Genomic DNA, 72,089 nt, shown 5'->3' on the forward strand with positions numbered 1-72,089 from the left:
ACTATGAGGTAGGAGGTAGCTTTTAGTTATAATTTTGGAGTCGGTTATGGCCCACCCACACTCGCTGGATAAAAACAACATTCACCTGGCCAGACCTCCACATGTTGTCGTGGAGGAGGCACACTTGTCCGCCCCTGCCAGACCATGAACATCATCTGCTTATGTTTTGAAGGCTTGCGGGAGGGGGGCCGGGGCACGCTTGTCCGGTCACGCTGGGGTCCCAATCCCGAGTACTATCTCTAAAAGATAGCATTGCACTGACTGGACTCAGCTCCGCACCAGAGACTGGCATTGCAGGCAGTCTGACTTGCTCGAACCCGGGGTCAAGTCAAGAGCAAAGCCGGTATACTGCAGCCTAGCGCCAGAGTAACAACTTCATACCTGCAGCCAGCAGACTGTCATGCCGGTGGCCTTGCAGCAGCCCTGAACCTGTCCCTCTGTGGATTCGTACAGCGCCATGCAAGTAGAGCAGCACAAGCACCACTAAGACCGTCACCAATGCAGTGCTCTGCCTGGCAGGCACACTCCCCCAGGCACCGGGGAACTGGCAGCCTGGGTGAGTCTAGTCACGCACTAAGTCTCTCTGACTATGCACTGAAGTTCACTCTGACCGCTGCAGGCATATGTTTTAACAATAGTAGGCCGCAATTCCAATTAGTTTACATCAAAGTGAGGCAGAGACATATTTTTCTTAATTTGACAAAAATGTCATGGGTTTAGGTTAACTTGTTCCACCCACAAAGAGAGAATGAATCGCATGAAATAATTTGAGATGAATGGTGTGTGTCACTTTCCAACTCCTTTCATCTGTAAAATCTGATGCCCTGCACTAAAGCCAGTTTTCAAATAAATATCGAATGCAATTTGCGTAGGTCATAAGGCAATAAATGGGCTTTAGATCTGACAGCTCAAGCAGCCAATGCAGCCTAGGTCTCACAACAGAAGCAAGGAAAGAATACAGGAAAGGCACTCTTTTGCATTATAAAATCTCAATTGGTTAATGCAACGACTGCAGACGTATTGTGTGTAATGAGAAAGAATTAAAATTAAGTCCTGGCACAAGGGGAATAGTGACTTTGGTATTACAGCGCTATGATGTCCCAGCCTGTAACTGAAACCACTGTGAATATGCATGTTAATGTTTTAAAATTGTATTGCACACACTAAACTAGAGAAGTTGCACTGTACGGTCATCCCTTTCAGTGGTTTTGCAGCAGTAAAGATATTTTAGTGCTTTTCATTGCTCAGAGGTGTATAATTTCTGGTATTTATCTCTTTCCATGCACTCTTTGCTTAGTTTTACTCGTGAGAAAGTATCACACAAAGGGTCACACATTGGACAGTTGAACGTCACTCGTAAATATACGAAAACCATGGAGATGAAAATATGGCAGCTTTGGCCTGTAAGTAAAGTTACAGCGCCTGAGCTGAGCTCTGCATTGCAGTCACTGTCTGCAGTCTGCACAAAGTTGAGTTCAGCGTCAGTGAGGCTGGCTCAGGCTCCGCGCTAGGACCTCTCTCACATCCTAGTCCCCTTCCATTTCTGGTGCTTTGCAGCAGTTTTAAGATCTTCTTTGTGTTTCTTGTTGCTCAAATGGGTTCAATTTCTGATATGTATATGTTTTCCTCGTCTTCATTGCTTGATTTTGCACATGAGAAAGTGTCACTCATAGTCATTGAAATGTCACTCATAATTACACTGAAATTATGAAAATGTCACACATAGCAATCTGAAACCTTGGCAGCTATGCATGCGGTACAGAGAAAGGTAATGTTAGAAGTGATAGTGATAAAAGCGGGTCGGGGTTCATGTATCAGTGGGAGAGGAGGGGCAAGGGTAAGGGGGGTGCAATGGTTCCGGAGACACGGTGTGGACTTAGGGACTGAAGTGGTCTTCACAATGAGAAAACAGTCCGAGGAGATTGCCAGATTTAAGAGGGAAGTGGTGTGGTCACCGTCAGAGGATGCAGTGCCGATACCAGCAGGCAGGAAGGCAGGGGAGATTATGTACGGAAGGTGGAGGGAGGCGAGAGAGAGGTCAACCAGGTGGGAGGGAGATTTCTGACATGTCGCACTTTGTACCCCTCCAAGATTACCTTCTGTTTAACAAATGGAGCCCTTACAGAACCAGCGAGCTGTGAAATGAGTAAGAGCAGAGCGAGGAAGGAGGAGTAGAAGAGCACGGTTGAGGTTAGATCAGAGCACCAGGCGGGTACAGCATGCACAGAGACCGGGAAGAGAACAGAGCAGAGGGAAAGAAGAGACTCAGACTGTGAGGAGAGCACCGCAGAAGGAGAGAAGAGACTCACACTGTGAGGAGAGCACCGCAGGAGGAGAGGAGAGACTCAGACTGTGAGGAGAGCACAGCAGGGTGAGGGAACAGACTCAGACTGTGAGATGAGCACAGCAGGGGAAGAGAACAGACTCAGACTGTGAGGAGAAACCAGCAGAGAGAGATGAGACTCAGACTGTGAGGAGAGCACAGCAGGGGAGAAAAGAGACTCAGACTGTGAGGAGAAAACAGCAGAGAGACAAACTCAGACAGTGAGGAGAGCACCGCAGGAGGAGAGAAGAGACTCAGACTGTGAGGAGAGCACAGCAGGGCGAGGGAACAGACTCAGACTGTGAGATGAGCACAGCAGGGGAAGAGAACAGACTCAGACTGTGAGGAGAAACCAGCAGAGAGAGATGAGACTCAGACTGTGAGGAGAGCACAGCAGGGGAGAAAAGAGACTCAGACTGTGAGGAGAAAACAACAGAGAGACAAACTCAGACAGTGAGGAGAGCACCGCGAAGGGAGGGAACAGATTCAGAACATGAGAAGAGCACAGCAGGGTGAGAGAACAGACTCAGACCGTGAGGAGAGCACAGCAGGAGGAGAGAAGAAACTCAAACCCTTAGGAGAACACAGCAAGGAGAGAGAGCAGACTCAGACCATGAGGAGAGCCCAGCAGGAGGAGAGAAGAGACTCGGACACCGAGGAGAGCACAGCAGGAGGAGATAAGAGACTCAGACCCTGAGGAGAGCACAGCAGAGAGAGAGAAGAGACTCAGACTGTGAGGAGAGATTAGCAGAGAGACAAACTCAGACAGTGACGAGAGCACCGGGAAGGGAAAGAACAGATTCAGAACATGAGAAGTGCACAGCAGGGGGAGAGAAGAAACCCAGACCCTTAGGAGAACACAGCAAGGGAAAAGAACAGACTCAGACCGTGAGGAGAGCAAAGCACGGTGAGGGAACAGACTCAGACTGTGAGAAGAGCACAGCAGGGGGAGAGAACAGACTCAGACTGTGAGGAGAGACCAGCAGAGAGAGATGAGACTCAGACTGTGAGGAGAGCACAGCAGGGGAGATAAGAGACTCAGACTGTGAGGAGAGAGGGAGAGAAGAGACTCAGACTGGAAGGAGAAAACAGCAGAAAGACAAACTCAGACAGTGAGGAGAGCACCGCGAAGGGAAGGAACAGATTCAGAACATGAGAAGAGCACAGCAGGAGGAGAGAAGAATCTCAGACCCTTAGGAGAACACAGCAAGGAGAGAGAACAGACTCAGACCATGAGGAGAGCACAACAGGAGAAGAGAAGAGACTCACACCCTGAGGAGAGCACAGCAGGAGGAGATAAGAGAATCAGACCGTGAGGAGAGCACAGCAGGGGAGATAAGAGACTCAGACTGTGAGGAGAGGAGAGGGAGAGAAGAGACTCAGACTGTGAGGAGAAAACAGCAGAGAGACAAACTTCGACAGTGAGGAGAGCACCGCGAAGAGAGGGAACACATTCAGAACATGAGAAGAGCACATCAGGGTGAGAGAACAGACTCAGACCATGAGGAGAGCACAGCAGGAGGAGAGAAGAAACTCAGACCCTTAGGAGAACACAGCAAAGAGAGAGAACAGACTCAGACCATGAGGAGAGCACAGCAGAGGGAGAGAAGAGACTCAGACTGTGAGGAGAGATCAGCAGAGAGACAAACTCAGACAGTGACGAGAGCACCGCGAAGGGAGAGAACAGATTCAGAACATGAGAAGAGCACAGCATGGGGAGAGAAGAAACCCAGACCCTTAGGAGAACACACTAAGGGAAAAGAACAGACTCAGACCGTGAGGAGAGCACAGCAGGAGGAGAGAAGAAACTCAGACCCTGAGGAGAGCACCGCAGGAGGAGAGAAGAGACTCAGACAGTGAGGAGAGCACAGCATGGTGAGGGAACAGACTCAGACTGTGAGAAGAGCACAGCAGGAGGAGAGAACAGACTCAGACTGTGAGGAGAGACCAGCAGAGAGAGATGAGACTCAGACTGTGAGGAGAGCACAGCAGGGCGAGATAAGAGACTCAGACTGTGAGGAGAGAGGGAGAGAAGAGACTCAGACTGTGAGGAGAAAACAGCAGAGAGACAATCTCAGACAGCGAGGAGAGCACCGCGAAGGGAAGGAACAGATTCAGAACATGAGAAGAGCACAGCAGGAGGAGAGAAGAATCTCAGACCCTTAGGAGAACACAGCAAGGAGAGAGAACAGACTCAGACCATGAGGAGAGCACAACAGGAGGAGAGAAGAGACTCACACCCTGAGGAGAGCACAGCAGGAGGAGATAAGAGAATCAGACCGTGAGGAGAGCACAGCAGGGGAGATAAGAGACTCAGACTGTGAGGAGAAAACAGCAGAGAGACAAACTTCCACAGTGAGGAGAGCACCGCGAAGGGAGGGAACAAATTCAGAACATGAGAAGAGCACAGCAGGGTGAGAGAACAGACTCAGACCATGAGGAGAGCACAGCAGGAGGAGAGAAGAAACTCAGACCCTTAGGAGAACACAGCAAAGAGAGAGAACAGACTCAGACCATGAGGAGAGCACAGCAGAGGGAGAGAAGAGACTCAGACTGTGAGGAGAGATCAGCAGAGAGACAAACTCATACAGTGACGAGAGCACCGCGAAGGGAGGGAACAGATTCAGAATATGAGAAGAGCACAGCAGGGGGAGAGAAGAAACTCAGACTCTTAGGAGAACACAGCAAGGGGAGAGAACAGACTCAGACCGTGAGGAGAGCACAGCAGGAGGAGAGAAGAGACTCAGACCGTGAGGAGAGCAAGGGAAGAGAACATACTCAGACCTTGAGGAGAGCACAGCAGGAGGAGAGAAGAAACTCAGACCCTTAGGAGAACACAGCAAGGGCAGAGAAAGAAGAGACTCACACCCTCAGGAGAGCACAGCAGAGGGAGAGAAGAGACTCAGCCAATGAGGAGAGCGCAGCAGAGGGAGAGAGGATACTCAGACTGTGTGAGGAGAGCACAGCAGGGCAGAGAAGAGACTCAGACTGTGAGGACAGCACAGCAGAAGGAGAGAAGAGACTCAGACCATGAGGAGAGCACAGCAAGGGAAGAGAACAGACTCAGGCCGTGAGGAGAGCACAGCAGGAGGAGAGAAGAAACTCAGACCCTTAGGAGAACAGAGCAAGGGGAGAGAACAGACTCAGACCATAAGGAGAGCACAGCAGGAGGAGATAAGAGACTCAGACCCTGAGGAGAGCACAGTAGAGGGAGAGAAGAGACTCAGACTGTGAGGAGAGCGCAGCAGAGGGAGAGGAGTGACCCAGACTTTAAGGAGAGCACAGAAGAGGGGGGAAGAGACTCAGACAGTGAGAAGAGCACAGTAGAGAGAGAGAGGAGACTCAGACTGTGAGGACAGCGCAGCAGAGGGAAATAAGAGACTCAGACTGTGAGGAAAGCACAGCAGGTGGAGAGAAGAGACTCAGACCGTGAGGAGAGCGCAGCAGAGGGAGAGGAGAGACCCAGACTGTGAGGAGAGCACAGCAGGGGGAGAGATGAGACTTAGACCGTGAGGAAAGCACAGTAGAGAGAGAGGAGACTCAGACTGTGAGGAGAGCGCAGCAGAGGGAGAGAAGAGACTCAGACTGTGAGAAGAGCACAGCAGGGGAGAGAAGAGACTTAGACAGTGAGGAGAGAACAGCAGAGAGACAAACTCAGCCAGTGAGTAGAGCACCGCAAAGGGAGGAAACAGATTCAGAACATGAGAAGAGCACAGCAGGGTGAGAAAACAGACTCAGGCCATGAGTAGAGCACAGCAGGAGGAGAGAAGAAACTCAGACCCTTAGGAGAACACAACAAAGGGAGAGAACAGACTTCGACCATGAGGAGAGCACAGCAGGAGGAGAGAAGAGACTCAGACCCTGAGGAGAACACAGCAGAGGGAGAGAAGAGACTTAGACGGTGAGGAGAGCGCAGCAGAGGGAGAGAAGAGACTCAGACTGTGAGGAGAGCACAGCAGGAGGAGAGAAGAGATTCAGACAGTGAGGAGAGCACAGCAGGAGGAGAGAAGAGACTCAGGCCCTGAGGAGAGCACAGCAGGAGGAGAGAAGAGACTCAGACCCTGAGGAGAACACAGTAAGGTGAGAGAGGAGACTCAGACCCTGAGGAGAACACAGCAGGGGGAGAGAAGAGACTCAGACCCCGAGGAGAACACAGCAGGGTAGAGAAGAGGCTCAGACTGTGAGGCGAGCAGAGCAGGAGAAGAGAACAGACTCAGACTATGAGGAGAGTACAGCAGAGGAAGAGAAGAGACTCAGACTGTGAGGAGAGCACAGCAGGGGGAGAACAAACTCAGACAGTGAGGAGAGCACAGCAAGGGGAGAGAACAGACTCGGACTGTGAGGAGAGCACAGCAGAGGGAGAGAACAGATTCAGACTGTGAGGAGAGCACAGCAGGGGGAGAGAAGAGGCTCAGACCCTGAGGAGAGCACAGCAGGAGGAGAGAAGAGACTCAGACTGTGAGGAGAGAACAGCAAGGGGGAGAGAAGAAACTCAGACCCTGAGGAGAGCACAGCAGAGGGAGAGAAGAGACTCAGCCAATGAGGAGAGCGCAACAGAGGGAGAGAGGATACTCAGACTGTGTGAGGAGAGCACAGCAGGGCAGAGAAGAGACTCAGACCATGAGGAGAGCACAGCAAGGGAAGAGAACAGACTCAGACCGTGAGGAGAGCACAGCAGGAGGAGAGAAGAAACTCAGACCCTTAGGAGAACACAGCAGAGGGAGAGAAGAGACTCAGACTGTGAGGAGAGTGCAGAAGAGGGAGAGGAGAGACCCAGACTGTGAGGAGAGCACAGCAGGGGGAGAGAAGAGACTCAGACTGTGAGGAGAGCACAGTAGAGAGAGAGAGGAGAATCAGACTGTGAGGAGAGCGCAGCAGAGGGAGAGAAGAGACTCAGACTGTGAGGAGAGCACAGCAGGGGAGAGAAGAGACTTAGACAGTGAGGAGGGAACAGCAGAGAGACAAATTCAGACAGTGAGTAGAGCACCGCAAAGGGAGGGAACAGATTCAGAACATGAGAAGAGCACAGCAGGGTGAGAGAACAGACTCAGACCGTGAGGAGAGCACAGCAGGAGGAGAAAAGAGACATAGACCGTGAGGAGAGTGCAGCAGAGTGAGAGAGGAGACCCAGACTGTGAGGAGAGCACATCAGGGGGAGAGAAGAGACTCAGACTGTGAGGAAAGCACAGTAGAGAGAGAGGAGACTCAGACTGTGAGGAGAGCGCAGCAGAGGGAGAGAAGAGACTCAGACTGTGAGGAGAGCACAGCAGGGGAGAGAAGAGACTTAGACAGTGAGAAGAGAACAGCAGAGAGACAAACTCAGCCAGGGAGTAGAGCACCGCAAAGGGAGGGAATAGATTCAGAACATGAGAAGAGCACAGCAGGGTGATAAAACAGACTCAGGCCATGAGTAGAGCACAGCAGGAGGAGAGAAGAAACTCAGACCCTTAGGAGAACACAGCAAAGGGAGAGAACAGACTCAGACCGTGAGGAGAGCACAGCAGGAGGAGAGAAGAGACTCAGACCCTGAGGAGAGCACAGCAGAGGGAGAGAAGAGACTTAGACAGTGAGGAGGGCGCAGCAGAGGGAGAGAAGAGACTCACACTGTGAGGAGAGCACAGCAGGAGGAGAGAAGAGATTCAGACAGTGAGGAGAGCACAGCAGGAGGAGAGAAGAGACTCAGGCCCTGAGGAGAGCACAGCAGGAGGAGAGAAGAGACTCAGACCCTGAGGAGAACACGGTAAGGTGAGAGAGGAGACTCAGACCCTGAGGAGAACACAGCAGGGGGAGAGAAGAGACTCAGACCCCGAGGAGAACACAGCAGGGTAGAGAAGAGGCTCAGACTGTGAGGCGAGCAGAGCAGGAGAAGAGAACAGACTCAGACTATGAGGAGAGTACAGCAGAGGAAGAGAAGAGACTCAGACTGTGAGGAGAGCACAGCAGGGGGAGAACAAACTCAGACAGTGAGGAGAGCACAGCAAGGGGAGAGAACAGACTCGGACTGTGAGGAGAGCACAGCAGAGGGAGAGAACAGATTCAGACTGTGAGGAGAGCACAGCAGGGGGAGAGAAGAGGCTCAGACCCCGAGGAGAGCGCAGCAGGAGGAGAGAAGAGACTCAGACTGTGAGGAGAGAACAGCAAGGGGGAGAGAAGAAACTCAGACCCTGAGGAGAGCACAGCAGAGGGAGAGAAGAGACTCAGCCAATGAGGAGAGCGCAGTAGAGGGAGAGAGGATACTCAGACTGTGTGAGGAGAGCACAGCAGGGCAGAGAAGAGACTCAGACCATGAGGAGAGCACAGCAAGGGAAGAGAACAGACTCAGACCGTGAGGAGAGCACAGCAGGAGGAGAGAAGAAACTCAGACCCTTAGGAGAACACAGCAGAGGGAGAGAAGAGACTCAGACTGTGAGGAGAGTGCAGCAGAGGGAGAGGAGAGACCCAGACAGTGAGTAGAGCACCGCAAAGGGAGGGAACAGATTCAGAACATGAGAAGAGCACAGCAGGGTGAGAGAACAGACTCAGACCGTGAGGAGAGCACAGCAGGAGGAGAAAAGAGACATAGACCGTGAGGAGAGGGCAGCAGAGGGAGAGAGGAGACCCAGACTGTGAGGAGAGCACAGCAGGGGGAGAGAAGAGACTCAGACTGTGAAGAAAGCACAGTAGAGAGAGAGGAGACTCAGACTGTGAGGAGAGCGTAGCAGAGGGAGAGAAGAGACTCAGACTGTGAGGAGAGCACAGCAGGGGAGAGAAGAGACTTAGACAGTGAGAAGAGAACAGCAGAGAGACAAACTCAGCCAGGGAGTAGAGCACCGCAAAGGGAGGGAACAGATTCAGAACATGAGAAGAGCACAGCAGGGTGATAAAACAGACTCAGGCCATGAGTAGAGCACAGCAGGAGGAGAGAAGAAACTCAGACCCTTAGGAGAACACAGCCAAGGGAGAGAACAGACTCAGACCGTGAGGAGAGCACAGCAGGAGGAGAGAAGAGACTCAGACCCTGAGGAGAGCACAGCAGAGGGAGAGAAGAGACTTAGACTGTGAGGAGAGCGCAGCAGAGGGAGAGAAGAGACTCACACTGTGAGGAGAGCACAGCAGGAGGAGAGAAGAGATTCAGACAGTGAGGAGAGCACAGCAGGAGGAGAGAAGAGACTCAGGCCCTGAGGAGAGCACAGCAGGAGGAGAGAAGAGACTCAGACCCTGAGGAGAACACGGTAAGGTGAGAGAGGAGACTCAGACCCTGAGGAGAATACAGCAGGGGGAGAGAAGAGACTCAGACCCCGAGGAGAACACAGCAGGGTAGAGAAGAGGCTCAGACTGTGAGGCGAGCAGAGCAGGAGAAGAGAACAGACTCAGACTATGAGGAGAGTACAGCAGAGGAAGAGAAAAGACTCAGACTGTGAGGAGAGCACAGCAGGGGGAGAACAAACTCAGACAGTGAGGAGAGCACAGCAAGGGGAGAGAACAGACTCGGACTGTGAGGAGAGCACAGCAGAGGGAGAGAACAGATTCAGACTGTGAGGAGAGGACAGCAGGGGGAGATAAGAGGCTCAGACCCTGAGGAGAGCGCAGCAGGAGGAGAGAAGAAACTCAGACTGTGAGGAGAGAACAGCAAGGGAGAGAAGAAACTCAGATCCTGAGGAGAGCACAGCAGAGGGAGAGAAGAGACTCAGCCAATGAGGAGAGCGCAGCAGAGGGAGAGAGGATACTCAGACTGTGTGAGGAGAGCACAGCAGGGCAGAGAAGAGACTCAGACCATGAGGAGAGCACAGCAAGGGAAGAGAACAGACTCAGACCGTGAGGAGAGCACAGCAGGAGGAGAGAAGAAACTCAGACCCTTAGGAGAACACAGCAGAGGGAGAGAAGAGACTCAGACTGTGAGGAGAGTGCAGCAGAGGGAGAGGAGAAACCCAGACAGTGAGTAGAGCACCGCAAAGGGAGGGAACAGATTCAGAACATGAGAAGAGCACAGCAGGGGAGAGAAGAGACTTAGACAGTGAGGAGAGAACAGCAGAGAGACAAACTCAGCCAGTGAGTAGAGCACCGCAAAGGGAGGAAACAGATTCAGAACATGAGAAGAGCACAGCAGGGTGAGAAAACAGACTCAGGCCATGAGTAGAGCACAGCAGGAGGAGAGAAGAAACTCAGACCCTTAGGAGAACACAACAAAGGGAGAGAACAGACTTCGACCATGAGGAGAGCACAGCAGGAGGAGAGAAGAGACTCAGACCCTGAGGAGAACACAGCAGAGGGAGAGAAGAGACTTAGACGGTGAGGAGAGCGCAGCAGAGGGAGAGAAGAGACTCAGACTGTGAGGAGAGCACAGCAGGAGGAGAGAAGAGACTCAGACCCCGAGGAGTACACAGCAGAGGGAGAGAAGAGACTCAGACTGTGAGGAGAGATCAGCAGAGAGACAAACTCATACAGTGACGAGAGCACCGCGAAGGGAGGGAACAGATTCAGAATATGAGAAGAGCACAGCAGGGGGAGAGAAGAAACTCAGACTCTTAGGAGAACACAGCAAGGGGAGAGAACAGACTCAGACCGTGAGGAGAGCACAGCAGGAGGAGTGAAGAGACTCAGACCGTGAGGAGAGCAAGGGAAGAGAACATACTCAGACCTTGAGGAGAGCACAGCAGGAGGAGAGAAGAAACTCAGACCCTTAGGAGAACACAGCAAGGGCAGAGAAAGAAGAGACTCACACCCTCAGGAGAGCACAGCAGAGGGAGAGAAGAGACTCAGCCAATGAGGAGAGCGCAGCAGAGGGAGAGAGGATACTCAGACTGTGTGAGGAGAGCACAGCAGGGCAGAGAAGAGACTCAGACTGTGAGGACAGCACAGCAGAAGGAGAGAAGAGACTCAGACCATGAGGAGAGCACAGCAAGGGAAGAGAACAGACTCAGGCCGTGAGGAGAGCACAGCAGGAGGAGAGAAGAAACTCAGACCCTTAGGAGAACAGAGCAAGGGGAGAGAACAGACTCAGACCATAAGGAGAGCACAGCAGGAGGAGATAAGAGACTCAGACCCTGAGGAGAGCAGAGTAGAGGGAGAGAAGAGACTCAGACTGTGAGGAGAGCGCAGCAGAGGGAGAGGAGTGACCCAGACTTTAAGGAGAGCACAGAAGAGGGGGGAAGAGACTCAGACAGTGAGAAGAGCACAGTAGAGAGAGAGAGGAGACTCAGACTGTGAGGACAGCGCAGCAGAGGGAAATAAGAGACTCAGACTGTGAGGAAAGCACAGCAGGTGGAGAGAAGAGACTCAGACCGTGAGGAGAGCGCAGCAGAGGGAGAGGAGAGACCCAGACTGTGAGGAGAGCACAGCAGGGGGAGAGATGAGACTTAGACCGTGAGGAAAGCACAGTAGAGAGAGAGGAGACTCAGACTGTGAGGAGAGCGCAGCAGAGGGAGAGAAGAGACTCAGACTGTGAGGAGAGCACAGCAGGGGAGAGAAGAGACTTAGACAGTGAGGAGAGAACAGCAGAGAGACAAACTCAGCCAGTGAGTAGAGCACCGCAAAGGGAGCTAACAGATTCAGAACATGAGAAGAGCACAGCAGGGTGAGAAAACAGACTCAGGCCATGAGTAGAGCACAGCAGGAGGAGAGAAGAAACTCAGACCCTTAGGAGAACACAACAAAGGGAGAGAACAGACTTCGACCATGAGGAGAGCACAGCAGGAGGAGAGAAGAGACTCAGACCCTGAGGAGAACACAGCAGAGGGAGAGAAGAGACTTAGACGGTGAGGAGAGCGCAGCAGAGGGAGAGAAGAGACTCAGACTGTGAGGAGAGCACAGCAGGAGGAGAGAAGAGATTCAGACAGTGAGGAGAGCACAGCAGGAGGAGAGAAGAGACTCAGGCCCTGAGGAGAGCACAGCAGGAGGAGAGAAGAGACTCAGACCCTGAGGAGAACACGGTAAGGTGAGAGAGGAGACTCAGACCCTGAGGAGAACACAGCAGGGGGAGAGAAGAGACTCAGACCCCGAGGAGAACACAGCAGGGTAGAGAAGAGGCTCAGACTGTGAGTCGAGCAGAGCAGGAGAAGAGAACAGACTCAGACTATGAGGAGAGTACAGCAGAGGAAGAGAAGAGACTCAGACTGTGAGGAGAGCACAGCAGGGGGAGAACAAACTCAGACAGTGAGGAGAGCACAGCAAGGGGAGAGAACAGACTCGGACTGTGAGGAGAGCACAGCAGAGGGAGAGAACAGATTCAGACTGTGAGGAGAGCACAGCAGGGGGAGAGAAGAGGCTCAGACCCTGAGGAGAGCACAGCAGGAGGAGAGAAGAGACTCAGACTGTGAGGAGAGAACAGCAAGGGGGAGAGAAGAAACTCAGACCCTGAGGAGAGCACAGCAGAGGGAGAGAAGAGACTCAGCCAATGAGGAGAGCGCAACAGAGGGAGAGAGGATACTCAGACTGTGTGAGGAGAGCACAGCAGGGCAGAGAAGAGACTCAGACCATGAGGAGAGCACAGCAAGGGAAGAGAACAGACTCAGACCGTGAGGAGAGCACAGCAGGAGGAGAGAAGAAACTCAGACCCTTAGGAGAACACAGCAGAGGGAGAGGAGAGACTCAGACTGTGAGGAGAGTGCAGAAGAGGGAGAGGAGAGACCCAGACTGTGAGGAGAGCACAGCAGGGGGAGAGAAGAGACTCAGACTGTGAGGAGAGCACAGTAGAGAGAGAGAGGAGAATCAGACTGTGAGGAGAGCGCAGCAGAGGGAGAGAAGAGACTCAGACTGTGAGGAGAGCACAGCAGGGGAGAGAAGAGACTTAGACAGTGAGAAGAGAACAGCAGAGAGACAAACTCAGCCAGGGAGTAGAGCACCGCAAAGGGAGGGAACAGATTCAGAACATGAGAAGAGCACAGCAGGGTGATAAAACAGACTCAGGCCATGAGTAGAGCACAGCAGGAGGAGAGAAGAAACTCAGACCCTTAGGAGAACACAGCCAAGGGAGAGAACAGACTCAGACCGTGAGGAGAGCACAGCAGGAGGAGAGAAGAGACTCAGACCCTGAGGAGAGCACAGCAGAGGGAGAGAAGAGACTTAGACTGTGAGGAGAGCGCAGCAGAGGGAGAGAAGAGACTCACACTGTGAGGAGAGCACAGCAGGAGGAGAGAAGAGATTCAGACAGTGAGGAGAGCACAGCAGGAGGAGAGAAGAGACTCAGGCCCTGAGGAGAGCACAGCAGGAGGAGAGAAGAGACTCAGACCCTGAGGAGAACACGGTAAGGTCAGAGAGGAGACTCAGACCCTGAGGAGAATACAGCAGGGGGAGAGAAGAGACTCAGACCCCGAGGAGAACACAGCAGGGTAGAGAAGAGGCTCAGACTGTGAGGCGAGCAGAGCAGGAGAAGAGAACAGACTCAGACTATGAGGAGAGTACAGCAGAGGAAGAGAAGAGACTCAGACTGTGAGGAGAGCACAGCAGGGGGAGAACAAACTCAGACAGTGAGGAGAGCACAGCAAGGGGAGAGAACAGACTCGGACTGTGAGGAGAGCACAGCAGAGGGAGAGAACAGATTCAGACTGTGAGGAGAGGACAGCAGGGGGAGATAAGAGGCTCAGACCCTGAGGAGAGCGCAGCAGGAGGAGAGAAGAAACTCAGACTGTGAGGAGAGAACAGCAAGGGAGAGAAGAAACTCAGACCCTGAGGAGAGCACAGCAGAGGGAGAGAAGAGACTCAGCCAATGAGGAGAGCGCAGCAGAGGGAGAGAGGATACTCAGACTGTGTGAGGAGAGCACAGCAGGGCAGAGAAGAGACTCAGACCATGAGGAGAGCACAGCAAGGGAAGAGAACAGACTCAGACCGTGAGGAGAGCACAGCAGGAGGAGAGAAGAAACTCAGACCCTTAGGAGAACACAGCAGAGGGAGAGAAGAGACTCAGACTGTGAGGAGAGTGCAGCAGAGGGAGAGGAGAGACCCAGACAGTGAGTAGAGCACCGCAAAGGGAGGGAACAGATTCAGAACATGAGAAGAGCACAGCAGGGTGAGAGAACAGACTCAGACCGTGAGGAGAGCACAGCAGGAGGAGAAAAGAGACATAGACCGTGAGGAGAGAGCAGCAGAGGGAGAGAGGAGACCCAGACTGTGAGGAGAGCACAGCAGGGGGAGAGAAGAGACTCAGATTGTGAGGAAAGCACAGTAGAGAGAGGAGACTCAGACTGTGAGGAGAGCGCAGCCGAGGGAGAGAAGAGACTCAGGCTGTGAGGAGAGCACAGCAGGGGAGAGAAGAGACTTAGACAGTGAGAAGAGAACAGCAGAGAGACAAACTCAGCCAGGGAGTAGAGCACCGCAAAGGGAGGGAACAGATTCAGAACATGAGAAGAGCACAGCAGGTTGATAAAACAGACTCAGGCCATGAGTAGAGCACAGCAGGAGGAGAGAAGAAACTCAGACCCTTAGGAGAACACAGCAAAGGGAGAGAACAGACTCAGACCGTGAGGAGAGCACAGCAGGAGGAGAGAAGAGACTCAGACCCTGAGGAGAGCACAGCAGAGGTAGAGAAGAGACTCAGATCCTGAGGAGAACACAGCAGGGTAGAGAAGAGGCTCAGACTGTGTGGCGAGCAAAGCAGGGGAAGAGAACAGACTCAGACTGTGAGGAGAGTACAGCAGAGGAAGAGAAGAGACTCACACTGTGAGGAGAGCACAGCAGGAGGGGAGAACAAACTCAGACAGTGAAGAGAGCACAGCAAGGGGAGAGAACAGACTCGGACTGTGAGGAGAGCACAGCACAGGGAGCGAACAGACTCAGACTGTGAGGAGAGAACAGCAGTAGAAAGAAGGGACTCAGACAGTGAGGTGAGCACAGCAGGGGAGAGTACAGACCCAGACTGTGAGGAGAGAACAGCAGACAGAGAGAAGACTAAATCAGTGAGGAGAGCACAGCAGAGAGAAATTCTCAGACAGTAAGGAGAGCACCTCAAAGGGAGGGAACAGACTCAGACCATGAGGAGAGCACAGCAGGAGGAGAGAAGAGACTCAGACCCTGAGCAGAGCACAGCAGAGGGAGAGAAGTGACTCAGAACCTGAGGAGAGCACAGCAGAGGGAGAGAAGAGACTCAGACTGTGAGGAGAGCACAGCAGGAGGAGAAAATAGACTCAGACAGTGAGGCTAGCACAGCAGGAGGAGAGAAGAAACTCAGGCCCTGAGGAGAGCACAGCAGGAGGAGAGAAGAGACTCAGACCCTGAGGAGAACACAGCAAGGGGAGAGAGGAGACTCAGACCCTGAGGAGAACACAGCAGGGGGGAGAAGACACTCAGATCCTGAGGGGAACACAGCAGGGTAGAGAAGAGACTCAGACTCTGAGGCGAGCAGAGCAGGGGAAGAGAACAGACTCAGACTGTGAGGAGAGCACAGCAGAGGAAGAGAAGAGGCTCAGACTGTGAGGAGAGCACAGCAGGGGGAGAGAACAAACTTAGACAGCAAGGAGAGCACAGCAGGGGGAGAGTACAGACTCAGACTGTGAGGAGAGCACAGCAGAGGGAGAGAAGAGACTCAGATGGTGAGGTGAGCACAACAGGGGGAGAGACGAGGCTCAGACCCTGAGAAGAGCACAGCAGGAAGAGAGAAGAGACTCAGACTGTGAGGAGAGAACAGCAGGGGGGAGAACAAACGCAGGCAGTGAGGAGAGCACAGCAGGGGGAGGGAACAGACTCAGACTGTGAGGATAGAACAAAAGTAGAGAGAAGGGACTCAGACAGTGAGGTGAGCACAGCAGGGGAGAGTACAGACTCAGACAGTGAGGAGGGGACAGCAGAGAGAGAGGAGACTCAACCGGTGTGGAGAGCACAGCAGAGAGAAATTCTCAGACAGTAAGGAGAGCACCTCAAAGGGAGGGAACAGACTCAGACGATGAGGAGAGCACAGCAGGGTGAGAGAACAGACTCAGACCGTGAGGAGAGCACAGCAGGAGGAGAGAAGAAACTCAGACCCTTAGGAGAACACAGCAAAGGGAGAGAACAGACTCAGACCGTGAGGAGAGCACAGCAGGTGGAGATAAGAGACTCAGACCCTGAGGAGAGCACAGCAGAGGGACAGAAGAGACTTAGACTGTGAGGAGAGCGCAGCAGAGGGAGAGAAGAGACTCAGACTGTGAGGAGAGCACATCAGGAGGACAGAAGAGACTCAGGCAGTGAGGATAGCACAGCAGGAGGAGAGAAGAGACTCAGGCCCTGAGGAGAGCACAGCAGGAGGAGAGAAGAGACTCAGACCCTGAGGAGAACACGGTAAGGGGAGAGAGGAGACTCAAGTCAAGAAAGCTTTATTCGACGATTGTCATAAAAGCATACAAAATTTATATATATACACATTTACATATAGCATATTAAGATGGTTTAAAACAATAAATAAAGGCATTTGCAGAGAAATTAACGTTACAGAATATCGGGATGGTTATCCTGCCAACATTTTATTCCTGATCACCCAAGCCCTACCTAAAAACTTGGCAACAGATATGTAAACAAATGGGATTTCAGCAGTACGCATAATACGCACTGCCACCTTAGCATTTCTGGTACCTAATAATCGGCACATTGATTTTAGCCACAACTTGCGGGGAAATACATAGGATGGACATTGGAACAGAAGATGATTGACTGATTCAATGGGTGCAGTACAACCTGGACAGTTTAGCACATTAGACCCGGCCCACCTAGAAGTGAACTCTCTGACTGGGAGACTGCCAACCCTAAATTGAAAGTAAAGCTTCCTGTCCAAAGGATTTGTAATGTCATCCCAAAAAGGTGCCAGGGAAATAGTGTCCTTAAAATCAAGAAAGATACCAGACAATGAAAGCGGGGCTGTGGAACTAAAAACTCGAGTTGCTACTTTTTCCCAGTAAACAGCCTTCAATGCTTGTTTAGACGGGAAGCTAGCATTTAGTGGATCCTCCCACAAGTTTTTTAGGCCCAAGTCTTTGAACGAGTCACGTATTCTACAAAGCCACTTGACCTTGTGAAAAGTGTCCAATTTAATAATATCCAACAGGCCAAGAGCAAAAAGCCTGAGTTCAGGAGTCACCCATAGGCGTCTCCAATACAAAACTGGGCGAAACAGAGCAATTAGTGCTATTGGCCTTATGCCTAAATCATAGGTCAAGGGACAAAGGGGAGTACTCTGAGGTAATTTAATAAGATTCCTTAAGAACCTATTTTCAGAGGTAGATAGTTTATATACATTATCAAATCCCCACAATTCTACCCCGTAGAGCGTGGCACCAACTACTTTACCATCATATACCCGAAGAGCGGGGTTAATGGGTTGAGTCAGGGATTTGGCGTGTTCTTTGCTTAACGCGCCAGAAAGCTGGGAATGTTTAAGGGATGCCAAATCTACTTGCTTTTTCCATCCCAAATCATGTTGAATGCAAATACCTAAATAAGTAAAATCTTGGACCTGGTCCAATGGCATGTTATTCATATATATTTTACTTTTAAAAGATTTAGATTGGTTAAAAGACATAAATTTGGATTTTAAAACATTGATTTCGAGGCCGCGGGCTAGACAGAAGTCCTCAAAAATACTTAGAGACTTCTGGAGGCCACTCGGCGTTTTAGAAATTATAAGACAATCGTCTGCGAACATTAAAATAGGAATTTTATTACCTGCCAAGGAGGGGGCATCTACATTTGCATCTATCAATAATGCAGCCACATCGTTGATATACAGGGAGAATAAAGTTGGTGCAAGTACACATCCCTGTCTGACCCCCTTCTGGATAGGAAACTGTTTAGTCACCTGGCCGACACCACCCCATCGGATCTGTGCAAAATTGTCTACATGAAGTCTGGCAATTAGGGAGATTAAAACAGCAGGCATCCCCATCTTGTCTAGTGTGGTCCATAGGGATGCCCGGGGGACAAGATCAAAAGCTGCCCTGAGATCTATAAAGGCAGCATATAGGCTCCCCCCCCCTAAGTGGACTACTTTCCAATAGAGCATAGCAAAGTGTAGCACCTGATCAATGGTGCTTATTCTAGCTCTAAAACCAGCCTGTAGATGTGAAAGGATTGTATTCTCTAAAGCCCAGTCCAGCACTTTATTTAGGATCAACCTGCCTAAGATCTTTTGTGTAGTATCAATCAAACTGATTGGACGATAGTTGGCAGGGAGGGACTTATCTCCTTTCTTGAACACCAGAATAATTTCGGCACCTTTCCAAGAAGTGGGTATCGGGGCACCTCTGGCTATCAAGTTGGCTAAAATTAAAATATAATTTCCCCAAGATTTACAATTATCCAGAAAGATATCAGCAGGGACTCCATCCATCCCAGGGGCTTTTCCAGGAATCAGTGTCTTAAGGGCAATGTCAACATCACCTAAAGAAAATGCATCTTCCTTATAAAAAATAATTTGATAAGAAAAAGAGCACGAGTCATCTTCAGTAGCATATAAAGCCTCAAAATGATTGACCCAAGCATCTTGCGAGACCCAATTTTGGGGTTTTTCAGGGTTACCCCCAGCACCCCATTTGAGAACAGACCAGAAACGTCTCATATCCTTCTGGGCACCAGCTTCCCTAAGTTCCTCCCATCTTAGAAAGTCCCACGCTTTCTTTGCTTTAAAGATAGCTTGTTTATAGTCATATCTGGCGTTACGAACTTTCAAACTATCGCCAGATTTCAATGCAATTCCCAGATTATCACGGGCATCTCTGCACTCAGTAGAGTACCAACGTGTTGGGAGATCATGTTTGGGCTTAGGTTGTTTGGAGGGCTTTACAAAAATATTTTTAAGTTCAAGGAAGAAAAGATCGTGGATCGACATTTCAGGTATCGAATGTGGATCCAAAAGACACTGGTTGTAAACAACACCTAAATCTTGGGTAGCAAGCTCTAAACTGTTTAAAATACGTGTTAAGCATTCTTGACTTTGGACAATCTTGGTCCACTTAACATGGCGCAAATCGGTAGCAACAACTACATCTTGATGATACTGAGGAGGAGAATCACTAAGGGCGGTGGTAGTCACCCAATACGAGATAGACAGGGAGAGAGGATTGTGGTCACTCTCCACTCTGTCTATAACCGTCATATCCCTCAGGGTCTCCCATAGCTCTAGTGATAATAAAATATAGTCAATCCTGCTAGTACGGCCTCCACTCTTAAAGGTGACAGTCCCTAGCTTATCATGTGCAGCCCTGCCATTTGTTGCACGAAGCCCCATGTTCAAACAAAGGGCATTAATCTGGATTGCTATTTCAGTCCATCGAATAGCAGGTTCAAGGTCTAGACTAGGGACACCCCATAAGTCATCCTCTACCACTGATATATTCCGATCAACACCAAGAAGCGGTTCAAAGGTTGTGTTAAAGTCACCAGCTAAAATAACATAAGAATGTTGGGAATATAAAAGCATAAGTTCATCCAATCGGCCTATGGTATCAGATTTCTTTCCGCCTGTGCTTCTAATGTAAACATTATAGATATCCAGACGTTTACCATCTTTAAACTTTAGTTTAAGCAACTGGATATCTGGATGTGAAGTAGGAAGTTCCTTTACAATGGGACCAAGATCCTGCTTGATCCAAACAGTGAGACCACCAGAAGGGCGACCCTTTTTGCCCCTGATCGCTAAAACATTATAATTCAGGAAACCCAACAAAAACTGGGCCTCGAGTGACCAGGTCTCCTGGAATAAGCAGATATCATAAAGATTAATAAATGTTACCCAATTTGGATCATCCAATTTAGTTTTTAACCCTGCAATATTCCAGGACAAGAGCATCCCAAACTCTACATATGATGCACTGTCCGTCTTTTGGGACACCGGGGTAGTACTCAATTGGTTTGCCCCAGCCGGATCTGTGGAAAGGCCTTCTATTTCCACACAAGCCGAAGTACCGGACTCAGTATTTGGGATTTTATCAGTCGGCAATGAGCAATCAAGATGGACTATTGGGCTGCAAACTTTATGCAGTCAATCATTTTGTTCAAGGCACGACTGGCCCATGGGCAAGGTAGAGGCTCGATCTAGACGAAAGGAGCCAATGGGAGTAGACCTCATTTGAATAGCAGAGTTATCCGGGGAACAGCTTCTAAACTCAAGGTTAATTAGGTTGTCTGCTATAGTAGGATCAGTAAAAGTGACCTCAATAGAGTCCCTCCCACTTCCATCCTGGGGAATCCTACTTACTCTTACTATATCTGCTCTAATTACAGAGCAACAGCCCCTTACGTGTCTAATCCAATGGATAACCTTATTGGTCAGGGATTCATTGGTTTCATAATCAGAGCCAGATGCCGGACTCGGGACATTCACCATATAGATTTTCCGAGGGTGCGGAACAGGTGTTTGTAACCCAGAATTTTGTAACAAAAAATGGGGGATACTCTTAGGGATGGTGCCTGAACTTACAACGTCACATGGGGGACCTCTAGCATACATAAAATTCTGACAGAAACCAGGGGGACCAGGGAGGATTCTAGTAGGAGCTGGAATATCAGCTAGGTGAGTATCAGCCCTAGGTTGAGCTATTGAACGGGACTGGTTACTCGAGGGGCGAGAGACATGAGGCACGGTCCTACTAGATATGTTAGGTGACTTATGTAAACCATCTACGACTTCAGGAGGGGCTATAAGCCGAACCCCTTCAGCAGAGATGGAGTCGTGGTAGGTGCCTGAGCCCAAGTTAGATTTTTCCAGTTTTTTAACAACAACCGTTAACAACTCGATCTTGTTTTGCATAGTTTCAATCAAGGAGCAAAGTTTTTTCACTGTCACCACTAAAGATTTCACATCCTGGTTGCTACCCTCAGGCCCCAAAAGAACCTCTGTTAAGTTCATGGTAAGACTTTCACCAGATGCAGAAGCACCCGGATTAGGGACCAAGGGTTCAATGGAAGGCAAAGCAAGGGTACTAGCAACAGTGTCGATTTCACTTAGTACAGAAAACCTATTGCTGCAAACAATAACAAATGGGTCAATAGAGGCATGAGGAGGCTTAGCGGAATGGTCTTGACCTTCAGACAATACTGCTGTATAGGTAGTAGAAGCCACTTCTTTAACCACTTCCACAATTGGTATATCTTCCCCACCCTTTTTTGGGAGAAACATGTCCGGAACCGTGACAACACCTCTGGTAATCTCCCTCCTCCCACCAGCGGCATTTTGAGGGGTAGGATTAAGAAGGACCTCGCATTCATCAATAATGCCATCTATACGATCCATCACACAGTTACTCCCCGCATGGTGATAACTTTTCTTCGTTTTAGTCCTCCTCAGCTTAGATTTAGAGGCCACAGATCTTGATGGCTCAGACCCGCCTTCCGGGGTTTTTCTCTTACCCATGACTTGGACTTAGAACAAGGGCACATAGACCAGATAACAGTACCTTAAGGTGCCGGATACGTGATGTCAGAGACCTGGCCGACCCGACCCTCGTCGACCCCGGACGACCACAGACGGCCCGCCCTCTGCCCGGGCTCAGCCCGGCGCCGCCCGCGCGCGTCCCGCGACGCGGAGGCAACGGCGCTCTTTTGAACGCCGAGTGGCGCGAACACAGCGTCAGCGGGTCCGGTGGCGCACAGGATGCCGGGAAGTGTAGTCCGCCCCTGTCCCCTCACTGCGGCCGCTGATGGAGATGGCGGCGGCGGGGGATTTCAGCACACAAGGTAAGCGGCGCTGGCGTGGGCAGCAGGATAGCGCTTCAGGAGGTGGCCAGCCGGACACAGGAACCCGCTCCGTCGAGGCAACGGCGCTCTTTTGAACGCCGAGTGGCGCGAACACAGCGTCAGCGGGTCCGGTGGCGCACAGGATGCCGGGAAGTGTAGTCCGCCCCTGTCCCCTCACTGCGGCCGCTGATGGAGATGGCGGCGGCGGGGGATTTCAGCACACAAGGTAAGCGGCGCTGGCGTGGGCAGCAGGATAGCGCTTCAGGAGGTGGCCAGCCGGACAGCAGGAGGAGAGAAGAGACTCAGACCCTGAGGAGAACACGGTAAGGGGAGAGAGGAGACTCAGACCCTGAGGAGAACACAGCAGGGGGAGAGAAGAGACTCAGACCCTGAGGAGAACACAGCAGGGTAGAGAAGAGGCTCAGACTGTGTGGCGAGCAGAGCAGGGGAAGAGAACAGACTCAGACTGTGAGGAGAGTACAGCAGAGGAAGAGAAGAGACTCACACTGTGAGGAGAGCACAGCAGGAGGGGAGAACAAACTCAGACAGTGAAGAGAGCACAGCAAGGGGAGAGAACAGACTCAGACTGTGAGGAGAGCACAGCAGAGGGAGAGAACAGACTCAGACTGTGAGGAGAGCACAGCAGGGGGAGAGAAGAGGCTCAGACCCTGAGGAGAGCACAGCAGGAGGAGAGAAGAGACTCAGACTGTGAGGAGAGAACAGCAGTAGAGTGAAGGGACTCAGACAGTGAGGTGAGCACAGCAGGGGAGAGTACAGACTCAGACTGTGAGGAGAGAACAGCAGAGAGAGAGGAGACTCAATCAGTGAGGAGAGCACAGCAGAGAGAAATTCTCAGACAGTAAGGAGAGCACCTCAAAGGGAGGGAACAGACTCAGACCATGAGGAGATCACAGCAGGAGGAGAGAAGAGACTCAGACCCTGAGCAGAGCACAGCAAGAGGGAGAGAAGAGACTCAGACCCTGAGGAGAGCACAGCAAGAGGGAGAGAAGAGACTCAGACTGTGAAGACAGCACAGCTGGGAAGAGAAGAGACTCAGACAGTGAGGAGAGCACAGCAGGGGAGAGTACAGACTCAGAGTGTGAGGAGAGAACAGCAGAGGAAGAGAAGAGACTCAGACTGTGAGGACAGCACAGCAGGAGGAGAAAAGAGACTCAGACAGTGAGGAGAGCACAACAGGAGGAGAGAAGAAACTCAGGCCCTAAGGAGAGCACAGCAGGAGGAGAGAAGAGACTCAGATCCTGAGGAGAACAGAGCAGGGAAGAGAACAGACTCAGACTATGAGGAGAGCACAGCAGAGGAAGAGAAGAGACTCAGATCGTGAGGAGAGCACAGCAGGAGGAGAGAACAAACTTAGACAGCAAGGAGAGCACAGCAGGGGGAGAGTACAGACTCAGACTGTGAGGAGAGCACAGCAGAGGGAGAGAAGAGACTCAGACGGTGAGGAGAGCACAACAGGGGGAGAGAAGAGGCTCAGACCCTGAGTAGAGCACAGCAGGAGGAGAGAAGAGACTCAGACTGTGAGGAGAGAACAGCAGGGGAGAGAACAAACACAGACAGTGAGAAGAGCACAGCAGGGGGAGAGAACAGACTCAGACTGTGAGGATAGAACAGCAGTAGAGAGAAGGGACTCAGACAGTGAGGTGAGCACAGCAGGGGAGAGTACAGACTCAGACTGTGAGGAGGGGACAGCAGAGAGAGAGGAGACTCAATCAGTGTGGAGAGCACAGCAGAGAGAAATTCTCAGACAGTGAGGAGAGCACCTCAAAGGGAGGGAACAGACTCAGACGATGAAGAGAGCACAGCAGGGTGAGAGAACACACTCAGACTGTGAGGAGAGCACAGCAGGAGGAGAGAAGAAACTCAGACCCTGAGCAGAGCACAGCAGAGAGAGAGAAGAGACTCAGACTGTGAAGACAGCACAGCTGGGAAGAGAAGAGACTCAGACAGTGAGGAGAGCACAGCAGGGGAGAGTACAGACTCAGAGTGTGAGGAGAGAACAGCAGAGAGAGAGGAGACTCAATGAGGGAGGAGAGCACACCAGAGAGAAATTCGCAGACAGTGAGGAGAGCACCTCAAAGGGAGAGAAGAGACTCAGACCCTGAGGAGAGCACAGCAGAGGGAGAGAAGAGAATCAGACTGTGAGCAGAGCACAGCAGGAGGAGAAAGGAGACTCAGACAGTGAGGAGAGCACAGCAGGGGGAGAGAAGAGGCTCAGACCCTGAGGAGAGCACAGCAGGAGAAGAGAAGAGACTCAGACTGTAAGGAGAGCACAGAAGGAGGAGAAAAGAGACTCAGACAGTGAGGAGAGCACAGCAGGAGGAGAGAAGAGACTCAGGCCCTGAGGAGAGCACAGCAGGAGGAGAGAAGAGACTCAGGCCCTGAGGAGAGCACAGCAGAAGGAGAAAAGAGACTCAGACTGTGAGAATAGCACAGCAGGAGGAGAAAAGAGACTCAGACAGTGAGGAGAGCACAGCAGGAGGAGAGAAGAGACTCAGGCCCTGAGGAGAGCACAGCAGGAGGAGAGAAGAGACTCAGACCCTGAGGAGAACACAGCAGGAGGAGAGAAGAGACGCAGACTGTGAGGAGAGCACAGAAGGGGGAGAGAACAGACTCAGACTGTGAGGATAGAAGAGCAGTAGAGAGAAGGGACTCGGACAGTGAGGTGAGCACAGCAGGGTGAGAGAACAGACTCAGACCGTGAGGAGAGCACAGCAGGAGGAGAGAACAGACTCAGACTGTGAGGAGAGCACAGCAGGGGGAGTGAAGAGGCTCAGATCCTGAGGAGAGCACAACAGGAGGAAAGAAGAGACTCAGACTGTAAGGAGAGAACAGCAGTAGAGAGAAGGGACTCAGACAGTGAGGTGAGCACAGCAGGGGAGAGTACAGACTCCAACTGTGAGGAGAAAACAGCAGAGAGAGAGGAGACTCAATCAGTGAGGAGAGCACAGCAGAGAGAAATTCTCAGAGAGTAAGGAGAGCACCTCAAAGGGAGGGAACAGACTCAGACCGTGAGGAGAGTACAGCAGGAGGAGAGAAGAGACTCAGACCCTGAGCGATGCACAGCAGAGGGAGAGAAGAGACTCAGACTCCGAGGAGAGCACAGCAGAGGGAGAGAAGAGTCACAGACTGTGAAGATAGCACAGCTGGGAAGAGAAGAGACTCAATCAGTGAGGAGAGCACAGCAGAGAGAAATTCTCAGACAGTGAGGAGAGCACCTCAAAGGGAGGGAACAGACTCAGACCATGAGGAGAGCACAGCAGGGTGAGAGAACAGGCTCAGACCGTGAGGACTGCACAGCAGGAGAAGAGAAGAAGCTCAGACCCTTAGGAGAACACAGCAAGGGGAGAGAACAGACTCAGACCGTGAGGAGAGCACAGCAGGAGAAGTGAAGAAACTCAGACCGTGAGGTGAGCACAGCAGAGCGAGAGAAGAGACTCAGACTGTGAGGAGAGATCAGCAGAGAGACAAACTCAGACAGTGACGAGAGCATCGCAAAGGGAGGGAACAAATTCAGAACATGAGAAGAGCACAGCAGGGGGAGAGAAGAATCTCAGACCCTTAGGAGAACACAGGAAGGGGAGAGAACAGACTCAGACTGTGAGGAGAGCACAGCAGGAGAAGAGAAGAAACTCAGACTGTGAGGAGAGCACAGCAGGAGGAGAGAAGAGACTCAGACCGTGAGGAGAGCAAGGGGAGAGAACATACTCAGACCGTGAGAAGAGCACAGTAGGAGGAGAGAAGAAACTCAGACCCTTAGGAGAACACTGCAAGGGCACAGAAGGAACTCAGATAATGAGGAGAGCACAGCAGGAAGAGAGACGAGACTCAGACCTTGAGGAGAGCACAGCAGAGGGAGAGAACAAATTCAGACCCTTAGGAGAACACAGGAAGGGCAGTGAAGAGACTCAGACCACGAGGAGAGCACAGCAGAGGGAGAGAAGACACTCAGCCAATGAGGAGAGCGCAGCAGAGAGAGAGAAGAGACTCAGACTATGAGGAGAACACAGCAGAGGGAGAGAAGAGACTCAGACTGTGAGGAGAGCACAGCAGGGGAGAGAAGAGACTCAGACAGTGAGGAGAGCACAGCAGGGGGTGAAAACAGACTCAGGCAGTGAGGAGAGCACAGCAGGAGGAGAGAACAGACTCAGACAGTGAGGAGAGCACAGCAGGAGGACAGAACAGACTCAGACCCTGAGGAGAGCACAGCAGAGGGAGAGAAAAGCCTCAGACTGTGAGGAGAGCACAGCAGAGGGAGAGAAGAGACTCAGACTGTGAGGAGAGCACAGCAGGGGAGAGGAGACTGAGACAGTGAGGAGTGCACAGCAGGGGGAGAGAACAGACTCAGACAGTGAGGAGAGCACAGCAGGAGGAGAGAAGAGACTCAGACCCTGAGGAGAGCACAGCAGAGGGAGAGAACAGACTCAGACAGTGAGGAGATCACAGCAGGAGGAGAGAAGAGACTCAGACCCTGAGGAGAGCACAGCAGAGGGAGAGAACAGTCTCAGACTGCGAGGAGAGCACATCAGAGGGTGAGAAATGACTCAGGCTGTGAGGAGAGCGCAGCAGGGGAGAGAAGAGACTCAGACAGTGAGGAGAGCACAGCAGAGAGAGAGAACAGACTCAGACCCTGAGGAGAGCACAGCGGGAGGAGAGAACAGACTCAGACACCCTTAGGAGAACACAGCAGGAGGAGAGAACAGACTCAGACCGTGAGGAGAGCACAGCAGGAGGAGAGAAGAGACTCAGACCCTGAGGAGAGCACAGCGGAGGGAGAGAAGAGACTCAGAGCCTGAGGAGAGCACAGCAGATGGAGAGAAGAGACTCAGACTGTGGGACAGCACCGCTGGGGAGAGAAGAGACTTAGACAGTGAGGAGCGCACAGCAGGGGAGAGTACAGACTCAGACTGTGAGGAGAGAACAGCAGAGAGAGAGGAGACTCAATCAGTGAGGAGAGCACAGCAGAGAGAAATTCTCAGACAGTGAGGAGAGCACCTCAAAGGGAGGGAAAAGACTCAGACCATGAGGAGAGCACAGCAGGGTGAGAGAGCAGACTCAGACAGTGAGGAGAGCACAGCAGCAGCAGAGAAGAAACTCAGACCCTTAGGAGAACACAGCAAGGGGAGAGAACAGACTCAGACCGTGACGAGAGCACAGCAGGAGGAGAGAAGAGAGTCAGACCGTGAGGAGAGCACAGCAGAGGGAGAGAAGAGACTCAGACTGTGAGGAGAGATAAGCAGAGAGACAAACTCAGACAGTGACGAGAGCACCGCGAAGGGAGGGAACAAATTCAGAACATGAGAAGAGCACAGCAGGGGGACAGAAGAAACTCAGACCCTAAGGAGAAAACAGCAAGGGGAGAGAACAGACTCAGACCGTGAAGAGAGCACAGCAGGAGAAGAGAAGAAACGTAGACTGTGAGGAGAACGCTGCAAGGGCAGAGAAGGGACTCAGACCACGAGGAGAGCACAGCAGGAGGAGAGAAGAAACTCAGACCCTTAGGAAAACACAGCAAGGGCAGTGAAGAGACTCAGACAACGAGGAAAGCACAGCAGAGGGAGAGAAGAGACTCAGCCAATGAGGAGAGCGCAGCAGAGGGAGAGAGGATACTCAGGGTGCGTGAGTAGAGCACAGCAGGGGAGAGAAGAGACTCAAATTGTGAGGAGAGCACCGCAAGAGGAGAGAAGAACCTCAAACTGAGAGGAGAGCACAGCAGAGGGAGAGAAGAGACTCAGACTGTGAGGACAGCACAGCTGGGGAGAGAAGAGACTTAGACAGTGAGGGGAGCACAGCAGGGGAGAGTACAGACTCAGACTGTGAGGAGAGAACACCAGAGAGAGAGGAGACTCAATCAGTGAGGAGAGCACAGCAGAGAGAAATTCTCAGACAGTGAGGAGAGCACCTCAAAGGGAGGGAACAGACTCAGACCATGCGGAGAGCACAGCAGGGTGAGAGAACAGACTCAGACCGTGAGGAGAGCACAGCAGGAGGAGAGAAGAAACTCAGACCCTTAGGAGAGAACAGACTCAGACCCTTAGGAGAGCACAGCAGAAGAAGAAAAGAGACTCAGACCATGAGGAGAGCACAGCAGGAGGAGAGAAGAGACTCAGACCCTGAGCAGAGCACAGCAGAGGGAGAGAAGTGACTCAGAACCTGAGGAGAGCACAGCAGAGGGAGAGAAGAGACTCAGACTGTGAGGAGAGCACAGCAGGAGGAGAAAATAGACTCAGACAGTGAGGCTAGCACAGCAGGAGGAGAGAAGAAACTCAGGCCCTGAGGAGAGCACAGCAGGAGGAGAGAAGAGACTCAGACCCTGAGGAGAACACAGCAAGGGGAGAGAGGAGACTCAGACCCTGAGGAGAACACAGCAGGGGGGAGAAGACACTCAGATCCTGAGGGGAACACAGCAGGGTAGAGAAGAGACTCAGACTCTGAGGCGAGCAGAGCAGGGGAAGAGAACAGACTCAGACTGTGAGGAGAGCACAGCAGAGGAAGAGAAGAGGCTCAGACTGTGAGGAGAGCACAGCAGGGGGAGAGAACAAACTTAGACAGCAAGGAGAGCACAGCAGGGGGAGAGTACAGACTCAGACTGTGAGGAGAGCACAGCAGAGGGAGAGAAGAGACTCAGATGGTGAGGTGAGCACAACAGGGGGAGAGACGAGGCTCAGACCCTGAGAAGAGCACAGCAGGAAGAGAGAAGAGACTCAGACTGTGAGGAGAGAACAGCAGGGGGGAGAACAAACGCAGGCAGTGAGGAGAGCACAGCAGGGGGAGGGAACAGACTCAGACTGTGAGGATAGAACAAAAGTAGAGAGAAGGGACTCAGACAGTGAGGTGAGCACAGCAGGGGAGAGTACAGACTCAGACAGTGAGGAGGGGACAGCAGAGAGAGAGGAGACTCAACCGGTGTGGAGAGCACAGCAGAGAGAAATTCTCAGACAGTAAGGAGAGCACCTCAAAGGGAGGGAACAGACTCAGACGATGAGGAGAGCACAGCAGGGTGAGAGAACAGACTCAGACCGTGAGGAGAGCACAGCAGGAGGAGAGAAGAAACTCAGACCCTTAGGAGAACACAGCAAAGGGAGAGAACAGACTCAGACCGTGAGGAGAGCACAGCAGGTGGAGATAAGAGACTCAGACCCTGAGGAGAGCACAGCAGAGGGACAGAAGAGACTTAGACTGTGAGGAGAGCGCAGCAGAGGGAGAGAAGAGACTCAGACTGTGAGGAGAGCACATCAGGAGGACAGAAGAGACTCAGGCAGTGAGGATAGCACAGCAGGAGGAGAGAAGAGACTCAGGCCCTGAGGAGAGCACAGCAGGAGGAGAGAAGAGACTCAGACCCTGAGGAGAACACGGTAAGGGGAGAGAGGAGACTCAGACCCTGAGAAGAACTCAGCAGGGGGAGAGAAGAGACTCAGACCCTGAGGAGAACACAGCAGGGTAGAGAAGAGGCTCAGACTGTGTGGCGAGCAGAGCAGGGGAAGAGAACAGACTCAGACTGTGAGGAGAGTACAGCAGAGGAAGAGAAGAGACTCACACTGTGAGGAGAGCACAGCAGGAGGGGAGAACAAACTCAGACAGTGAAGAGAGCACAGCAAGGGGAGAGAACAGACTCAGACTGTGAGGAGAGCACAGCAGAGGGAGAGAACAGACTCAGACTGTGAGGAGAGCACAGCAGGGGGAGAGAAGAGGCTCAGACCCTGAGGAGAGCACAGCAGGAGGAGAGAAGAGACTCAGACTGTGAGGAGAGAACAGCAGTAGAGTGAAGGGACTCAGACAGTGAGGTGAGCACAGCAGGGGAGAGTACAGACTCAGACTGTGAGGAGAGAACAGCAGAGAGAGAGGAGACTCAATCAGTGAGGAGAGCACAGCAGAGAGAAATTCTCAGACAGTAAGGAGAGCACCTCAAAGGGAGGGAACAGACTCAGACCATGAGGAGATCACAGCAGGAGGAGAGAAGAGACTCAGACCCTGAGCAGAGCACAGCAAGAGGGAGAGAAGAGACTCAGACCCTGAGGAGAGCACAGCAGAGGGAGAGAAGAGACTCAGACTGTGAAGACAGCACAGCTGGGAAGAGAAGAGACTCAGACAGTGAGGAGAGCACAGCAGGGGAGAGTACAGACTCAGAGTGTGAGGAGAGAACAGCAGAGGAAGAGAAGAGACTCAGACTGTGAGGACAGCACAGCAGGAGGAGAAAAGAGACTCAGACAGTGAGGAGAGCACAACAGGAGGAGAGAAGAAACTCAGGCCCTAAGGAGAGCACAGCAGGAGGAGAGAAGAGACTCAGATCCTGAGGAGAACAGAGCAGGGAAGAGAACAGACTCAGACTATGAGGAGAGCACAGCAGAGGAAGAGAAGAGACTCAGATCGTGAGGAGGGCACAGCAGGAGGAGAGAACAAACTTAGACAGCAAGGAGAGCACAGCAGGGGGAGAGTACAGACTCAGACTGTGAGGAGAGCACAGCAGAGGGAGAGAAGAGACTCAGACGGTGAGGAGAGCACAACAGGGGGAGAGAAGAGGCTCAGACCCTGAGTAGAGCACAGCAGGAGGAGAGAAGAGACTCAGACTGTGAGGAGAGAACAGCAGGGGAGAGAACAAACACAGACAGTGAGAAGAGCACAGCAGGGGGAGAGAACAGACTCAGACTGTGAGGATAGAACAGCAGTAGAGAGAAGGGACTCAGACAGTGAGGTGAGCACAGCAGGGGAGAGTACAGACTCAGACTGTGAGGAGGGGACAGCAGAGAGAGAGGAGACTCAATCAGTGTGGAGAGCACAGCAGAGAGAAATTCTCAGACAGTGAGGAGAGCACCTCAAAGGGAGGGAACAGACTCAGACGATGAGGAGAGCACAGCAGGGTGAGAGAACACACTCAGACTGTGAGGAGAGCACAGCAGGAGGAGAGAAGAAACTCAGACCCTGAGCAGAGCACAGCAGAGAGAGAGAAGAGACTCAGACTGTGAAGACAGCACAGCTGGGAAGAGAAGAGACTCAGACAGTGAGGAGAGCACAGCAGGGGAGAGTACAGACTCAGAGTGTGAGGAGAGAACAGCAGAGAGAGAGGAGACTCAATGAGGGAGGAGAGCACACCAGAGAGAAATTCGCAGACAGTGAGGAGAGCACCTCAAAGGGAGAGAAGAGACTCAGACCCTGAGGAGAGCACAGCAGAGGGAGAGAAGAGAATCAGACTGTGAGCAGAGCACAGCAGGAGGAGAAAGGAGACTCAGACAGTGAGGAGAGCACAGCAGGGGGAGAGAAGAGGCTCAGACCCTGAGGAGAGCACAGCAGGAGAAGAGAAGAGACTCAGACTGTAAGGAGAGCACAGAAGGAGGAGAAAAGAGACTCAGACAGTGAGGAGAGCACAGCAGGAGGAGAGAAGAGACTCAGGCCCTGAGGAGAGCACAGCAGGAGGAGAGAAGAGACTCAGGCCCTGAGGAGAGCACAGCAGAAGGAGAAAAGAGACTCAGACTGTGAGAATAGCACAGCAGGAGGAGAAAAGAGACTCAGACAGTGAGGAGAGCACAGCAGGAGGAGAGAAGAGACTCAGGCCCTGAGGAGAGCACAGCAGGAGGAGAGAAGAGACTCAGACCCTGAGGAGAACACAGCAGGAGGAGAGAAGAGACTCAGACTGTGAGGAGAGCACAGCAGGGGGAGAGAACAGACTCAGACTGTGAGGATAGAAGAGCAGTAGAGAGAAGGGACTCGGACAGTGAGGTGAGCACAGCAGGGTGAGAGAACAGACTCAGACCGTGAGGAGAGCACAGCAGGAGGAGAGAACAGACTCAGACTGTGAGGAGAGCACAGCAGAGGGAGAGAAGAGGCTCAGATCCTGAGGAGAGCACAACAGGAGGAAAGAAGAGACTCAGACTGTGAGGAGAGAACAGCAGTAGAGAGAAGGAACTCAGACAGTGAGGTGAGCACAGCAGGGGAGAGTACAGACTCCAACTGTGAGGAGAAAACAGCAGAGAGAGAGGAGACTCAATCAGTGAGGAGAGCACAGCAGAGAGAAATTCTCAGAGAGTAAGGAGAGCACCTCAAAGGGAGGGAACAGACTCAGACCGTGAGGAGAGCACAGCAGGAGGAGAGAAGAGACTCAGACCCTGAGCGATGCACAGCAGAGGGAGAGAAGAGACTCAGACTCCGAGGAGAGCACAGCAGAGGGAGAGAAGAGTCACAGACTGTGAAGATAGCACAGCTGGGAAGAGAAGAGACTCAATCAGTGAGGAGAGCACAGCAGAGAGAAATTCTCAGACAGTGAGGAGAGCACCTCAAAGGGAGGGAACAGACTCAGACCATGAGGAGAGCACAGCAGGGTGAGAGAACAGGCTCAGACCGTGAGGACTGCACAGCAGGAGAAGAGAAGAAGCTCAGACCCTTAGGAGAACACAGCAAGGGGAGAGAACAGACTCAGACCGTGAGGAGAGCACAGCAGGAGGAGTGAAGAAACTCAGACCGTGAGGTGAGCACAGCAGAGCGAGAGAAGAGACTCAGACTGTGAGGAGAGATCAGCAGAGAGACAAACTCAGACAGTGACGAGAGCATCGCAAAGGGAGGGAACAAATTCAGAACATGAGAAGAGCACAGCAGGGGGAGAGAAGAATCTCAGACCCTTAGGAGAACACAGGAAGGGGAGAGAACAGACTCAGACCGTGAGGAGAGCACAGCAGGAGAAGAGAAGAAACTCAGACTGTGAGGAGAGCACAGCAGGAGGAGAGAAGAGACTCAGACCGTGAGGAGAGCAAGGGGAGAGAACATACTCAGACCGTGAGAAGAGCACAGTAGGAGGAGAGAAGAAACTCAGACCCTTAGGAGAACACTGCAAGGGCACAGAAGGAACTCAGATAATGAGGAGAGCACAGCAGGAAGAGAGACGAGACTCAGACCTTGAGGAGAGCACAGCAGAGGGAGAGAACAAATTCAGACCCTTAGGAGAACACAGGAAGGGCAGTGAAGAGACTCAGACCACGAGGAGAGCACAGCAGAGGGAGAGAAGACACTCAGCCAATGAGGAGAGCGCAGCAGAGAGAGAGAAGAGACTCAGACTATGAGGAGAACACAGCAGAGGGAGAGAAGAGACTCAGACTGTGAGGAGAGCACAGCAGGGGAGAGAAGAGACTCAGACAGTGAGGAGAGCACAGCAGGGGGTGAAAACAGACTCAGGCAGTGAGGAGAGCACAGCAGGAGGAGAGAACAGACTCAGACAGTGAGGAGAGCACAGCAGGAGGACAGAACAGACTCAGACCCTGAGGAGAGCACAGCAGAGGGAGAGAAAAGCCTCAGACTGTGAGGAGAGCACAGCAGAGGGAGAGAAGAGACTCAGACTGTGAGGAGAGCACAGCAGGGGAGAGGAGACTGAGACAGTGAGGAGTGCACAGCAGGGGGAGAGAACAGACTCAGACAGTGAGGAGAGCACAGCAGGAGGAGAGAAGAGACTCAGACCCTGAGGAGAGCACAGCAGAGGGAGAGAACAGACTCAGACAGTGAGGAGAGCACAGCAGGAGGAGAGAAGAGACTCAGACCCTGAGGAGAGCACAGCAGAGGGAGAGAACAGTCTCAGACTGCGAGGAGAGCACATCAGAGGGTGAGAAATGACTCAGGCTGTGAGGAGAGCGCAGCAGGGGAGAGAAGAGACTCAGACAGTGAGGAGAGCACAGCAGAGATTGAGAACAGACTCAGACCCTGAGGAGAGCACAGCGGGAGGAGAGAACAGACTCAGACACCCTTAGGAGAACACAGCAGGAGGAGAGAACAGACTCAGACCGTGAGGAGAGCACAGCAGGAGGAGAGAAGAGACTCAGACCCTGAGGAGAGCACAGCGGAGGGAGAGAAGAGACTCAGAGCCTGAGGAGAGCACAGCAGATGGAGAGAAGAGACTCAGACTGTGGGACAGCACCGCTGGGGAGAGAAGAGACTTAGACAGTGAGGAGCGCACAGCAGGGGAGAGTACAGACTCAGACTGTGAGGAGAGAACAGCAGAGAGAGAGGAGACTCAATCAGTGAGGAGAGCACAGCAGAGAGAAATTCTCAGACAGTGAGGAGAGCACCTCAAAGGGAGGGAAAAGACTCAGACCATGAGGAGAGCACAGCAGGGTGAGAGAGCAGACTCAGACAGTGAGGAGAGCACAGCAGCAGCAGAGAAGAAACTCAGACCCTTAGGAGAACACAGCAAGGGGAGAGAACAGACTCAGACCGTGACGAGAGCACAGCAGGAGGAGAGAAGAGAGTCAGACCGTGAGGAGAGCACAGCAGAGGGAGAGAAGAGACTCAGACTGTGAGGAGAGATAAGCAGAGAGACAAACTCAGACAGTGACGAGAGCACCGCGAAGGGAGGGAACAAATTCAGAACATGAGAAGAGCACAGCAGGGGGACAGAAGAAACTCAGACCCTAAGGAGAAAACAGCAAGGGGAGAGAACAGACTCAGACCGTGAAGAGAGCACAGCAGGAGAAGAGAAGAAACGTAGACTGTGAGGAGAACGCTGCAAGGGCAGAGAAGGGACTCAGACCACGAGGAGAGCACAGCAGGAGGAGAGAAGAAACTCAGACCCTTAGGAAAACACAGCAAGGGCAGTGAAGAGACTCAGACAACGAGGAAAGCACAGCAGAGGGAGAGAAGAGACTCAGCCAATGAGGAGAGCGCAGCAGAGGGAGAGAGGATACTCAGGGTGTGTGAGTAGAGCACAGCAGGGGAGAGAAGAGACTCAAATTGTGAGGAGAGCACCGCAAGAGGAGAGAAGAACCTCAAACTGAGAGGAGAGCACAGCAGAGGGAGAGAAGAGACTCAGACTGTGAGGACAGCACAGCTGGGGAGAGAAGAGACTTAGACAGTGAGGGGAGCACAGCAGGGGAGAGTACAGACTCAGACTGTGAGGAGAGAACACCAGAGAGAGAGGAGACTCAATCAGTGAGGAGAGCACAGCAGAGAGAAATTCTCAGACAGTGAGGAGAGCACCTCAAAGGGAGGGAACAGACTCAGACCATGCGGAGAGCACAGCAGGGTGAGAGAACAGACTCAGACCGTGAGGAGAGCACAGCAGGAGGAGAGAAGAAACTCAGACCCTTAGGAGAGAACAGACTCAGACCCTGAGGAGAGCACAGCAGAAGAAGAAAAGAGACTCAGACCCTGAGGAGAGCACAGCAGAGGGAGAGAAGAGACTCCGACTGTGAAGACAGCACAGCTGGGGAGAGAAGAGACTCAGACAGTGAGGCGAGCACAGCAGGGTAGTGTACAGACTCAGACTGTGAGGAGAGAACAGCAGAGAGAGAGGAGACTCAATCAGTTAGGAGAGCACAGCAGAGAGAAATTCTCAGACAGTGAGGAGAGCACCTCAAAGGGAGGGAACAGACTCAGACCATGAGGAGAGCACAGCAGGGTGAGAGAAGAAACTCAGACCCTTAGGAGAACACAGCAGAGAGAGAGGAGACTCAATCAGTTAGGAGAGCACAGCAGAGAGAAATTCTCAGACAGTGAGGAGAGCACCTCAAAGGGAGGGAACAGACTCAGACCATGAGGAGAGCACAGCAGGGTGAGAGAACAGACTCAGACCATGAGGAGAGCACAGCAGGAGGAGAGAAGAGACTCAGACTGTGAGGCATGCACAGCAGAGGGCGAGAACAGACTCAGACTGTGGGGAGAGACCACCAGAGAGAGATGAGGCTCAGACTGTGAGGAGACCAGAGAGAGAAGAGGGTCAGACTGTGAGGAGAGGAGAGGGAGAGAAGAGTCTCAGACTGTGAGGAGAAAACAGCAGAGAGACAAACTCAGACAGTGAGGAGAGCACCGCGAAGGGAGGGAACAGATTCAGAACATGAGAAGAGCACAGCAGGTTGAGAGAACAGATTCAGACCATGAGGAGAGCACAGCAGGAGGAGATAAGAGACTCAGACCCTGAGGAGAGCACAGCAGAGGGAGTGAGGAGACTCAGCCAATGAGGAGAGCGCAGCAGAGAGAGAGAGGATACTCAGACTGTGTGAGGAGAATGCAGGGGAGAGAAGAGACTCAGACCGTGAGGAGAGCACAGCAGGAGGAGAGAAGATCCTCAGACTGTGAGGAGAGCGCAGCAGAGGTAGAGAAGCGACTCAGACTGTGATGAGAGCACAGCAGGGGAGAGAAGAGACTCAGACCGTGAGGAGTGCACAGCAGAGGGAGAGAATAGACTCAGACTGTGAGGAGAGCACAGCAGGGGAGAGACGAGACTCAGACAGTGAGGAGAGCACAGCAGGGGGAGAGGACATACTCAGACTGTGAGGAGAGCACAGCAGGAGGAGAGAAGAGACTCAGACCCTGAGGAGAGCACATCAGAGGGAGAGAACAGACTCAGGCAGCGAGGGGAGCACAGCAGAGGGAGAGAAAAGACTCAGACTGTGAGGAGAGCACAGCAGGGGAGAGAAGAGACTCAGACTGTGAGGAGAGCACACCAGGGTAGATAAGAGACTCAGACAGTGAGGAGAGCACAGCAGGGGGAGAGAACAGACTCAGACCCTGAGGAGAGCACAGCAGGAGGAGAGAAGAGACTCAGACTGTGAGGGCAGCACATCAGGAGGAGAGAAGAGACTCAGACAGTGAGGAGAGCACAGCAGGGGAGATAAGAGACTCAGACTGTGAGGACAGCACAGCAGGGGAGAGAAGAGACTCAGGCAGTGAGGAGAGCACAGCAGGGGGAGAGAACAGACTCAGACCCTGAGGAGAGCACAGCAGGAGGAGAGAAGAGACTCAGACTGTGAGGACAGCACATCAGGCGGAGAGAAGTGACTCAGACCATGAGGAGAGCACAGCAGGGTGAGAGAACAGACTCAGACCATGAGGAGAGCAAAGCAGGAGGAGAGAAGAAACTCAGACTCTTAGGAGAACACAGCAAGGGGAGAGAAGAGACTCCGACCCTGAGGAGAAAACATCAGAGAGACAAACTCAGACAGTAAGGAGAGCACAGCGAAGGGAGGGAACAGATTCAGAACATGAGAAGAGCACAGCAGGGTGAGAGACCAGACTCAGACCATGAGGAGAGCACAGCAGGAGGAGATAAGAGACTCAGACCCTGACGAGAGCACAGCAGAGGGAGTGAAGAGACTCAGCCAATGAGGAGAGCGAGGGAGAGAAGATACTCAGACTGTGTGAGGAGAATGCAGAGGAGAGAAGAGACTCAGACCGTGAGGAGAGCACAGCAGGAGGAGAGAAGATCCTCAGACTGTGAGGAGAGCGCAGCAGAGGGAGAGAAGCGACTCAGACTGTGATGAGAGCACAGCAGGGGAGAGAAGAGACTCATGCCGTGAGGAGTGCACAGCAGAGGGAGAGAATAGACTCGGACTGTGAGGAGAGCACAGCAGGGGAGAGACGAGACTCAGACAGTGAGGAGAGCACAGCAGGGGGACAGGACAGACTCAGACGGTGAGGAGAGCACAGCAGGAGGAGAGAAGAGACTCAGACCCTGAGGAGAGCACATCAGAGGGAGAGAACAGACTCAGGCAGCGAGGGGAGCACAGCAGAGGGAGAGAAAAGACTCAGACTGTGAGGAGAGCGCAGCAGGGGAGGTAAGAGACTCAGACTGTGAGGAGAGCACAGCAGGGGAGATAAGAGACTCAAACAGCGAGGAGAGCACAGCAGGGGGCGAGAACAGACTCAGACCCTGAGGAGAGCACAGCAGGAGGAGAGAAGAGACTCAGACTGTGAGGACAGCACATCAGGAGGAGAGAAGAGACTCAGACAGTGAGGAGATCACAGCAGAAGGAGTGAAGTGACTCAGACCATGAGGAGAGCACTGCAGGGTGAGAGAACAGACTCAGACCATGAGGAGAACACAGCAGGAGGAGAGAAGAAACTCAGACTCTTAGGAGAACACAGCAAGGGGAGAGAAGAGACTCAGACCCTGAGGAGAGCACAGCAGAGGGAGAGAAGAGACTCAGACCCTAAGGAGAGCACAGCAGAGGGAGAGAAGACACTCAGACTGTGAGGACAGCACAGCTGGGGAGAGAAGAGACTCAGACAGTGAGGAGAGCACAGCCGGGTAGAGTACAGACTCAGACTGTGAGGAGAGAACTGCAGAGAGAGAGGAGACTCAATCAGTGAGGAGAGCACAGCAGAGAGAAATTCTCAGACAGTGAGGAGAGCACCTCAAAGGGAGGGAACAGACTCACACCATGAGGAGAGCACAGCAGGGTGAGAGATCAGACTCAGACCGTGAGGAGAGCACAGCAGGAGGAGAGAAGAAACTCAGACCCTTAGGAGAACACATCAAGGGGAGAGAACAGACTCAGACCGTGAGGAGAGCACAGCAGGAGAAGAGAAGAAACTCAGACTGTGAGGAGAGCACAGCAGGAGGAGAGAAGAGACTCAGCCTGTGAGGAGAGCAAGGGGAGAGAACATACTCAGACCGTGAGGAGAGCACAGCAGGAGGAGAGAAGAAACTCAGACCCGTAAGAGAACACTGCAAGGGCAGAGAAGGGACTCAGACTGTGAGGAGAGCACAGCAGAGGGAGAGAAGATACTCAGACTGTGAGGAGAGCACAGCAGGGGAGAGAAGAGACTCAGACAGTGAGGAGAGCACAGCAGGGCGAGAGAACAGACTCAGACAGTGAGGAGAGCACAGCAGGGGGAGAGAACAGACTCAGACAGTGAGGAGAGCACAGCAGGAGGAGAGAAGAGACTCAGACCCTGAAGAGAGCACAGCAGAGGGAGAGAAAAGCCTCAGACTGTGAGGAGAGCACAGCAGAGGGAGAGAAGAGACTCAGACTCTGAGGACAGCACAGCTGGGGAGAGAAGAGACTCAGACAGTGAGGAGAGCACAGCAGGGGGAGAGAACAGACTCAGACAGTGAGGAGAGCACAGCAGGAGGAGAGAAGAGACTCAGACCCTGAGGAGACCACAGCAGAGGGAGAGAAGAGACTCAGACCCTGAGGAGAGCACAGCAGAGGGAGAGAAGAGACTCAGACTCTGAGGACAGCACAGCTGGGGAGAGAAGAGACTTAGACAGTGAGGAGAGCACAGCAGGGGAGAGTACAGATTCAGACTGTGAGGAGAGAACAGCAGAGAGAGAGGAGACTCAATCAGTGAGGAGAGCACAGCAGAGAGAAATTCTCAGACAGTGAGGGGAGCACCTCAAAGGGAGGGAACAGACTCAGACCATGAGGAGAGCACAGCAGTGTAGGATAGTATGGTCTGCTATCCTATGGTCACCCCAAATGTTTGCTTTTTGCTTCACTGGTTTTTGACATACTGAGGCTGTGGGTCTGCTAATCAGACCCCCAGCCTGCTGTTCTCTCTACTAAATTGACACTATGCACTCTAGGTGCATAACCAATTGGAATTGGATCACCCTGTGTGCCCCTGTAACAGTGTACACTAGGTACCCAGGACATTGGTGTATCTAAGGCCTACCAGGGGCTGAAGCATGTATTGTGCCACCCCTGGCCTGGCCTAGCAATTTGACACAACTGGCTGATCACTCAGCTGGGGTAAGTTGGTGTAACCACCTCTTACTTAGGTGTAGTATACCTATACCTAACCTTAAATGGGACACCTGGTAACCTATAAGTCACTCCTATGGCAGGCCTTGACAATCCTGAAGGCAGAGTGCTTGGTTCCATGTGAGATGGTGCCCTGGCATGAGCTGAGCCTGTCTGCAGTGGTCGGAACAACTTCCTTCTACCATTCCCAGATATCGTCATACCATATACTCTTAAGTGCATTATGAACCTTGCGGTTAAATGCTATCTTTGGTTTGACTTTATCAAAACATGTCGAGTAAGGTGTCATACGAATTGGAATACTAACCCCTCGCCAATTCTGGCGACGGGGTTAGCATTCCACCCTTCTAGAGGGACACGACATGTACAGTACCTGAAACCCGGGTAAAATCAGACATAGCCTCAGCTCCACAAAATGGATGCTGCCACCACAGACACAAGTCTGCCCTCCTGCTGCTGGGAGTCCTTCCAGCTTGGGAGACGTGGACAAAGGGTTTCCTGCCAGGGGAGGTGCGTGAACCACCCCAGACAGGATTTTGTGTATTGGTCAGGTAGGGCTTGAATGGAATCAGACATGCCTGAGGCTCACAAGGAGCCTCGGTGCATATGCCAGTTCAAACCGGTCCTGGGGCACACCAGCCCCGGACCTGGGGCGAGCTGGACAAAGGATTGGGGGTGTAACCACCCCCCTTCCTGGTCCCACCCTTAGGGAGGGACCTAGCAGGTAGTCCGGCCCCTAGAATCCGCTTAAAGGTAGGAGCTGTGTCCTAAGACTTCAGACATCCTGGAATCAACTTAACTACAAGAAGAAGATGGGAACTTCGACGCTCTGCTGCACAGAGGACAGAAGGAAATCTCCCCTATGGTCAGGGAGTGACCATCTTGCTAACGCAAGCACCAACCAGCTACTCGACGTCTGCTTTGCCGCCGCCTCCTGCCGGAGCCCGAGCCCAGAGCCCAACAAGACCTGGACCTCCAGACCTCTCACCACCCGATCCACAGTCCCTGAAAAGAGGGAACCCGTGGAGGCACTGAGACACGTGGAGCCAGCCATCTTGAAAGACCCACGATAAGCTGCAAGCGCGACAACAGAGGCTCCCTCCAAGTTGTGCTTTGGGTCCTGAGAAGCCCACCATCCGAGCAGCATCTGCACCAAAGGTGAGCCCTCCAGCATCTCCACGATCTGCGTGGGGCCCCTCTGCACTTTGCATCTCGACGCGCCTGCCCGGTCCCTGGCCCGTTGGCTAGTGGCCATTTTGGTGACGAACCTTGAAAACTACAACACTGGTCTGGTTGCTCCAGACTGGCCCCTGCTTCCCTCCAAAGGAGCAGCCCCTCTGATCTTGCTGGTCAGAGTTACAAGCTTTCTTCATCTTCCATGACTCCTGCCTTTGCCAAGGCTTGTTTGCTTCCATCGAGTCGCCGACACCGCCGTCAGCGAGAGCCTGCATGGGACAGCTCGTGAACCGACTCCTGGACGTCGTCGACCTTCAGGGACCACGTGGCTGCGGTGACAAGCTACCCCTCATCACCTGTTTGCACCCGACATCGCCTGGTACCTACCTGGTGCCACGCTGGTCACTGGCTAGTGACTGTGAACACTGTCCCCCTCTGCTTTCAGGTCTTCTACAACTCTGATCCACTCTTGGATCCACCGCATCTCTTCTGGACCGGCCGCCTGCAGCATCTTTGTCATCAGGCTCCATTGAATTGATAGACGAAACCCGACGCACTTCGAGACCTATGCACCCGCTTCCTGTGGGTGAGGTAAAGCTGGCACTCCGGTGCCCAAGAGTAGAGAAACATCTCTAGTGTCTGTGTTTTAAGTCTTAAGTTCGTAGTCCATCCAGAAGACCCTTCTAGCAGTAACTTTTGAACTTTTACGCACCCATTGAAAACATATGGGAGCACGCGTGTAACTTTCCTCACTGCACACGCGACCCGTGGACCTCCTGGTCACTAACTGAAGTTAGCTCCTTGTAGGCCCAGCGATTCTAGAGGCCCTAGGCCTTCTCCCTTTCCTGTTCGTGGTACTTATACCACTATTTTAGTATATGGTTTGAGTGGCCACCAGGGCCCATCCATATAAAGTGCAACTTCTGTATATTGTAATACTTTCTTGTTTAACGATTTGTGCTCCTGTGCTCATAAAGAGTCTAGGGGATACTTTGAGTAATAAATACATATATATTTTGAATATATATCTGTGTGGTGTCCTTTCATTGGTATAAAAGGGGGTTACATATGGTAAAACAGCCTGCTTAACACGCTTTAACGAGTTTAGCCTCAAAGACTGCTTAGCCTACGCTACCACTAGGGCAGCTAGTCCGAAAAGGTTGACTTACAACCACACCATAAGGGTTGCTTGGCATGGTACAAGGTGGTCACTTTAACTAGTGAACATCATATACCAGGCCAACTTCTCACATTGGTGAGCAGCGGTTGGATTTGAGCTTGCTGTGTTTTACCTCTGTAATCTCTTTGTTACCAATTGAAAGATCATACAGGTACCTTTAGGTACATATAAAACAAGATTAGATATACTTAAGTTCTACTGAACTTAGTTGTTGTAGAGCAAAGGGAGTAGCACACCCTGACTACAACTACTAGATAGGTTTAGTAGGAAAACCCAAGTGTAGGTAGTTGCAACACATCCACCCACACTTAAGAGCAATGGCTGGGGCAGAGGGGTCCAATGTACCCATCTCTGCTGAGAGTGACCTCCAGAGGGCACCAACCATCTTTGCTACCCTAAATCAAAATGAGCTCAGGCAGTTGGCAAATATCAGGGGCCTTAAACAGCTCAGGAACCCTACCTCTGCTGAACTCAGAGAACTCTTACAAGCTGATGAAGATCAGAGAGCTCTCAAGAAAACCTCCCAGTTAGACCCCTTAGGAACAGGAACAGGAGGCCCTCCTTCTGAAGATGCCACTGAAGTACCCCTTTCCCACAGTCGCCCCTTAGTTGAGAATCTGACTACAGATGATGAGAATCAGCAGAGGGACAGGGATGACAAAGGGGGTGAATCTGACAGTAGCAGCAGTTCAGATGGGAGAGACAGCCCAGTGCCAGGTGCCAGACCTGGCTCAGCTAACTTAAGGCTACTGGGGACTGATAATGGGTTCACCCCATTGGATCTCCCTAGTGGACTTTACCAGGGGTTTGGGAGGCAGAGGAATCACTCAGGTGGCTCTAATGCTTCTCATGCCTCTAGAGGCTCTCAAGGTCGCTCCAGAAGGGGAATGACCAGCCCTCAGAGGAGGGAGCATGAGGCCAGAATGAAGGAAGCTCAGCTGAGGATCAGGAGACAGGAGCTAGAAGTAGCCCTGATGGAAGAGAAACTGAACAAGGCTAGGCAACCTAGAGAGAGTGGGTCTATACCCACTGGTGGCAGCATTGTCCCTAAGGACAAAGATAGGGTCTTTAACAATAGGAACCTGTCCAAGGTTGTGCCCCCTACAAAAGTGGGGATGATATCCACAAATGGATGACTGCTCTTGAGAGAGCCTGCAAAGTGCAGCAGGTTCCTGAAGACCAGTGGGCAGCAATCTTATGGCTCTCCTTTGAAGGAAGAGGCAGAGATAGACTCCTCACTGTTAGAGAGGAGGATGTCAGAAACTACAGAGCCCTGAAGAGTGTCCTAGTTGATGGGTTAGGCTTAACCACTGAACAGTACAGGTTAATGTTCAGAGATACCCAGAAGACACAGACTCAGGACTGGTCTGAATACATTGAATGTGCCACTAAGGCTTTGGAGGGTTGGTTGCTGGGAAGTAAGGTATCTGATTATACAGGATTGTACAATCTGATGATGAGAGAACAGATTTTAAATAACTGTCAGAACCAGCAACTGCATCAACACTTGGTTGACTCAGATCTGACCTCTCCCCAAGAATTGGGAAAGAAGGCAGACAAATGGGTCAGAACCAGGGTTAAGCAAAAGAACCAGAACCAGGGCCAAGGGGGTGATCAGAAGAAAACAGACCAAAAGGGTGGAGATCAGAAATCTAAAGACCAGAAGTCTTCAACAGGGCCCCAAACTAGTACTAACGAGGGTGGGTCCCAACCTAAAGGGAAGAAGAAAGAAGGTCCAAAGAAACCCTGGTGCAAATCTTGCAAGAATACAACTCACTGGATTGTAAGAAGGGTGTAGCCCCCAACACTGTTGCCCCTAAGGCACCTGCTCCCAGTACTACTGTTAGCAGTGTTGGTCCCCAGACAAAGGGTGTAGTGGGAATCACTATGGGAACTGAAGGAGATTCTGACTTAGACAGAACCCTGACACAGGCAGTCTTGATCTGTGATGGGGACATGGGTTTGTCCCTGACTGTGAGCCCCAGTAACCTGGGCAAGTACAGACAGACTCCTTTAATAAATGAAAAAGTGGCTCAAGCCTACAGGGACACATGTGCCAGTGTCACTATGGTGACACCAGGCTTTGTGGACCCTGGACAGTACATACCAGGTGAGAATTACCTGGTGACCAATGCCAGCAATGCCACTACTTCACATAGTGTGGCAGTTGTTAACTTCTCATGGGGAGGGGTAACTGGCCTCAAAAGGGTTGTGGTTAGTGCAGACCTCCCAGTAGAATGTTTGTTGGGCAATGACCTAGAGAGTTCTCTATGGTCAGAAGTGGAGTACAGGACACATGCAGAGATGTTAGGTATATCACCACATGTCCTTGCTGTGACCAGGTCACAGGCCAAAAAGTGCCTTACTGAACCACAGGTCTTGGATCCTGGAACAATGGACCAAGCACCTACCAAGAAGAAGAACAGGAGGGTTAAGGCTCTGCCTTCCCCCTGCCTCCAAGTGATGATCAGCCTTCCCAGGAAGATGATCTAGAGGACCCTGAAGGAACTGTCCCTGAAGAGCTTGAACCTGATCAGGTTGAGTTTCTGGGGACAGGGGGACCTTCCAGGGCTGACTTGGGGCAGGCTCAGTTATCCTGTCCATCTCTTGAACCCCTCAGACAGCTGGCTGCTGCTGAGGCTGCTGGGAATGCTCAAGGTACCCATAAAGTGTATTGGGATGAAGGGCTCCTTTATTCAGAGGCTAGAGACCCAAAGCCTGGTGCAACCAGGAGGTTGGTTATACCTCGTCCATTTAGGGGCTTCCTTCTTACCTTGGCCCATGATATTCCTCTAGCAGGACACTTAGGCCAGAACAAGACTTGGGACAGGCTTGTCCCTCACTTTCACTGGCCTCACATGAATGAAGATACCAAGGAGTTTTGTCGCTCCTGTGTAACCTGCCAAGCCAGTGGCAAATCAGGTGGCACAACAAAGGCCCCCCTAATACCTCTACCTGTGGTGGGGGTCCCCTTTGAAAGAGTGGGAATAGATATAGTGGGTCCCATGGATCCTCCCACTGCATCTGGGCACAGATTTATACTTGTGGTAGTGGATCATGCCACCAGGTATCCAGAGGCAATTCCCCTTAGGACCACTACAGCTCCTGTTGTGGCCAGGGCCCTGCTGGGAGTATTCTCCAGAGTGGGGTTTCCTAAGGAGGTGGTTTCTGACAGAGGTACCAACTTCATGTCAGGATACTTGACAGCTATGTGGAAGGAATGTGGTGTCAACTACAAGTTCACCACCCCTTATCACCCACAATGCAATGGGCTTGTTGAGAGATTCAACAAGACCCTAAAGGGTATGATCAAAGGATTACCTGAAAAGCTCAGGCGAAGATGGGACATCCTTCTACCCTGCCTTCTGTTTGCTTACAGAGAGGTCCCACAAAAAGGAGTTGGCTACAGCCCCTTTGAATTGTTGTTTGGGCACCCTGTAAGAGGCCCACTGTGTTTAGTGAAGGAAGGATGGGAGTTACCTCTCAAAAAGCCTAAACAAGACATAGTGGACTATGTACTTGGTCTCCGCTCCAGGATGGCTGAGTATATGGAGAAGGCATCCAAAAACCTTGAGGCAAGCCAGGCCTTACAGAAAGCTTGGCATGACCAAAAGGCTGTCTTGGTTGAGTATCAGCCAGGACAGAAGGTATGGGTGTTGGAGCCAGTGGCCCCAGCAGCACTCCAAGACAAATGGTCTGGGCCCCATACAATCCTGGAAAAGAAGGGAGAGGTTATCTACTTGGTGGACCTAGGAACTCCCAGGAGTCCCCACAGGGTACTCCATGTTTTACAGGTTAAAAGCATATGTTGACAGGGCAGACATGGGCTTGCTCATGGCTACAGATGAGGGACAGGAGGAAGAGAGTGACCCTCTCCCAGACTTGTTGTCTCAGAACCCTGAAGATGGTTCAGTTGAAGGAGTGACCCTTGGAGGCAACCTCACTGATCATCAGCAGATTGAATGTAGACAGGTTCTACAATCATTTCAGCATATGTTTTCATTGATACCTAGTCAAACTGACTGGTGTACCCATGTGGTGGACACTGGTGACAGTCTGCCTGTGAAGAACAAACTTTACAGACAACCTGACCACGTCAGGGACTGTATAAAGGCTGAGGTACACAAAACGCTGGAATTGGGTGTCATTGAACCCTCAGAGAGCCCCTGGGCTAGCCCAGTGGTTCTGGTCCCCAAACCTCACACCAAAGATGGCAAGAGAGAGATGAGGTTCTGTGTGGATTACAGAGGACTCAATGCTGTCACTAGGACAGATGCACATCCTATTCCAAGGGCAGATGAGCTCATAGATAAACTGGCTTCTGCTAAGTTTTTGAGCACATTTGATTTGACAGCTGGCTATTGGCAAATCAGGTTAGCTGAGGAGTCTAAGGCCAAAACAGCATTTTCAACCCCAGGAGGACACTACCAATTTTTGGTGATGCCGTTTGGTCTGAAGAATGCACCTGCCACCTTCCAAAGGTTGGTGAATCAAGTCCTTACTGGGTTGGATGACTTTTGTGCAGCATATCTTGATGACATTGCTGTCTTTAGCTCCACCTGGGAGGATCACCTGATCCACCTGAAGAAGGTACTTGAGGCTCTGCAAAAGGCAGGCCTCACTATCAAGGCTACTAAGTGCCAGATAGGACAGAGTAAGGTTGTGTATTTGGGCCACCTTGTAGGTGGAGGCCAAGTTCAACCACTGGAGAGTAAGATACAATCCATCAAGGACTGGTCTCCTCCAACCACCCAGACTCAAGTTCGAGCTTTCTTGGGCTTGACTGGGTACTACAGGAAGTTTGTTAAGAACTATGGGTCCATTGTGACTCCTCTTAATGATCTGACATCCAAGAAGATGCCCAAAAAGGTTCAGTCGACAGTAAGCTGTCAAAAGGCATTTGATGACCTGAAGAAGGCCATCTGCTCTGCACCTATCCTGAAAAGTCCTGACTACTCCAAAGAGTTTATTGTCCAAACAGATGCTTCTGAGTTGGGTGTGGGAGCTGTGCTGTCACAACTTAATGTAGATGGTCAAGACCAACCCATTGCTTTTATTAGCAGAAGGTTGACCCCCAGAGAGAAGAATTGGTCAGCTATTGAGAGGGAGGCCTTTGCTGTGGTGTGGGCCCTGAAGAAGCTGAGGCCATACTTGTTTGGCACTCACTTCAAGATTCAGACCGACCATAAGCCCCTCTTGTGGCTAAATCAGATGAAGGGTGAAAACCCCAAACTGTTTAGGTGGTCCATTTCCCTACAGGGGATGGACTTTACAGTGGAGCACCGGCCAGGTACAGACCATGGGAATGCAGATGGTCTCTCCAGGTACTTCCACTTAGGACATGAAGACGAGACTGGTCAAGGCTAGTTTAATGTCCCTGCGTTTGGGGGGGGGGGGTTGTGTAGGAGAGTAGGGTCTGCTATCCTATGGTCACCCCAAATTTTTGCTTTTTGCTTCACTGGTTTTTGACATACTGAGGCTGTGGGTCTGCTAATCAGACCCCCAGCCTGCTGTTCTCTCTACTAAATTGACACTATGCACTCTAGGTGCATAACCAATTGGAATTGGATCACCCTGTGAGCCCCTGTACCAGTGTACACTAGGTACCCAGGGCATTGGTGTATCTAAGGCCTACCAGGGGCTGAAGCATGTATTGTGCCACCCCTGGCCTGGCCTAGCAATTTGACACAACTGGCTGATCACTCAGCTGGGGTAAGTTGGTGTAACCACCTCTTACTTAGGTGTAGTATACCTATACCTAACCTTAAATGGGACACCTGGTAACCTATAAGTCACTCCTATGGCAGGCCTTGACAATCCTGAAGGCAGAGTGCTTGGTTCCATGTGAGATGGTGCTCTGGCATGAGCTGAGCCTGTCTGCAGTGGTCGGAACAACTTCCTTCTACCGTTCCCAGATATCGTCATACCATATACTCTTAAGTGCATTATGAACCTCGCGGTTAAATGCTATCTTTGGTTTGACTTTATCAAAACATGTCGAGTAAGGTGTCATACGAATTGGAATACTAACCCCTCACCAATTCTGGCGACGGGGTTAGCATTCCACCCTTCTAGAGGGACACGACATGTACAGTACCTGAAACCCGGGTAAAATCAGACATAGCCTCAGCTCCACAAAATGGATGCTGCCACCACAGACCCAAGTCTGCCCTCCTGCTGCTGGGAGTCCTTCCAGCTTGGGAGACGTGGACAAAGGGTTTCCTGCCAGGGGAGGTGCGTGCACCACCCAGACAGGATTTTGTGTATTGGTCAGGTAGGGCATGAATGGAATCAGACATGCCTGAGGCTCACAAGGAGCCTCGGTGCATATGCCAGTTCAAACTGGTCCTGGGGCACACCAGCCCCGGACCTGGGGCGAGCTGGACAAAGGATTGGGGGTTTAACCACCCCCCTTCCTGGTCCCACCCTTAGGGAGGGACCTAGCAGGTAGTCCGGCCCCTAGAATCCGCTTAAAGGTAGGAGCTGTGTCCTAAGACTTCAGACATCCTGGAATCAACTTAACTACAAGAAGAAGACGGGAACTTCGATGCTCTGCTGCACAGAGGACAGAAGGAAATCTCCCCTATGGTCAGGGAGTGACCATCTTGCTAACGCAAGCACCAACCAGCTACTCAACGTCTGCTTTGCCGCCAATTCCTGCCGGAGCCCGAGCCCAGAGCCGGACAAGACCTGGACCTCCAGACCTCTCACCGCCCGATCCACAGTCCCTGAAAAGAAGGAACCCGTGGAGGCACCGAGACACGTGGAGCCAGCCATCTTGAAAGACCCACGACAAGCTGCAAGCGCGACAACAGAGGCTCCCTCCAAGTTGTGCTTTGGGTCCTGAGAAGCCCAACATCCGAGCAGCATCTGCACCAAAGGTGAGCCCTCCAGCATCTCCACGATCTGCGTGGGGCCCCTCTGCACTTTGCATCTCGACGCGCCTGCCCGGTCCCTGGCCCGTTGGCTAGTGGCCATTTTGGCGACGAACCTTGAAAACTACGATGCTGGTCTGGTCGTTCCAGACTGGCCCCTGCTTCCCTCCAAAGGAGCAGCCCCTCTGACCTTGCTGGTCAGAGTTACAAGCTTTCTTCATCTTCCACGACTCCTGCCTTTGCCAAGGCTTGTTTGCTTCCATCGAGTCGCCGACACTGCCGACAGCGAGAGCCTGCGTGGGACAGCTCGTGAACCGACTCCTGGATGTCGTCGACCTTCAGGGACCACGTGGCTGCGGTGACAAGCTACCCCTCATCACCTGTTTGCACCCGACATCGCCTGGTACCTACCTGGTGCCACGCTGGTCACTGGCTAGTGACTGTGAACACTGTCCCCTCTGCTTTCAGGTCTTCTACAACTCCGATCCACTCTTGGATCCACCGCATCTCTTCTGGACCGGCCGCCTGCAGCATCTTTGTCATCAGGCTCCATTGAATTGATAGACAAAACCCGACGCACTTCGAGACCTATGCAACCGCTTCCTGTGGGTGAGGTAAAGCTGGCACTCCGGTGCCCAAGAGCAGAGAAACATCTCTGGTGTCTGTGTTTTAAGTCTTAAGTTCGTAGTCCATCCAGAAGACCCTTCTAGCAGTAACTTTTGAACTTTTACGCACCCATTGAAAACCTATGGGAGCACGCGTGTAACTTTCCTCACTGCACACGCGACCCGTGGACCTCCTGGTCACTAACTGAAGTTAGCTCCTTGTAGGCCCAGCGATTCTAGAGGCCCTAGGCCTTCTCCCTTTCCTGTTCGTGGTACTTATACCACTATTTTAGTATATGGTTTGAGTGGCCACCAGGGCCCATCCATACAAACTGCAACTTCTGTATATTGTAATACTTTCTTGTTTAACGATTTGTGCTCCTGTGCTCATAAAGAGTCTAGGGGATACTTTGAGTAATTAATACATATATATTTTGAATATATATCTGTGTGGTGTCCTTTCATTGGTATAAAAGGGGGTTACATATGGTAAAACAGCCTGCTTAACACGCTTTAACGAGTTTAGCCTCAAAGACTGCTTAGCCTACGCTACCACTAGGGCAGCTAGTCCGAAAAGGTTGACTTACAACCACACCATAAGGGTTGCTTGGCATGGTACAAGGTGGTCACTTTAACTAGTGAACATCATATACCAGGCCAACTTCTCACAAGCAGGGTGAGAGAACAGACTCAGACCGTGAGGAGAGCGCAGCAGGAGGAGAGAAGAAACTCAGACCCTTAGGTGAACACAGCAAGGGGAGAGAACAGACTCAGACCGTGAGTAGAGCACAGCAGGAGGAGAGAAGAGACTCAGACCGTGAGGAGAGCACAGCAGAGGGAGAGAAGAGACTCAGACTGTGAGGAGAGATCAGCAGAGAGACAAACTCAGACAGTGACGAGAGCACCGCAAAGGGAGGGAACAAATTCAGAATATGAGAAGAGCACAGCAGGGGGAGAGAAGAAACTCAGACTCTTAGGAGAAAACAGCAAGGGGAGAGAACAGACTCGGACCGTGAGGAGAGCACAGCAGGAGAAGAGAAGAAACTCAGACTATGAGGAGAACACTGCAAGGGCAGAGAAGGGACTCAGACCACGAGGAGAGCACAGCAGGAGGAGAGAAGAGACTGAGACCCTGAGGAGAGCACAGCAGGAGAAAAGAAGAAACTCAGACTATGAGGAGAACACAGCAAGGGCATTGAAGAGACTCAGATCACGAGAAGAGCACAGCAGAGGGAGAGAAGAGACTCAGCCAATGAGGAGAGCGCAGCAGAGGGAGAGAGGATACTCAGACTGTGTGAGGAGTGCACAGCAGGGGAGAGAAGAGACTCAGACAGTGAGGAGAGCGCAGCAGAGGAAGAGAAGAGCCTCAGACTGTGAGGAGAGCACAGCAGGAGGAGAGAAGAGACTCAGATCGTGAGGAGAGCTCAGCAGAGGGAGAGAAGAGACTCAGACTGTGAGGAGAGCACAGCAGGAGGAGAGAACAGACTAAGGCAGTGAGGAGAGCACAGCAGGAGGAGAGAAGAGACTCAGACCCTGAGGAGAGCACAGCAGAGGGAGAGAACAGACTCAGACTGCGAGGAGAGCACAGCAGAGGGAGAGAAAAGACTCAGACTATGAGGAGAGCGCAGCAGGGGAGAGAAGAGACTCAGACTATGAGGACAGCGCAGCAGGGGAGAGAACATACTCAGACCGTGAGGAGAGCACAGCAGGAGGAGAGAAGAAACTCAGACCCTTAGGAGAACACTGCAAGGGCAGAGAAGGGACTCAGACCACGAGGAGAGCACAGCAGGATGAGAGACGAGACTCAGACTGTGAGGAGAGCACAGCAGAGGGAGAGAAGAGACTCAGACTGTGAGGAGAGCACAGCAGGGGAGAGAAGAGACTCAGACAGTGAGGAGAGCGCAGCAGAGGAAGAGAAGAGCCTCAGACTGTAAGGAGAGCACAGTAGGAGGAGAGAAGTAACTCAGACCGTGAGGAGAGCACAGCAGAGGGAGAGAAGATACTCAGACTGTGAGGAGAGCACAGCAGGGTGAGAGAACAGACTCAGACCATGAGGAGAGCAAAGCAGGAGGAGAGAAGAAACTCAGACTCTTAGGAGAACACAGCAAGGGGAGAGAAGAGACTCAGACCCTGAGGAGAAAACATCAGAGAGACAAACTCAGACAGTAAGGAGAGCACCGCGAAGGGAGGGAACAGATTCAGAACATGAGAAGAGCACAGCAGGGTGAGAGACCAGACTCAGACCATGAGGAGAGCACAGCAGGAGGAGATAAGAGACTCAGACCCTGAGGAGAGCACAGCAGAGGGAGTGAAGAGACTCAGCCAATGAGGAGAGCGAGGGAGAGAAGATACTCAAACTGTGTGAGGAGAATGCAGAGGAGAGAAGAGACTCAGACCGTGAGGAGAGCACAGCAGGAGGAGAGAAGATCCTCAGACTGTGAGGAGAGCGCAGCAGAGGGAGAGAAGCGACTCAGACTGTGATGAGAGCAAAGCAGGGGAGAGAAGAGACTCATACCGTGAGGAGTGCACAGCAGAGGGAGAGAATAGACTCGGACTGTGAGGAGAGCACAGCAGGGGAGAGACGAGACTCAGACAGTGAGGAGTGCACAGCAGGGGGAGAGGACAGACTCTGACGGTGAGGAGAGCACAGCACGAGGAGAGAAGAGACTCAGACCCTGAGGAGAGCACATCAGAGGGAGAGAACAGACTCAGGCAGCGAGGGGAGCACAGCAGAGGGAGAGAAAAGACTCAGACTGTGAGGAGAGCGCAGCAGGGGAGAGAAGAGACTCAGACTGTGAGGAGAGCACAGCAGGGGAGATAAGAGACTCAGACAGCGAGGAGAGCACAGGAGGGGGAGAGAACAGAATCAGACCCTGAGGAGAGCACAGCAGGAGGAGAGAAGAGACTCAGTCTGTGAGGACAGCACATCAGGAGCAGAGAAGAGACTCAGACAGTGAGGAGATCACAGCAGGGGAGATAAGAGACTCAGACTGTGAGGACAGCACAGCAGAAGGAGTGAAGTGACTCAGACCATGAGGAGAGCACAGCAGGGTGAGAGAACAGACTCAGACCATGAGGAGAGCACAGCAGGAGGAGAGAAGAAACTCAGACTCTTAGGAGAACACAGCAAGGGGAGAGAAGAGACTCAGACCCTGAGGAGAGCACAGCAGAGGGAGAGAAGAGACTCAGACCCTAAGGAGAGCACAGCAGAGGGAGAGAAGACACTCAGACTGTGAGGACAGCACAGCTGGGGAGAGAAGAGACTCAGACAGTGAGGAGAGCACAGCCGGGGAGAGTACAGACTCAGACTGTGAGGAGAGAACTGCAGAGAGATAGGAGACTCAATCAGTGAGGAGAGCACAGCAGAGAGAAATTCTCAGACAGCGAGGAGAGCACCTCAAAGGGAGGGAACAGACTCACACCATGAGGAGAGCACAGGAGGGTGAGAGATCAGACTCAGACAGTGAGGAGAGCACAGCAGGAGGAGAGAAGAAACTCAGACCCTTAGGAGAACACAGCAAGGGGAGAAAACAGACCCAGACCGTGAGGAGAACACAGCAGGAGGAGAGAAGAGACTCAGACCGTGAGGCGAGCACAGCAGAGGGAGAGAAGAGACTCAGACTTTGAGGAGAGATCAGCAGAGAGACAAACTCAGACAGTGACGAGAGCACCGCAAAGGGAGGGAACAAATTCAGAATATGAGAAGAGCACAGCAGGGGGAGAGAAGAAACTCAGACTCTTAGGAGAAAACAGCAAGGGGAGAGAACAGACTCGGACCGTGAGGAGAGCACAGCAGGAGAAGAGAAGAAACTCAGACTATGAGGAGAACACTGCAAGGGCAGAGAAGGGACTCAGACCACGAGGAGAGCACAGCAGGAGGAGAGAAGAGACTCAGACCCTGAGGAGAGCACAGCAGGAGAAGAGAAGAAACTCAGACTATGAGGAGAACACAGCAAGGGCATTGAAGAGACTCAGATCACGAGGAGAGCACAGCAGAGGGAGAGAAGAGACTCAGCCAATGAGGAGAGCGCAGCAGAGGGAGAGAGGATACTCAGACTGTGTGAGGAGTGCACAGCAGGGGAGAGAAGAGACTCAGACAGTGAGGAGAGCGCAGCAGAGGAAGAGAAGAGCCTCAGACTGTGAGGAGAGCACAGCAGGAGGAGAGAAGATACTCAGATCGTGAGGAGAGCTCAGCAGAGGGAGAGAAGAGACTCAGACTGTGAGGAGAGCACAGCAGGAGGAGAGAAGAGACTAAGGCAGTGAGGAGAGCACAGCAGGAGGAGAGAAGAGACTCAGACCCTGAGGAGAGCACAGCAGAGGGAGAGAACAGACTCAGACTGCGAGGAGAGCACAGCAGAGGGAGAGAAAAGACTCAGACTATGAGGAGAGCACAGCAGGGGAGAGAAGAGACTCAGACTATGAGGACAGCGCAGCAGGGGAGAGAACATACTCAGACCGTGAGGAGAGCACAGCAGGAGGAGAGAAGAAACTCAGACCCTTAGGAGAACACTGCTAGGGCAGAGAAGGGACTCAGACCACGAGGAGAGCACAGCAGGATGAGAGACGGGACTCAGACTGTGAGGAGAGCACAGCAGAGGGAGAGAAGAGACTCAGACTGTGAGGAGAGCACAGCAGGGGAGAGAAGAGACTCAGACAGTGAGGAGAGCGCAGCAGAGGAAGAGAAGAGCCTCAGACTGTAAGGAGAGCACAGTAGGAGGAGAGAAGTAACTCAGACCGTGAGGAGAGCACAGCAGAGGGAGAGAAGATACTCAGACTGTGAGGAGAGCACAGCAGGGTGATAGAACAGACTCAGACCATGAGGAGAGCAAAGCAGGAGGAGAGAAGAAACTCAGACTCTTAGGAGAACACAGCAAGGGGAGAGAAGAGACTCAGACCCTGAGGAGAAAACATCAGAGAGACAAACTCAGACAGTAAGGAGAGCACCGCGAAGGGAGGGAACAGATTCAGAACATGAGAAGAGCACAGCAGGGTGAGAGACCAGACTCAGACCATTAGGAGAGCACAGCAGGAGGAGATAAGAGACTCAGACCCTGAGGAGAGCACAGCAGAGGGAGTGAAGAGACTCAGCCAATGAGGAGAGCGAGGGAGAGAAGATACTCAGACTGTGTGAGGAGAATGCAGAGGAGAGAAGAGACTCAGACCGTGAGGAGAGCACAGCAGGAGGAGAGAAGATCCTCAGACTGTGAGGAGAGCGCAGCAGAGGGAGAGAAGCGACTCAGACTGTGATGAGAGCACAGCAGGGGAGAGAAGAGACTCATACCGTGAGGAGTGCACAGCAGAGGGAGAGAATAGACTCGGACTGTGAGGAGAGCACAGCAGGGGAGAGACGAGACTCAGACAGTGAGGAGAGCACAGCAGGGGGAGAGGACAGACTCTGACGGTGAGGAGAGCACAGCAGGAGGAGAGAAGAGACTCAGACCCTGAGGAGAGCACATCAGAGGGAGAGAACAGACTCAGGCAGCGAGGGGAGCACAGCAGAGGGAGAGAAAAGACTCAGACTGTGAGGAGAGCGCAGCAGGGGAGAGAAGAGACTCAGACTGTGAGGAGAGCACAGCAGGGGAGATAAGAGACTCAGACAGTGAGGAGAGCACAGCAGGGGGAGAGAACAGACTCAGACCCTGAGGAGAGCACAGCAGGAGGAGAGAAGAGAAGCAGACTGTGAGGACAGCACATCAGGAGCAGAGAAGAGACTCAGACAGTGAGGAGATCACAGCAGGGGAGATAAGAGACTCAGACTGTGAGGACAGCACAGCAGAAGGAGTGAAGTGACTCAGACCATGAGGAGAGCACAGCAGGGTGAGAGAACAGACTCAGACCATGAGGAGAGCACAGCAGGAGGAGAGAAGAAACTCAGACTCTTAGGAGAACACAGCAAGGGGAGAGAAGAGACTCAGACCCTGAGGAGAGCACAGCAGAGGGAGAGAAGAGACTCAGACCCTAAGGAGAGCACAGCAGAGGGAGAGAAGACACTCAGACTGTGAGGACAGCACAGCTAGGGAGAGAAGAGACTCAGACAGTGAGGAGAGCACAGCCGGGGAGAGTACAGACTCAGACTGTGAGGAGAGAACTGCAGAGAGAGAGGAGACTCAATCAGTGAGGAGAGCACAGCAGAGAGAAATTCTCAGACAGTGAGGAGAGCACCTCAAAGGGAGGGAACAGACTCACACCATGAGGAGAGCACAGCAGGGTGAGAGATCAGACTCAGACCGTGAGGAGAGCACAGCAGGAGGAGAGAAGAAACTCAGACCCTTAGGAGAACACAGCAAGGGGAGAAAACAGACTCAGACCGTGAGGAGAGCACAGCAGGAGGAGAGAAGAGACTCAGACCGTGAGGCGAGCACAGCAGAGGGAGAGAAGAGACTCAGACTTTGAGGAGAGATCAGCAGAGAGACAAACTCAGACAGTGACGAGAGCACCGCGAAGGGAGGAAACAAATTCGGAATATGAGAAGAGCACAGCAGGGGGAGAGAAGAAAGTCAGACCCTTAGGAGAACACAGCAAGGGGAGAGAACAGACTCAGACCGTGAGGAGAGCACAGCAGGAGAAGAGAAGAAACTCAGACTGTGAGGAGAGCACAGCAGGAGGAGAGAAGAGACTCAGACTGTGAGGAGAGCAAGGGGAGAGAACATACTTAGACCGCGAGGAGAGCACAGCAGGAGGAGAGAAGAAACTCAGACCCGTAAGAGAACACTGCAAGGGCAGAGAAGGGACTCAGACCAAGAGGAGAGCACAGCAGGAGGAAAGAAGAGACTCAGACTGTGAGGAGAGCACAGCAGAGGGAGAGAAGAGACTCAGACTGTGAGGAGAGCACAGCAGGGGAGAGAAGAGACTCAGACAGTGAGTAGAGCACAGCAGGGCGAGAGAAAAGACTCAGACCGTGAGGAGAGCACAGCAGGGGGAGAGAACAGACTCAGACAGTGAGGAGAGCACAGCAGGAGGAGAGAAGAGACTCAGACCCTGAAGAGAGCACAGCAGAGGGAGAGAAAAGCCTTAGACTGTGAGGAGAGCACAGCAGAGGGAGAGAAGAGACTCAGACTGTGAGGAGAGCACAGCATGGGAGGGAAGAGACTCAGACAGTGAGGAGAGCACAGCAGGGGGAGAGAACAGACTCAGACAGTGAGGAGAGCACAGCAGGAGGAGAGAAGAGACTCAGACCCTGAGGAGAGCACAGCAGAGGGAGAGAAGAGACTCAGACCCTGAGGAGAGCACAGCAGAGGGAGAGAAGAGACTCAGACTCTGAGGACAGCACAGCTGGGGAGAGAAGAGACTTAGACAGTGAGGAGAGCACAGCAGGGGAGAGTACAGATTCAGACTGTGAGGAGAGAACAGCAGAGAGAGAGGAGACTCAATCAGTGAGGAGAGCACAGCAGAGAGAAATTCTCAGACAGTGAGGGGAGCACCTCAAAGGGAGGGAACAGACTCAGACCATGAGGAGAGCACAGCAGGGTGAGAGAACAGACTCAGACCATGAGGAGAGCGCAGCAGGAGGAGAGAAGAAACTCAGACCCTTAGGTGAACACAGCAAGGGGAGAGAACAGACTCAGACCGTGAGTAGAGCACAGCAGGAGGAGAGAAGAGACTCAGACCGTGAGGAGAGCACAGCAGAGGGAGAGAAGAGACTCAGACTGTGAGGAGAGATCAGCAGAGAGACAAACTCAGACAGTGACGAGAGCACCGCAAAGGGAGGGAACAAATTCAGAATATGAGAAGAGCACAGCAGGGGGAGAGAAGAAACTCAGACTCTTAGGAGAAAACAGCAAGGGGAGAGAACAGACTCGGACCGTGAGGAGAGCACAGCAGGAGAAGAGAAGAAACTCAGACTATGAGGAGAACACTGCAAGGGCAGAGAAGGGACTCAGACCACGAGGAGAGCACAGCAGGAGGAGAGAAGAGACTCAGACCCTGAGGAGAGCACAGCAGGAGAAGAGAAGAAACTCAGACTATGAGGAGAACACAGCAAGGGCATTGAAGAGACTCAGATCACGAGGAGAGCACAGCAGAGGGAGAGAAGAGACTCAGCCAATGAGGAGAGCGCAGCAGAGGGAGAGAGGATACTCAGACTGTGTGAGGAGTGCACAGCAGGGGAGAGAAGAGACTCAGACAGTGAGGAGAGCGCAGCAGAGGAAGAGAAGAGCCTCAGACTGTGAGGAGAGCACAGCAGGAGGAGAGAAGATACTCAGACTGTGAGGAGAGCACAGCAGGAGGAGAGAACAGACTAAGGCAGTGAGGAGAGCACAGCAGGAGGAGAGAAGAGACTCAGACCCTGAGGAGAGCACAGCAGAGGGAGAGAACAGACTCAGACTGCGAGGAGAGCACAGCAGAGGGAGAGAAAAGACTCAGACTATGAGGAGAGCGCAGCAGGGGAGAGAAGAGACTCAGACTATGAGGACAGCTCAGCAGGGGAGAGAACATACTCAGACCGTGAGGAGAGCACAGCAGGAGGAGAGAAGAAACTCAGACCCTTAGGAGAACACTGCAAGGGCAGAGAAGGGACTCAGACCACGAGGAGAGCACAGCAGGATGAGAGACGAGACTCAGACTGTGAGGAGAGCACAGCAGAGGGAGAGAAGAGACTCAGACTGTGAGGAGAGCACAGCAGGGGAAAGAAGAGACTCAGACAGTGAGGAGAGCGCAGCAGAGGAAGAGAAGAGCCTCGGACTGTAAGGAGAGCACAGTAGGAGGAGAGAAGTAACTCAGACCGTTAGGAGAGCACAGCAGAGGGAGAGAAGATACTCAGACTGTGAGGAGAGCACAGCAGGGGGAGAGAACAGACTAAGGCAGTGAGAAGAGCACAGCAGGAGGAGAGAAGAGACTCAGACCCTGAGGAGAGCACAGCAGAGGGAGAGAAGAGACTCAGACTGCGAGGAGAGCACAGCAGAGGGAGAGAAAAGACTCAGACTATGAGGAGAGCGCAGCAGGGGAGAGAAGAGACTCAGACTATGAGGAGAGCGCAGCAGGGGAGAGAAGAGATTCAGACTGTGAGGAGAGCACAGCAGGGGAGATAAAAGACTCAGACTATGAGGAGAGCGCAGCAGGGGAGAAAAGAGACTCAGACTATGAGGTGAGCGCAGCAGGGGAGAGAACATACTCAGACCGTGAGGAGAGCACAGCAGGAGGAGAAAAGAAGCTCAGACCCTTAGGAGAACACTGCAAGGGCAGAGAAGGGACTCAGACCACGAGGAGAGCACAGCAGGAGGAAAGACGAGACTCAGACCCTGAGGAGAGCACAGCAGGAGGAGAAAAGAAACTCAGACCCTTAGGAGAACACTGCAAGGGCAGAGAAGGGACTCAGACCACGAGGAGAGCACAGCAGGAGGAGAGACGAGACTCAGACAGTGTGGAGAGCACAGCAGGAGGAGAGAAGAGACTCAGACCCTGAGGAGAGCACAGCAGAGGGAGAGCAAAGCCTCAGACTGTGAGGAGAGCACAACAGAGGGAGAGAAGAGACTCAGACTGTGAGGAGAGCACAGCAGGAGGAGAGAAGAGACTCAGACCCTGAGGAGAGCACAACAGAGGGAGAGAAGAGCCTCAGACTGTGAGGAGAACACAGCAGGAGGAGAGAAGAGACTCAGACTGTGAGGAGAGCACAGCAGGAGGAGAGAAGAGACTCAGTCCGTGAGGAGAGCACAGCAGAGGGAGAGAAGAGACTCAGACTGTGAGGAGAGCACAGCAGGGGGAGAGAACAGACTAAGGCAGTGAGGAGAGCACAGCAGGTGGAGAGAAGAGACTCAGACCCTGAGGAGAGCACAGCAGAGGGCGAGAACAGACTCAGACTGCGAGGAGAGCACAGCAGAGGGAGAGAAAAGATTCAGACTATGAGGAGAGCACAGCAGGGGAGAGAAGAGACTCAGACTGTGAGGAGAGCACAGCAATGGAGATAAAAGACTCAGCCAGTGAGGAGAGCACAGCAGGGGGAGAGAACAGGCTCCGACCCTGAGGAGAGCACAGCAGGAGGAGAGAAGAGACTCAGACAGTGAGGAGAGCACAGCAGGGGAGAGAAGAGGTTCAGACTGTGAGGAGAGCACAGCAGAAGGAGAGAAGAGACTCATACCCTGAGGAGAACACAGCAAGGGGAGAGAAACGACTCAGACACAGCCCCCGAGTTGTGGAGCCCTCTGCTAGCCACAGTGTTTAATGCTGCTATATGTACTGAGACCCCCGAAACATGGGGAGAATCTATTATTATACCAATACATAAAAAAGGCAGCAGGTCTGATGTTAAAAATTATCGACCCATCTCTCTTCTTGATTCTTCTGTCAAAATTATGAGCAGAATCATGTTAGCGAGGTTAGAGGAATGGGCCGAGCAAGAGGGTATCCTAGCTGACAGCCAGTATGGATTTAGAAAGGGCAGGGGCACACTCAATCAGTGCTTAAAACTTGATTTATTGATCGGGAAATACACTGAAGCTAAACCAGGCTCACTTTACCTCTGTTTTGCAGACCTTAGTAGTGCCTTTGACATGGTTGACCATTTGATTTTATGGTCAACCTTGTTACAGTTAGGTGCTCCAGAAGGTATAATTTATTTTCTCGCTAGAGTGTATGGGAATTTAAAAACCTGTGTGCGTTTTGGGACTAAAGGAGAATGCACCCCAAAATTTAGTGTAAAAACAGGTATTAGACAGGGCTGCGTACTGGCCCCCCTCCTTTTTATCTTATTTATTAACGGAATCGACGCAATTTTAAAAACAATTAAAGCAGATGTCCCACAGATCAAAGGTTCCCCTGTGCCAGTGTTATTATATGCTGATGACGCTGTCTTGTTTTCCAGAACTCCGTTAGGATTACAGCGCTTGATTGATAGATTTTCTACCTTTATTAAGGATAGGAAGTTGACTATCAATAAGAGGAAAACGTACATCATGACATGTGGGGCTAAAAGCAAATAGAAAAGCAAAGTTTTAAATTCTTTTTTTATAGATAAAGACAAGGTGCATCAAGTGGATACTTTTTGCTATCTTGGTATAACCTTCTCTAATGATAGAAAGTGGCTCAATGAATTTAAAAATATTCGTATTAAAATGGCAAAAAATGCCCATGGTGTCTTCAGATTTGCTGCGAAGATTGGGGACCGACGTACCAGGGACATGCTTAAGATCTATCAAGCTAGGTGTGTTAGTATTGCTCTGTATGGGGCGGGTGTTTGGGGACACTTTCATGCCCATACTTTGCAGTTGGAGGAAAATGCTTTTTTTTAAAAACTCCTGTCACTACCATCTACTGCTTGTACTGAGCTTACCCATTGAGAGCTGGACATTAATTTTCTTACTGATCAACTATCTTTGAGGCCACTCATGATCCTGCGTTCTATCTGGCTCCAGGAAGAAAAATCTTTTAATAGATTGGTCATTGAGGATTGTCTCTCGTTGGATAAATTCCTAAATATACCCTGGTTAAATTATGTTGTCAGATGTTTTTCAGAGATTTTTAATTTAAACATCCTGGTGGACCCGAATGCAGCATCTTTAATACCGAAACAAGAGCTGAAAATAAATTTCTTGGCATTTGCTGCAAGGAAACGGGCTATTGCTAATGGTTCTCTATCTACTGTTATGTTTTATAATAATTACAACATTGTTGAAGGTTCACCCATTTATCTAGTATGGGTGACAAGGCCATCCCATAAGTTTGTGCTGACCAGACTGAGGTTTGGTATAGCTCATCACTTAGTGGCACTGCCAATACTAAAGAAACATCCGCAGGGGCCCTGCATGTACGATGGCGTCTCCAAACAGAGCACTAAGCACTTTCTCTTAATTTGTAAACTGTATATGAATTTCCGTATTGCCTATTTAAAACCTATGTTTCTTAAATATGGTGTACGTACAGTTAATCAGGCTATGAGCTTAATTTTTAACCTACAACATGTCGATATCTGTTTTTTTACTGCTATGTTTTTAACCCAATCTATTAAGGCTAGGAAAAGTATGTGTTTTTAACCTATTATATTTGTAATTTTTAGGTTCTGTCTGCAAACTTGTTGTACCTGACACCCAAATGTATGTTTTATTCTTTTTTGCTGTGCTTTTATGGTCATTTTATATGTACCGAATAAAGCTTTATGAATTGAATTGACTCAGACTGTGAGGAGAGAACAGCAGGAGGAGAGAAAAGACTCAGGGCCCGATTCACAGAACTAACTTAAGACAAAATCCTAAACTTACTACCATTTTGGTATTCACAGAAGGCACTTACTCATTTTGGTATTCACAGAAGGCACTTACTCATTTCGGTATTCACAGAAGTTAGGAGTCCTAACTTTAGGACCCCTAAATGCCTTCTGTGAATACCGAAAGTCTTAAAGTTAGGATTTTTCTCAGTTTAGGAGTAGTAAAGTTAGGAGTCCTAACTTTAGGGCTCCTAAATGCCTTCTGTGAATACCTAAAGTCTTAAAGTTAGGATTTTTCTCAGTTTAGGAGTAGTAAAATGAGGACTCCTAACTTTAGGACTTCTAAATGCCTTCTGTGAATACCGAAAGTCTTAAAGTTAGGATTTTTCTCAGTTTAGGAGTAGTAAAGTTAGGAGTCCTAACTTTACTACTCCTAAACTGAGAAGTATCCTAACTTTAAGACTTTCGGTATTCACAGAAAGCATTTAGCAGGAACATAACGCCTCGCGGCCCCCGCTTCGCGGGAGCCGCTCGTAGGCTCGCCTTTGTCTTCACCACACCTGGGCTCTTGCTGCTGATCACTGGAGGCTATCCTGAATATCTTACCGTGGACATTGTGGACGCTGTGCTGAGTGGGGGTGATTTTTATCTTCGTACTTTCTAGTCCGGGACTGCGAGGACCAGGCTGCTTGGCGGCCTCAGCAGCTGTCTCCTCTTCCCGGCCTCTCCCCCCGCAGGCACATAACGCCTCGCGGCCCCCGCTTCGCGGGAGCCGCTCGTAGGCTCGCCTTTGTCTTCACCACACCTGGGCTCTTGCTGCTGATCACTGGAGGCTATCCTGAATATCTTACCGTGGACATTGTGGACGCTGTGCTGAGTGGGGGTGATTTTTATCTTCGTACTTTCTAGTCCGGGACTGCGAGGACCAGGCTGCTTGGCGGCCTCAGCAGCTGTCTCCTCTTCCCGGCCCCTCCCCCTCAACATCCTCCACCCATAAAGTTGTAACCCCCATCCACGCGCAAGCGGGACGCGCGCGGGGCGTAGCCCGGGGCTAAGCCTGGGCAAAGGGTGGGCCCTCTTAGGCCCTCAGAGGCCGAGTGAGGCCGGGCTGGGCTCGGCTATTGACCTGCTGGTTCTTGTAGCGCTTGTACACGCGTGCGCCTAATGTTTAATAACCAATATGTCTAACATCCCTATTAACACTGTAGAGGAGAAGACGAGAGTTATGACAGCTGGCCCACTGGACACCTACTTTAAAAAGGCGCTAAGAGTGGAGGTAACGGATAATTACATGGACAAACGGAGGTCTGAGCGTCGCCGCTCAATAGAAAGCTTGAAGCTTAGGTCTTCTGATAACTTGAATTTGCAGGTTGCTCCCCGGATTACCGATAGCGGTGGTGCCATAGTTGATCCTTCTGCACCACCGTGTGATTCTCGCTTGCTAAGGGAACCTGCTCTTATTCCAGCTTCTTCACCTATAGAGCAGGCCATTCAAGAGAACCATGCTAGTGCTCATCCTGGTCCTCCTATAGACATAACTAAAAGTGTGCCAGTACTTGGTAAACAGGTTAAGAAGTTCATTAAGCCGCTTAAAGCAGTTAAGATTTATGGGCCCCCCCCGATTAAGAGAAGATGTAAGAAAGGGGGAGTCATAGCCAAACCTAAGTATAATCATTCTGAGTTTGGGAAACACGCACTGAAAGGTTTAAATTTATCTAAAGGGTCAGGAGTTGAACCAACTATTACTCCTAACCCTCCTCCTCCAACGACATCTGTTGCTCCTGAACCTGAATTGCCCCCCACAACATCAGGCTTTATTCCTGTCGTCCCTTTGCCATCACTTTCCCTTTCGGTTGCTTGCCAGGAGGTTTTGGGCCAGGTGATTAAGTCCCTCATTTCTCCACTAATTGAAGGCTTATTAAGAGTAGAGAAAAAACTCGTGGACCTAGAAGTTATAATAAGTAAGAAAACTGACCTAATAACAGGACAGGGGAAGGCGGGTGTTGGTAGTGGTACTGACTTTACAGCGGTGGTACCTATCTGCCATCCTCACCTTTCTACTTTTCCACAGGCTACAGGTGAGCCATCTAATCAGCTAGCGGCGTCTCAGTGTGTGTCTGTGCCGTCGTCGACTGGGGGTTCTCAGAGTGTGCATATACGGGACGACGCAGAGGGAGGGGGGATTAACCTTGCCCCAACCACTTTGCGGGAAAATAGGGAAAGTTCCAGTAATGGACAGCCTGTATCAAAGTACATGCCACAAGTTGATCTGCCCCCCGAAGCTGTACCCTTGGTGGTTGTTTTGACGGGGGTCCCACCTTTATCGGTTAACAAAAGAGAAGGGTTTACCGAGTTAAAAAACAAAACCATGTTCTGGCTCAGTAGTTATAGACCTATTGAGGAGAACATCAATGGTGAGATTTTACATGTGAGACGTCTCCCATGGTTGGGTGGTACGTCGAAAAACATCGTGGGAGACATCGTGGTAGTAAATTTTAGAGAGCTGAGTAGTGTCTTGCAGAGATCTGCAAGTACATCCCCTGGGTAGGCACTCCAATGGGTAATCAAACTAAGTTGATTCATGCAAAAGTGAATCCTTTTAAGATGCGTGTTTTTAAATGCTTTTATTCAGCAAATTAGTTCAATTCGATATTGTTTGGCATATCAAATGTTCATTTGTAATCCATACTAGCAGATCTATGAATCTTGATCTCCTATGCATTTCGGGCTGGGACGCCCTTGGTCACGGAGCACTGTTGAGGAAGGGAGGGAGGGATGAGTTAGTGAGGGTATACCGCCTGAATTTACACGTGCTTAATGTGACTAAGTGCAACAATAACTAAAACGGGTGTGTTTGCTAACGTTTTAGTGACTGAGTGAAGGTACTGGGTAGTGCAATGGAAATTACTGCGTGTGTCGGTTGAATGCGCGCTGCGCAATGACATGCTGGGTTCTGTAGCGCTGTGGGCGAAGAACACTTACTTCGTAGATACCGGTGGCAAAGCGTGCCGTCCATCGCTTAGTCGATGGGTCTGCGTGTGGTGCGGGCGGGTGCTCGTTATGTTTAAACACTCGGTGATGTGACGTGAAGAAACGTAAACATAAACAAAGGACTACTCGGAAGTATGCACGGTGGCGGCCATCTTAGAATGTGGGGAGATAGAGTACAGGTAATGCAAACTGGGGAGAATGCAGAGAGACAATGTCAAAAAACAGAAGTAGTATTACATGAATAAACAGTAACATAATAAGCAATGCATCATATTAGTATTACAGGTAACAAATATACTCAATACGGTCATTAAGACCATGCGGCTTCAGAGTCTGTAACAGATAAATCCATTCAAGTTCTCTTTTTAACAAGAGTTTATGATTGTCAATCCCTTCTCGTTTGGTGGGGGTTTCAAGTACTATGAATTTTAATTGGGCGATGGAATGCCGAGCCTCAGCAAAATGCATGGCGATGTTGGATTTCTCAACTTTCAGCCTGATGCTAGATTTATGCTCGTTGAGGCGAGTTTTAATTTTCCGTTCGGTTTTACCGATGTACAGCTTTCCACAGGGACATTTCAAAGCATATATCAAATTCATCGAGTCACAGGTGGCATCAACTTGAAGTTTAATGTTGTGACCTTTCATTGGGTGCTGAATACTGTTGCCTTTGATGACACTATTGCAGTGATTGCAATTGAAGCAAGGTATGGTGCCACGGTGTTGTGTGTGGGTTTCAGTGGGTTTAGACAAAATTTCCTTGAAATTTCTGCTTCTTGTGTGTGCAAAAATTGGTGGTTTCTCAAAAATGCCCTTGAAGTCGGGTTCACTTTGTAAGATGGGCCAGTGCTTCCGTATAATCTTCTTGTATTTAGGGCTGGCTGTGGAGTATTTGGATACTATCACCATACGTTGTTCTTGCACTCTATTGCTTTTTAAAAGGCTATCTTCTCTGGTGATGAGAGCAACTCTAGATTGTGCTTCATTCAGAGTATGTTCAGGATATCCTCTAGCACGGAATCGTTCACGCATCTCATTAATGCGCATGATGTATGTCTGTTCGTCTGAAACGATGCGTTTAACACGCAACATTTGCGAATATGGCAGGTGTTGCTTCAGGGACCCTTGGTGGAAGCTGGAAAAATGTAAGGTATTGTTTCTGTCTGTGTTTTTTCTGTGTAAGTCGGTAATGAATCCCTCTGGTGTGATCTTGATATTGACGTCAAGGAAGGAGATATCTGTGTCACTTATGTGCCATGTTAGTTTTATTCTTGGATCTTTGCTGTTGATTTCTGTTAACAGATCCTGAAGAGACTCTTTGGTGTTGGACCACATGAAAAACAGGTCATCTATATATCTGACGTACATTTTGGCATGATCTTTGAACTTAGAGTTGGTATATATGTACTGTTTTTCAAAGTTCTCCATGTACACATTTGCATACGTTGGGGCAGCACAATTTCCCATCGCCATTCCGGATAGCTGTAAAAACCATTGATTGTCTAGCTTGAAGTAACGGTGATAGAGAATAAATATCATCAGTTCCATGAGGAAGGCCTGCATGTATGTCTTTATCTCACTGTTAAGCAAAATTTGTTCGATGGCTTCAATGCCTCCAAGGTGAGGTATAGATGTATAGAGAGAACTCACGTCTGCAGTGCATAAGATCAGTGGTGGCATATTGTTGACTTGGATGGATGATAGTTTCACAAGGAAGTCTGTAGTGTCTTTGATATAACTAGCTGTGTTAACAATAAGAGGTTGGAGGTACTTGTCGAGAAATTTGCCTGTATTCTCATGTATGGATCCTTTTGTTGACACTATTGGTCTACAGGGTGGGTCTGTAAGATTCTTGTGTATTTTGGGACACATGTGGATCGTTGGACTTCTTGGATGTTCTGTTATCAAGTAATTTTTAGTACGGTCTTCAATTGTACCAGCTTCATGGGCTCGATTAATGATTTCTTTAAGTAGATTCTGGAACTCAATGGTGGGATTATTGTCCAGTGCCTGATAGGTCTCCGTGTCTTGTATATGTTCCCATAGTTTTTGTGTGTACATACTTGAGTTCATAATTACTAATGCACCTCCCTTGTCAGCTTTGGTACATTTTATTTTGGGGTTGTTAGCCAGTGCTTTAAGTGTGTCACGATCCTTGTTGGTAAGGTTGAATGCTCTCCTTGGTGCTTTGTAATTGATCGTCTGTAGATCGTTGCGTACTAGTGTTTCAAATAAATCAATACATTTATGACTACATGGAGCCTGGTAGGTGCTGGGGGGTCTTAAGCCTTTAAGCTCATCCTCTCTTGTGCTAGTTGTGGTGTTTGTTACTGGTAAGACATTGTCAAAGAAATGTCTAAGTCTTAATTTCCTTGTGAACTTAAAGGTACTGACCTCTAGTTCAAGCAAATTAGTCACAGTGGTTGGAATGAACGAGGTACCTCGTTCAAGCAGGTTCATTTCATGGCTCGAGATTTGTATGTCAGAGATGTTAATCACTAGACTGTCTTTTTTGGTTTCAAGTCCTTTTTGGCTACCATGCTTCGGGTGTTGGGTGGGCTTTTTTCTTTGTCTTTTGGCCTGGCTGCGCCTGAGTCTTCGAGTTCGGTGGTGTCCACCTCTAAAAAATGACTCATAGATGTTTGCTCATGACTAGTGGTTGAGGTGCTAGCTCTTTCAGAACTTGGTGCTGGTCTTGGGCCAGTGGTGGATTTTCTTGAAGTGCGGCTAGTGGTATCGGAGTCAGAGGATGATGTGTCAGTTTGAGCATTAAAGGGTTTGTTGCGTCGCCTTTGGGCGTACACGTCGGCCCAGGAGTAAACCTCATCAAGCTTGTAATCAAGCGTGTCCCGTCGGAACTTTCTAATTTTGCGTTCATTGATGTCTTTTTGGTGTTTGTCCAGAATACCTTTGATGTCTTCTAAGGTAGACGATAGTTCCTCGGATGTGAGAAGATTTTTCATTTCATTGTCAATTTCTTTCATCTCTATTTCCAACTCTTTTAGAATGCCGGCTAGTTCCTCCACTATCAAGAGTATTAAGTCCAGGCTGCACTTATTCAATATTCCATTCCATTTTTCTAGGAAAGGTTTCGAATTTTTGCAAAGGGAAGGCTTCAATGCTATGCGCAATCCACGTGGGATTCTGAGTGCCCGGTGGTATCTCAGTAATGTGCTCGCGTGCAGCTTTTGGTTGATATGACGCTTGGATAGGTATAACAACTGTTTAATGCATTGCTCCTTGTTACGACTGGTAGGAGCAGGGGTGATGTCTTCCTCAATCAGTGAATATATTCGTTGTCTCTCAGTTTCATCATATGCTAATGTATGGGCTCTCGCTTCGGTGCTTTTACTAATTTCCTCGAATTGCATTGTGCTTGAAGTGCGTGCTAAACCACCTCGGGGCGGACAAACGTAGAATACAGAAAGAGGCGTGGGTGGTGCACTGCATAAGCTAGGTGAAAGGTATTTTCGTTCAATAAGGTCTGGGTGCGCAATCAGGGTGGTGTTATCCGTCCTAACACCATCAATGAACAGCTGAGTAGTGTCTTGCAGAGATCTGCAAGTACATCCCCTGGGTAGGCACTCCAATGGGTAATCAAACTAAGTTGATTCATGCAAAAGTGAATCCTTTTAAAATGCGTGTTTTTAAATGCTTTTATTCAGCAAATTAGTTCAATTCGATATTGTTTGGCATATCAAATGTTCATTTGTAATCCATACTAGCAGATCTATGAATCTTGATCTCCTATGCATTTCGGGCTGGGACGCCCTTGGTCACGGAGCACTGTTGAGGAAGGGAGGGAGGGATGAGTTAGTGAGGGTATACCGCCTAGAAAAATGGAATGGAATATTGAATAAGTGCAGCCTGGACTTAATACTCTTGATAGTGGAGAAACTAGCCGGCATTCTAAAAGAGTTGGAAATAGAGATGAAAGAAATTGACAATGAAATGAAAAATCTTCTCACATCCGAGGAACTATCGTCTACCTTAGAAGACATCAAAGGTATTCTGGACAAACACCAAAAAGACATCAATGAACGCAAAATTAGAAAGTTCCGACGGGACACGCTTGATTACAAGCTTGATGAGGTTTACTCCTGGGCCGACGTGTACGCCCAAAGGCGACGCAACAAACCCTTTAATGCTCAAACTGACACATCATCCTCTGACTCCGATACCACTAGCCGCACTTCAAGAAAATCCACCACTGGCCCAAGACCAGCACCAAGTTCTGAAAGAGCTAGCACCTCAACCACTAGTCATGAGCAAACATCGATGAGTCATTTTTTAGAGGTGGACACCACCGAACTCGAAGACTCAGGCGCAGCCAGGCCAAAAGACAAAGAAAAAAGCCCACCCAACACCCGAAGCATGGTAGCCAAAAAGGACTTGAAACCAAAAAAGACAGTCTAGTGATTAACATCTCTGACATACAAATCTCGAGCCATGAAATGAACCTGCTTGAACGAGGTACCTCGTTCATTCCAACCACTGTGACTAATTTGCTTGAACTAGAGGTCAGTACCTTTAAGTTCACAAGGAAATTAAGACTTAGACATTTCTTTGACAATGTCTTACCAGTAACAAACACCACAACTAGCACAAGAGAGGATGAGCTTAAAGGCTTAAGACCCCCCAGCACCTACCAGGCTCCATGTAGTCATAAATGTATTGATTTATTTGAAACACTAGTACGCAACGATCTACAGATGATCAATTACAAAGCACCAAGGAGAGCATTCAACCTTACCAACAAGGATCGTGACACACTTAAAGCACTGGCTAACAACCCCAAAATAAAATGTACCAAAGCTGACAAGGGAGGTGCATTAGTAATTATGAACTCAAGTATGTACACACAAAAACTATGGGAACATATACAAGACACGGAGACCTATCAGGCACTGGACAATAATCCCACCATTGAGTTCCAGAATCTACTTAAAGAAATCATTAATCGAGCCCATGAAGCTGGTACAATTGAAGACCGTACTAAAAATTACTTGATAACAGAACATCCAAGAAGTCCAACGATCCACATGTGTCCCAAAATACACAAGAATCTTACAGACCCACCCTGTAGACCAATAGTGTCAACAAAAGGATCCATACATGAGAATACAGGCAAATTTCTCGACAAGTACCTCCAACCTCTTATTGTTAACACAGCTAGTTATATCAAAGACACTACAGACTTCCTTGTGAAACTATCATCCATCCAAGTCAACAATATGCCACCACTGATCTTATGCACTGCAGACGTGAGTTCTCTCTATACATCTATACCTCACCTTGGAGGCATTGAAGCCATCGAACAAATTTTGCTTAACAGTGAGATAAAGACATACATGCAGGCCTTCCTCATGGAACTGATGATATTTATTCTCTATCACAGTTACTTCAAGCTAGACAATCAATGGTTTTTACAGCTATCCGGAATGGCGATGGGAAATTGTGCTGCCCCAACGTATGCAAATGTGTACATGGAGAACTTTGAAAAACAGTACATATATACCAACTCTAAGTTCAAAGATCATGCCAAAATGTACGTCAGATATATAGATGACCTGTTTTTCATGTGGTCCAACACCAAAGAGTCTCTTCAGGATCTGTTAACAGAAATCAACAGCAAAGATCCAAGAATAAAACTAACATGGCACATAAGTGACACAGATATCTCCTTCCTTGACGTCAATATCAAGATCACACCAGAGGGATTCATTACCGACTTACACAGAAAAAACACAGACAGAAACAATACCTTACATTTTTCCAGCTTCCACCAAGGGTCCCTGAAGCAACACCTGCCATATTCGCAAATGTTGCGTGTTAAACGCATCGTTTCAGACGAACAGACATACATCATGCGCATTAATGAGATGCGTGAACGATTCCGTGCTAGAGGATATCCTGAACATACTCTGAATGAAGCACAATCTAGAGTTGCTCTCATCACCAGAGAAGATAGCCTTTTAAAAAGCAATAGAGTGCAAGAACAACGTATGGTGATAGTATCCAAATACTCCACAGCCAGCCCTAAATACAAGAAGATTATACGGAAGCACTGGCCCATCTTACAAAGTGAACCCGACTTCAAGGGCATTTTTGAGAAACCACCAATTTTTGCACACACAAGAAGCAGAAATTTCAAGGAAATTTTGTCTAAACCCACTGAAACCCACACACAACACCGTGGCACCATACCTTGCTTCAATTGCAATCACTGCAATAGTGTCATCAAAGGCAACAGTATTCAGCACCCAATGAAAGGTCACAACATTAAACTTCAAGTTGATGCCACCTGTGACTCGATGAATTTGATATATGCTTTGAAATGTCCCTGTGGAAAGCTGTACATCGGTAAAACCGAACGGAAAATTAAAACTCGCCTCAACGAGCATAAATCTAACATCAGGCTGAAAGTTGAGAAATCCAACATCGCCATGCATTTTGCTGAGGCTCGGCATTCCATCGCCCAATTAAAATTCATAGTACTTGAAACCCCCACCAAACGAGAAGGGATTGACAATCATAAACTCTTGTTAAAAAGAGAACTTGAATGGATTTATCTGTTACAGACTCTGAAGCCGCATGGTCTTAATGACCGTATTGAGTATAGTTGTTACCTGTAATACTAATATGATGCATTGCTTATTATGTTACTGTTTATTCATGTAATACTACTTCTGTTTTTTGACATTGTCTCTCTGCATTCTCCCCAGTTTGCATTACCTGTACTCTATCTCCCCACATTCTAAGATGGCCGCCACCGTGCATACTTCCGAGTAGTCCTTTGTTTATGTTTACGTTTCTTCACGTCACATCACCGAGTGTTTAAACATAACGAGCACCCGCCCGCACCACACGCAGACCCATCGACTAAGCGATGGACGGCACGCTTTGCCACCGGTATCTACGAAGTAAGTGTTCTTCGCCCACAGCGCTACAGAACCCAGCATGTCATTGCGCAGCGCGCATTCAACCGACACACGCAGTAATTTCCATTGCACTACCCAGTACCTTCACTCAGTCACTAAAACGTTAGCAAACACACCCGTTTTAGTTATTGTTGCACTTAGTCACATTAAGCACGTGTAAATTCAGGCGGTATACCCTCACTAACTCATCCCTCCCTCCCTTCCTCAACAGTGCTCCGTGACCAAGGGCGTCCCAGCCCGAAATGCATAGGAGATCAAGATTCATAGATCTGCTAGTATGGATTACAAATGAACATTTGATATGCCAAACAATATCGAATTGAACTAATTTGCTGAATAAAAGCATTTAAAAACACGCATCTTAAAAGGATTCACTTTTGCATGAATCAACTTAGTTTGATTACCCATTGGAGTGCCTACCCAGGGGATGTACTTGCAGATCTCTGCAAGACACTACTCAGCTGTTCATTTATGGTGTTAGGACGGATAACACCACCCTGATTGCGCACCCAGACCTTATTGAACGAAAATACCTTTCACCTAGCTTATGCAGTGCACCACCCACGCCTCTTTCAGTAAATTTTAGAGACCCACGTGTAGTTAAGTATATTCTGGAGTGGCCTCCTGAAATAGGTACTAATGGCATTATTCCACGTGCGCTAACCTACTTTTACCCTAGATCATCGGTGTTCCCCCTTTCCGATATATCCAAGCAAGCCTCTCTGCTGCCTATCCCACCAGGTATATTTAGGCCGAACCATTTGTCAGGCCCCTCAC

The sequence above is a fragment of the Triturus cristatus genome, chromosome 6, assembly GCF_964204655.1.
Source record: "Triturus cristatus chromosome 6, aTriCri1.1, whole genome shotgun sequence".
NCBI classification, from domain to species: Eukaryota; Metazoa; Chordata; class Amphibia; order Caudata; family Salamandridae; genus Triturus; species Triturus cristatus.